We start from the raw sequence: 72089 nt of genomic DNA on the forward strand, positions 1-72089 counted from the left end.
TATCCACAAACCATGGCAATTTAAACATATCATAAGACCCGTGAAAGATTTGAATTCAACACACATTACATATGATAGAAAATGTAGGTTTGAGCATAAACGCAGTCTAACAAGTTCATATGCATTTCATATATGATCCATGAACCAGTTATGTAGCACCCTTTTAAAAATAAAATTTCATGACGCAAAATTTCAAGACAATACAAGCATAGTCATGAAGATGTTTAAGCACACAAGCAAGACAAAAGATATACTCTATATAAGTTCAATTCTTGCTTTCATAAATGTATATATATAAATATATATATATATATATAGATATATATATGTATAAATATATATCCTTTTAAAATTTTAAATAAATATTGGGGGCTTATGCTTGCTAAAAAGGAAACTTTTAATTTAAAACTCAAGCAAGCATTATTTTCCTAGTTTATCATTTAAGCAAAAATCACAACGTATAACTAGAAAAATGCAACCATATAGATCCAAGAATATTAAACCAATTTAAGAATAGGGATCATATGGAAAAACCTGAAACACTGTGGCAAACAAAATATTTACATTGATTATATTCAATGAAGACTTTACAATTAGGCACAAGCCACAATGAATTCAAAAATCAAATCTAAACTAGAAATGTTGTGAGCACAACAAGATAGAAAAATAATTTCTAGGTGCTCCCCCTATCAATTTGAATACTTGCTTAGATTCTTTTAACTACTTATACTGATATAATTTGTGAAAATTCATTAAAAATCTAAACAGTATAAGTATTAATTTTAGATTTTACTAGATATGTGTTAAGCCTATTTATCTCACCAGTAAAATGTCTTTAAACACACATGTGCTAAAAAATCAAACACTAAGTCATGCATGGTGTTCATGTGTACCCGGAACAATCCATATCAAAGATTTTCAGTAGAGATAGGATATGATGTTCAAGGTGCCTAGAAAACCTTTGGACTTAAAAAGTAGAAACAATAGAAATAATGTGAGTCCATGGGTCAGGTGATTCTTATCCTTTTTCAAGGATGAGGCTTAACCTCCCCGGTATAATCTCAAGCATACAAAAGTGCATTAACGTTCAAGGATGGATTTTATTTAAGCACACTCAACACATGTTCATCATTCTAAATGTTACTTAGCATGCAGAAGATTATAGGCATTAAGTTCATTTTTATTAAAAGTGGGGCTTAAACTCCCCCTGTATATTTGCATGCATACATACTTGCATTAAGTTCAGGATGATAGTCATTTAAGAACATTCCTAAAAAATTCATCCTTTCAAAAGATTTTCAGCATGCAGCAAATATAGGCATTTAGCACATACTAACATGACATATTGCATTTCAATTTAAATACACAACAGCCGATCAAGGCTATACTCAAGGGTAATGCAATAGGGGTTCAATAAGGATGACACAACTCAAAATTCACAATGAGTGCGTGTGAAATGAAAAATCCCCCCTATGTCATGCAATTTTTCATAGTTTATGGACCATCATCAAAACATGTGATTACAAGGATGATGTTTTACCATTTGGGTCCGGAATGAAAGTGCATAACCCAAGAATTGGACCAAATGGTGTCCATGAACTAAGTTTATCCTAAGACACATCCTAAATGTGTACATGTCTTCAAAATACATAGCGGCTTGGATTTCACATGTACTATCCTATGTAATTACTATGCATCCTAGGAAGGGAAATGTGTTGCTTATACTAATCAAAAAATGATTTCACTAGGTATACCAGATAATATAAGCAATCCTTTTAATGCAGCTATATTGGTTATCTGTTAAGAGATTTTGTCATATGTTCAGTATAGTCTTCCCTATAAGCCATAAATGCATTAGAAAACATATATATTGAGGAATGCAATAATGTTCATGACCCAAGAACATTTCATATCAAATCATAAGACTTTAAGCACTGGATATAATGTTTAGGGTATTCTCAAGAGCTTCGATATTCAATAAATGAAGGTGATGCATATGGATCATTTTTGTGCTTCCTATAGGGATGGAGCTAGGCTCCCCTAGTTATTCAATGATTATGCAAGGATGAATTTTAATTTTTTATTTGGTTTCACTCATCCTTTCAAAAATGTTTTAATGTTACTTTTAACATAATCATCTTTAGCACAAGGTTTTGGTTTGGGAAAAATCCTATCGAAATTTCGGCAACATGCTGTCTGTAAATCGGACATTTTCCTAAATTTACCATGTACCTAAAACCAGATAGATTCATGCAATCAACAGATAATAATCCAGTTTAAACATGCGAGAACCTATTTCCACTACTAGCATGCAATTCTCATCAACTGCATTCGTCATACAGGAGGCATTCTAGACTAAGTATGCAATCAGGTAGTTCAATCAATATAAAAAATAAAATATAAACTATTCAAATGAAGATATAATCATCAGGAAAACGATGGATAGTGGCATTTAATACCAATAAGTTATCCATCAAGTATAATTGAACTTAAATCAAAAGATGGATACATGCATTTATTTAAAAACAGATTATCCATTCATGAGAAAATATAGTCATTAAAATAAGAATGGACATAGGCATTCAGCTCACATCAGATCAAATTTAAATAATATCCATCCATCATAGAGTATATTCATTTAGCACAAATGGATATTTGGATTTAGCTCAACAAAAAGTCATCCAAAAGGTATAAGCACTAAATTAAGATGTTTAATGGATGAATTTTAAATTTTTTGCTCCCCCTCAGTTATCCAGCTAAAGAGTTTTATATTTAATTAAGTATCTATCATAACTGATATTTTCAAATGGGAGGATGAGCTTATGAATGTGTTTGAATATGATTAAACGTTTAAGCTCCATGATAAGTTTAGGGTAGCATGATATATAATACTATGATAGATTCCGTAAACCTCAATCTGTGTGATGGACAAAACATGTTATATTTAAGATTTTTCAAATTACAAAGCATATACATATAGCATTATGAATATAATGACATTTTAAAATCAATTTGTCCATTTGAATGGGATTTTATTTAAACATGCTTATAAGGTTTAATTCAACAAATCATAATGATATAAGCATGCACTAGCCAATATCAGCATATATTAACCAATCATAATTACATTTACATATATTAAGCTTAGATTAGATAAGATCATTAAAACTCACACATTGGCAGATTTTTCATCAAGTTCTCAGATTGATAATAGTGTGTATTAAGGTTTTGAATTTTAAGCATTATACACTATTTAGGCATTTAAAGTATTCTAACCCTATGTATAACACTTTCAAAAATCTTATGAGTATATAAAAATTTCTTTGAGAGGTACCTCATAAGACATAATGCTATAATCATAAAAGATTATCATGATTCATACAAAGATTTAATACAAGATATATCATACAAATCATGACATGAAATTAATACAAGTATCATATGATTCACAACAATACACAAATCAAACACAAGATATATCATGTGAATCATACTATGAATTATTCAATATATTAGAAGGAGAATAGATATACCTTTAAGTTTTACTCCTTAATCGTTTAAGCTCGGAGTGGTGTTCATCTCTCTTTTGGTTTCTTATATCTCTTATGTTTCCCAAAGGACCTTAGTACTCAAAAGAATAAACTTGCAAAACCATTAGTGACTAAGGCATATAAAAAGTATGCATGACACAATAGAAGATATGCATTAAAACACATGTCAGGAAAATTCAATTCATTTTCAATTTTTGGGAAATTAATTTGAAAACATTTTCAATGGGATATGATAAGCATGACAAACACTTTCCAAATCCTCCAATCATTTGATTTTAGAAAAGCATTTTCAAATTTAACACAGTAAAATCTATGCAATAAAACCATGGAGGATTTGCAAAGGAATAACCCTTAAAACATGGATATACCGAAAAAATGAGCCATTGGAATCTTTATGCAAATAGCGGTTAAGCTTATTGCAACCGGGCTCTGATACTAATTATTGGAATTGGTGTGATCCCAAGAGAGGGGGTGAATTGGGTTTTAAAACATATTTTGACTAATTTAAAACATTTCGCCAATTCACTACATTTCATATCCCATTCAACATATATATGTGTATGTACAACAATTAAGTTATTAGTGTATGCATACATACGCATGTGTTGCATTTCTCATTTAAATCAGTTCTCTGTGCATGCAAGATGATTATAACAAAATATGAACAGACATACACATGCTGAAATATAAGTGCAAAAATTTAAATGAGATAGAAAGAGAATGACACACAGATTTGTTAATGAGGTTCGGCCAATACCGCCTAAGTCCCCACCTTAGGCATACCCTCAAGGATTCCACTATACCTGTTCACTTAACCGGACAGAGCAAAAGCCTTTTACATTCCCTCCTTACGGGGTGAGGAAAACCCCAGCTCAATTGCTAGACTGAGCCAAACTAGTCTCACTTACGGGGCTAAGACTCCCTAGTTCAGTTCCGGGCTGAACCAAATCGGTCTCACTTGTGGGGCTGAGACTTCCCAATTCAATTAACGGGCTGAACCGAACCGTTACAATAAAACCATTTTGTACATAAAATATGCTTCTGAAATACAAGCAGAGATGTACACGCTAAGCTCATAAAAACATACACTCCAATGATATGAAATAATGCTCACGGGAGTAAGGGTACTTAAATACATTTAAACCCTAATAAAAATTTTTTCCAAAAATATATTTCAATAAAGATATAGGAGAACCTAGGGTTTTTTTCTTTCAATGATTTTTGCACAAATAGAATGTATATGAAAAATATGTATTATGTTCTCCAACAAAGTTTTATGCCAATTATAAATATTTGGAGAATCTAGGAGTTAAGTTTAATAAAATATTTGTGCAACAAATAATCTTCTCCCAAAATATATTTATTAAGGAAATAATCCGGGAGAAAACCAAAGCAATGTTCTAAAAAATATTCTTCAAATATTTGGTGCCTAGTGAGAATATGTGCAAATGAAGTGTCCTAAATAAAATACTCCCCTCAAAGAAGATTTTGAAATAAAAGCATGAAAGAGAGAGAGAGAGAGAGAGAGAGAGAGAGAGAGAGAGAGAGAGAGAGAGAGAGAGAGAGAGATTTGAATAAAAATATTTGACCCCAAAAGAGTGATTTAAACAATAAAAAGCATTTTGGGGGAACTTTGATTATCCAAGGATTACAAAGAAATTTAGAGTTAATCAAAGTTGCTAATCTGGAGTAATGAAGGGGTATTTATAGAGTTTGTGAGAAATATGACTGTTGGGGACACGAAGGTCATTTTAGAAAAAGTTTAATGACGTTTAATTAAAATTATCCTCGTTTTAAAAAGTTAACCGTGGTAAAAATTCAGACCAACCCAAGAACATCGGTCGACCAGAAGACTTTCGGTCAACCAAAGTTCATATGGCTCGGTTGACCAGGCCAATTTTGAACTTTGGGGTCGGTCGACGAGGAAGGGCGATTTTTCTAAATTAGCATGGTTTGGTTGACCATGGTCAAAATGAACTAACTGGTCGGTCGACCGGAAGAGGCGATTTTTCAAAACAGCGAGGTTCGATCGACCGGGACATTTTGAACTGAGAAGTTCGGTCGACCAGGTTGTTGGGGCATCTCCCGAGGACCCTCGGTCGACCAGAGCGTTGGAGTGCATTTTGAGCTCGGTGGACCAGGTGGTCAAAAAGTTATCCCCAAGGGAGTTCGGTCGACCGGGTGTAAATGAACTGTCAAGTTCGGTCAACCGGGCCGTGGTCAAACTGTTGACCCGGACAAGGTTTGATTGATCGCACCCATTTTGAGCTACATAGGTCGGTCGACAGGGCTGTGGTCAACTAGTTGACCTGGTCGGGGATCGATTGACTGGGGCATTTTGTATATGGTAGTTCGGTTGACCGAATGTGCACATTTTGTGCATTTCGGTCCTGTTTAAGCCACTAATCATCCTATTTCAAATGACCAAACATGTGTATGCATAAGTGAGTGTCCTAGGGTCATTTATAGGTCTTTTTGAAGATACCGAAAAAATCCAGTGTTGATCGACCTTTGGTTGACCGAAGTTTTCGTAAACTACGCTATAACCCCGATTTTGACCCTAAATCTATTCCAAAAACTTTGTATGATTTTACTTTATTTTGAAAAAGGTTTTTGTTGAGATGTGCTGGTCCCTAAGGTCTATCTACAGTCGTTCTGAGCATTCATACACATCATGCAGATGCATGCATTATTACAGGACAAAGATATAAAAATTAAATGCAATTACATAAAACACAAATGTCTTCGTTTTCTTCTTTCTTCTTTTGCTCTTCTAACTTCATGGAATGCTTGATCGTATAGTCTTTAAGTCCTGCAAGCTTCCATTGATGTTTCCTTATGTGTGTGTTAAATAAATGGACATGTTCACATGCTAAATACATGCATAAGAAACATGTGCTTTGTCAGCATAAAAAACAGGGATTAGACTCAAAAAGTAAACACGTTGAATGTTTAAGATTTTGTTGAAGATTTAAGAACCTGTTGAAAAGGGAAGTTGTGCTGAAAGTTGTGAACTTGTTGGACATATCATTGGGATTATATATATATTAGATTATTTGATTAAAAAATTGATTTGAAAAATAAGAAAGGATTACAAAATTGAATTTGCAAGGAAATATTTTGAGGAGTAAATAATTATGAATCAATTTTCAAATTTTTGTTTACGTGCTGAAGTCAAACAAGTGACATACAAAAATTAGTTTTGAAAGAAAATATTTTTGTTGCTAAAATTTAGATCTTAATATGGATTATTTCATTGAGGCATAAATCAAATCACTGAATTTATTCTTGAGTCCATTGTTGTGAACCTTCTTGAATGAAGTTAAAAGTTATATTCCGAACAAGTGCTCAGCTGAATCTGCTATCTCATATTGTAAATTTAGATTGTGTATCAATTCCTACATTCATATATAAAGGCTCGTGATTTACATAGTTTTGATATATATATATATATATATATATATATATATATATATTGTGAGAATTTCAGATTTAATAAGTAAAGGGTAAAAAGGTAAATTAGCAGGTATCATCGACGAAGCCATTGTTCTCATTGTTGAAGGCCCTTACACTCTTTGTCACCGAAATTCAGAGTTTCGTCGACGAAGAGAAACCGAATGAGTTGTAAACTATCGGAATAGGGTTTGTCGCCGAAGGAATCGGCTCATCGATGAAATGCTTGAATGGTTTGTCGATGAAGGCGCCGTCTCGTCGACGAATTGGACCAGGTCAAGGGTCTATAAATAGGATATTTTGTTACTTTATTGCTAAGAAAACTCAAAATCTCTCTCTCTCTCTAGGGATTTGGGCTATCTGTTACCCTAATCAACAATCCAACGTTAGCACGTGGATTAGGAGGGGAATCTCTACGTTTATAGTGGATCAGAATTTTGTTTTGAGGATTTTCATTTTTGATCCAAAATCAAGGTAAAAGTTCGATGTCGTTTTTGGTTCGGTAGATCTGTAGTAGTAGTAGTAGTAAATATATTGAAGTATTGTTTTTCAATTTTTAGGTTTTGGGGGTCCCGTGTCATTGTTTTGGACCGATTAAGTTCGTGTTTCAGTTTTTGGGAAAGGTAAGGGGTTTCTGTTTATATTAGTTGTTTTTGTATTCTGAATCGGTAAAATTGTAGTTTACGATTCTGCGGATATTTTGGTTACTTATTTGGAAAAATCTATCGAGTAAAATTACGAGATTTTCGGTTTATCGTTTTTGGGAAAGTTGGGGGTTTCAGGTATCATCTCCGTTTTTGTTACAAAACTTTATATTGGTATAAACTGTGATATAGAGATGACCGTGCCTTCGATTATTTTAAACTGTATTTTTGGAACATCTGATATGTGATTGTTTGTTTACCCAAATGAGTATGGAATGAGATAGTAAATTTGAATAATGTATTTTGTAGTAAAGCGTGCCGATTAACTACCGTAGGCTATGAATTATTGAAATGAGATATAGGGACGTGAGTTCCAAAATGTTCTAGGTTTTGTGAAAACGCCTTGGCGGGAAAATACCAGTGGGAATATATCAAAGTGGGCCGGATTAAAATGTTGTAGGTTGCAATATTGAATCGAGCCAAAATAAGACCGCAGGTTTTGTAGTCCGGCTTTTGCCAAAGGGTGCGCAATACCACAAGATCAGCCGATTTTTACTTAAGGGTGTGCGAACACCAGACTTGCATCGGTTCAACACTGTGGGGGCTTATGCTATACCAGGTTACTGAGTGCACCGAATTTTGCCAAAGGGTGTGAAATATCACCATATGTCCGGCTTTTGCTGAAGGGTGTAAAATACTACTAGACAGTTCGACTTAGGCCGAAGGGTGTGACGACACTAGATCGTATTGCTTTTGTATATATGTATACTGGAACTGTATTTGTGAAAATACTGTACTATGAAATGTATGTCTTGCTTTTGAAATAACACTCATTTATCGACACAGTACTATAACCTATTTCTTCCTTACTGAGAAGTGTTTCACCCCTATCATATAAATATTTTTCGGGTGCTTCAAGTAGCCGTCACTAGCATCCTAGCGTATCAGGAGCGTGGTGGTTGGTTAGTTGTGTAGGAGTACTTGTCTAAGTACTGTTCTTCGGTCAAGTTGCCATTTTAGGTTATGTAGACACCCATGGTATGTTACGTATTTTGGGAATTAGATCTTGTTTTGTATAGACTTTGGTATGGTTTATGAATTTATTAGTTGATTTATTCCGCTACGTAAATGGTATATGTGATTGTGGATAGGGTATATGTGAACTCTACGGGGTTGGACCCTTGCATTGTATGGTATCATGGACGATTGTATGATATAGGGACAGGTTAGGTTACTAAATCACACCCTGGGGCCCATTTCCGAGTTCGGGGCGTGACAGCTCGGTATTAGAGCTAACTAGGTTTTTAGGTTTTACAGACTTGGTTAGGCGTAATTATGTGAACATACCAGAGTATAGGATGTAGAAAATGGGTAGAGTAGGTCGAGAGTTGTCTTGTAGTTAGACAGGGATTCATTGGCAGTATTCTGTGTTTTTCTTAAAATGACGATTTCAGTAAAATCACGGCAAACCATTGATGGTTTCGTGTTTGTGCGGTAAGGCAGACCTAGGCCTGAGAGTCTAGAGTTTAACTTGATTATTCTGTAATGATTATGTTAACTATGCTATGATGTAGGAATGCTAATTTATTCCAATACTATTTTCAATATGAAGCCTGAAGATAGCAACTGGGATAGTAGTTCGGAGGGGACTGCGAGTGAAGGGTCACATTTCGTGCCTCGAGGTTCGACCAGACATATCATGCGAGAGATCGGGCGAAGTGTTAGGGGATGGGAACGTTCACCTATAGCTACGGGTTGCACCATTGAGAAGTTCACCCGCATACATCCTCCGACGTTTACTAGAGGGTCTGACCCGATTGTAGTGGAGAACTGGGTGTAGAAGACAAAAAAGATACTAAAAGTTCTGCACTGCACCAACGAGCAGAAGGTTCTTTATGCTACGTTTCAGTTGGTAGAAGAAGCTAAGAGGTGGTGGGTGGCTGTGAGTCTTCTTGAAGAGTAGAGAGCCGATTCACTTGGGATGATGTGGGGCCACTTTAAGGAGGCATTCTTCGAGAGATACTTCTTGGCTTCCGTCCGTGATGCGAAGGCAGACGAGTTCTTGAGTCTGACTCAGGGGACCCTGACAGTGCAGAGTTATACAGCTAGATACATCAAGTTATCTCTCTTTGCGTCGTGTATGATCTTGAACAAGTACGAAAAGGCTCGGAGGTTCGAGAAGGGCCTGAGGAAGGACATCCATAAGCTGGTGGGAATGCTGTAGATTTGGGAGTTTTCTGTCCTAGTGGAGAAGGCCGTCGTAGTTGAGGTTGGTCTCCAGGAGGATGAGGTGGCATAGGATCAGAAGAAGAGGCCGGTACTTTCTGGTTCTCAGACAGGTTTTAGACAGGGGTAGTGAAGAAGGGGGACTATGGTGCAAAAAATCGCCAAAACATGGAATGACAGGGTCCGCAAGGGGATCCATCTCGTGGGTGTTGTACCAAGTGTCGTAAGTGGCATGACGGGGAGTGCTAGCCATTTATGGGTAACTATTACCGTTGTGGCGAACCAGGCCATGTGTCCCAGAACTGTCCTACACCAATGGCTGGTACGGCTACACCGAGCCAAAAACAGGGATAAAACCTAGTGCCTCGAGGAAGCACAACTGAGGCGAGAGTGTACTCGCTTACTCTAGCGGATACAGAACCCACTGGTAACATGGTGACAGGTACCATATTACTGCTTTTAAATAAAGCTATTGTTTTGTTCGATTCAGGAGCAACCCACTTCTTTATATCTGTAAATTTTTTGAAAATGTGTGGAGCTGAAACCCAAGTGATGGATGAGGGGTTGTCGTGGTTACACCGTCTGGGAGTGTGTTGATCTGTAGAAATATGTTAGAGAACTGCCCAGTAGTAATTTAGGGAAGGTCGCTACTAGTCAATCTGGTAGTATACGACATGTACGAGTTTGATGTTATACTAGGGATGAATTGGTTATCTTCCAGTTTTGTGGTGTTTGATTGTCGTAGGAAAGTGGTGGTGTTCAGACCTCTTGGGGAGCAAGAATATGAGTTTGTGGGATCGTGTGTGCGTTCGATGCCATAGATTTTGTCGGCTATGCAAGTGAGAAGGTTACTCTTGGACAGTTGTCACGGGTACCTAGCTTGTGTGAAGGAACCACCACGGGATTATCTGAAACTTAAAGATATCCAAGTGGTTAACGAATTTCCGGATGTAATCCCGGAAGACTTACTTGGTTTACCTCTTGATTGTGGGTGGAGTTTGCTATTGAATTGCTGCCAGGCAAGGTACCGATTTCTAAAGCTTTATATCAGACGACTCCAACCGAACTTAAAGAGTTGAAGGAGTAGTTACAGGAACTATTAGTTAAGGGTTTTATCTGACCTAGTGTTTCACCATAGGGAGCTCCAATGTTGTTCGTGAAGAAGAAGGATGCGTCAAGGATATGTGCCTTCCGAATGGGCTCCAAAAAATTTTCCCCGGGGGGCGTTGCCTCCGGACCCCCACAACTACAACTTCTACCACTTAGTCCATGAGCGCTGCGTGAGGCCCAAGCCTTTGCTCCATAGACTAAGCCTTAGGATAGAAATCTCTAATTAAATAAAGGTCGGGTCATCATCCAAATCAAAACATAACTAGGCTCTACAAAAGCCCAACAGAAGGACGCTTCAATGAGAATGTGCATTGATTACCGTGAGATCAACAAGGTAATAGTGAAGAACCGATACCCATTGCCTCATATAGATGATCTGTTTGATCAGCTGTAAATGAACGCAAGTCTTTTCAAAGATCAATCTACGATCAGGTTATCATCAGATGAAAGTTAGGACTGAGGATGTTGCGAAGACTGCTTTCCAAATCAAATACAGTCACTACGAGTTTCTGGTCATGCCTTTTGGGTTTACTAACACCCCGACGGTATTTATGGACCTAATGAATAGGGTTTTCCATGAATGCCTAGATTATTTTGTTGTGGTGTTTATCGACGATATTCAGGTATATTCTAAGAGTTCAGAAGAGCATGAAAACCATTTGAGGTTGATACTTCAGGTACTACGAGAAAAGAAGTTGTATGCCAAGTTTAAGAAATGTGAGTTCTGGTTGAAGCAGTTCGCATTTCTTGGCCATGTCGTGTCGAGAGGTGGTATCTCAGTTGATCTAGATAAGATAGAAGCAGTGGTTGACTGGGTGAAATTGAAGAGCGTGCAAGATGTTCGGAGTTTCCTAGGACTGGATGGGTATTATCGGCGGTTCGTGGAGGGATTCTCTATGTTATTTGGTCCTCTGACACAGTTGACAAAGAAAGGTGTGAGATTTGATTGGACCAACAAGTGCAAGCAGAGTTTCTAGGAGTTGAAACACCAACTGGTCATTGCTCCAGTTTTAACCATCCCATATGGGGATGGTGGTTTTGTGATTTACAGTGATGCATTGTTGAAGGGTTTGGGCCGTGTGTTAATGCAACAGGGGAAAGTAATTGCTTATGCTTCTCAGCAACTCAAGGAGTACGAGAAGAATTACTTCACACATGATTTGGAGTTGGTGACAGTGATATATGCGATGAAGATTTGGAGACACTACTTATACGGTGAACAGTGTGAGATCTTCACAAATCACAAGAGCCTCAAATACTTTTTCACATAGAAGAAGTTGAACATGAGGCAGAAAAGGTGGTTGGAACTGATCAAAGATTACGATTGCACCATTAGCTATTACCAGCTTCCTTGTTTTCTTTAACCTACTTTCTCTGTACATGTGTTCCACTCAATATGAGTCACATACTACAATATCTAGTTTATTTCTAATTTTTGTTTTCAAAAGTTATACTATTTTATTGAAGTGATGTTAGATACAATTCACAATAATTTTAGAAGAAATTAGAAAAATTCACCTATTTTACTTTGATATTTATATTTTATTTAGCATTCACATTACCATTATGTTATTTTTTAAATTATTTTTTTAGTTTGCAATCTTAACCTATTTTAAATGAAAATTTTAATTGTAACTCTATCTAATTTTTATTGAATTTATTATTTTTTAATAAATGCTTTGTTTCATTTTTAAAAGATAATAATACTTTTGCTTGTAAAATGATGAACACTATTTGTAATTTTATTTATGGTATGTCTATACAAAATTAGTTTATTATTATTTCTAACCAAACATAAATGTAACATACTCTTAGCCAAATGGACTTTCTTCTTTTTTAAGTTCGAAGTTTAAATTATTAGATGCAAATTTTTAATCATAACACTATCTAATTTTGACTAAATTTTTTTTTTTTTATAAGAATGATTTTTCCTGCATATTTTTATCTACAATCATTTATGATGAAGGTAAAGACTGGGTGTGCAAATTAGGCAGGTGGGCAAGATAGGTTCCCACATATTTTGCGGTGACGACTTGTATACTAAAGTGGAGGATCTCAAAAACTTATCAGCAGAGATAACGAGGAGGGTGAACATAATTTGATTTTAATGGAATTAATCAATCGAATCCCATAGTTTTGATTTGGATAATTTATAGTTCAGTTTAGTTCGTTCTTAGAATAGGATAATTTTGGGTATTTGGGTTTTAGTTTGGTTATAGGTAATTTGTATTTTCTGAATCATCCGAATTTTTAATTAATTAATAATTAAATATAAATTATTAAATTATATTATATATGATTTTAATTTTTTGGCTTTGTTCCACCATTCCTAAATCCCAATTTCCCATTTGCCTCTTCCCGTCTTCCCTCGTCTCTACCGTCTTCCCTCTTCGGCTCTTCCCTTCCCAAGTTCGCAGTTCGCAAGTCGCAACTTTGCTGGCAGCCGGCACTCCCTGACTCCCACTCCCAGTTCCCTTCAGCTTCATCTTCCCTTCCCAGTTCCCTTCCCACTTCGCAGTTCGCACACGGTTGGAGACGTCGAGTTCGAACCTCCTGTTCACGATCGGCAGATCCAGTCTTCCCCTTCGGACTTCGGCTTCCACCTTCCCAACTTCGCAGCTCACACTCTCGCAGTACTCCTTCGGACCTTACGTCCTTCAGGTTTTTCGTGTTTCCGTTGTGTTCGAAACTCAAAAGTCTTTGCAGTTTGATGCTTATTGAAATTTTACAATACCCTAAGATGAGCACAATGTGTTTGATTAAATGCATGAGAGAATATTTCCTCCAAATTATTATATTCATGTTGATCAGCCTTCCTCTTTAAAATGGGTTTCTTTGTGTTATTTGTTTATATTTGTTTGAATGTTCATTGAAATTGAGTTTTGTCCCTTTTTAATTTTTTTTATATTTATGTTTTCTTACTTTTGTTGTACCCAAAGTCCAGTGCCATCTTCTTTTCTTCCTTCTTCCCTGCTCTTACCAATAACCCTTGTTTTGCGTATCTTGGAAAAGTTTTTTGGTGTTGAGAATTTGTCTGATGAGTTGTCGTCATTAGTGGATGCAAAATTCTCTTTCGGTACAAAAGCATAAAATATAGGACAAAAGGAAGATAAAAGGATGAAGGATGAAATCTTTTTGAGAATTACTTAGTTGTTTTAAGGGAGAATTACTCATAATTAATTTTATTTTTATTCGGTTAAATTCGGTTTGGTCGGGTACGGTTCGGTTAAATAGACCAATTTGGTCAGTTCGTTTATGGGTGGAGTTAACCGAAAAAATTCGATTAATTCGGTTAATTGGCCGAACCGACCAATTGTGCACCCCTACTTAAGACAAGGAGTTTTTTTCTATGGCCCTATGAGTCCCTCTTCGTTGGATTCACTCAAGCAAGGAAGGCGTTACCCACTCTCAAGAGATCACAATACACTAACTATCACTATTGGTGTATATACTAATTTTTGCATCAAAATTTAAAGGCCTAATTTGTTTTCATTTGTCATATACTTCAATATATAATATAGAAATGTATTTATTTTAGGGATGCATGTTCTTACTTTTAAAACATAGATAATGAGTCATCTGTTATGAAAAAAGATAATTTAAGGGGTTCTAATGTCACTCAAAAAGATTAAGGAGGGCGTTCTGTAATTTTCTAAAAATTTATTGAGCCTAAGTTTGGGAATTGTCTTGAATTCAGATTTGTGTGGATTTGGAAAAAAAATATATTCCTAAATTGGATCCCAAATTGACAAGTTAGTGTGAGCTTATCCATGCAGTTATGTTTAAATATGAAATCATCTTAAATTTTGTCCAACTTTAAGCCCCAAAATTAATACTCCAAATTCATGTAGATATAAATCTTAAGGCTCAAATGTTCATGCTCTCAAACTCAACTCACTTTGTGTTTTTGAGTTTTTGAATTCTAAGCATTAAATTTGTGTGAATTTTGAATAAAATAAAGTTTAATTTTTTCTTCAAATCCACATGAATCCAAATTTTAAATTGTATTTGAATTTTTGTAAATTTATACAAAATTTAATACAATTCCAAATCATGTGTCTAGAAAACTTGATTTTTAGTCCTTAAATTTCAATTTGTATACTATAATTTGTATAAATACATACAAATCCATAATTTTGATAAAAACTAAAATTTAATGCAGTGATTTTGTTTAAATTCATAGATAAATCTATTCACTAAAAGTCTATTTGATACTGTTGTTGTTTTCTATTTTCTATTTCTATTTTTGTAAAGAGAAAAAATAGATTATAAAAACATAGTTGTTTATATTGTCAATTTTCTTTTTCTGTTGTCGATTTTTAGATTTTTGTGAAAAAACTGAAAATCAAGTTTTATAGTTTTCAATTGTTTTAGTGACCTATTACTAGAAATTTTAATATCTAGAAATATTTCTTATGAATTAAATCATTCATTTTATACACTTTAAAATTAAAATTAAAATTAAAATTAAAATATAGTGATCATATAAATTTATATACAATTAAAATAAAAATATACATAAATTTAAAAAATTATGATAAAGCCAATTACACAATATTTTTATTATCTTTCTATTGTTATGTCTAATAAATTTTTTATTGTAAACTAAAATTTGAAAATATGGCAATTAAGTAAAAATTATAATGATTTTTATAGTATGTTTTAAATGTGTATTATTATACAATTTTATTATTTTAATCATATTTTATAATATTATTTAATTTAAAGGTAAAAATTAATATATTTTAATTAAAATTTTTATTTATTTTATTTTTATAAAAATTGATCAAATAGATTATTAATTATTAATGATTAATTTCTATTTTTACTTTTTAATTTCCATTTATAGTTTTCATTTTTATAATTTTAAACACTAATATCAAATAGTCGAAAAATATTTCTAGAACTTCACTTGGTTTTCACTTTTTCGTTTGTACACGTCCGCAGAATTGACTTGGTCTTCACTCAGTCTCTAGCCAGAGAGAGCTGAAGGTAAGCCTGCTGTCGGGTGCCATTTATTCAATTCAAGATCTGTTACGGCGTTAGGCCCTTTTGGTTCGATTACTACAGGTAAGGTGAACGAAGCAATTCGGCTGAACTTTCTTCATTTCTCTCTCTTTTTGACCTTTTGTCGAGCTTTTCTGTTTTTCTCTTTTTTCAATTGAATCTCCATTTTGCTTCTGTTGTTACCCTTTGATGTGCTTCAGATTTTGTTGCCTAACATTGTTTGGGAATCAGTTGTTGAAGACATTTCATGCCACATGTTCGATGAAATGTTTCTGAGAAAAAGAAAAGTAGACATTCTATATCAAGACTATGTGTGCTATTGTCTTGAAAGTTGAAGTTTCCCTCTGTTGGTTGTTAACGAAAGTGCGGTTAAGAAAGGAAAAAAAAAATTTTGGGTCTTATGTTTCATGTTAATTTCATTTTCCAAAATTGAGAAGCTCATATCTAGAGCGAGGAGTTGTATAAAGTTTGGTTGAGGGCTTCTTTGATTTCTTACGTCCTAGTTATGCAAGTTTTGAGATTCAAAGGTTAAAATTTGTCGTTCTTTAAGTTAGGTTGAGGACTTCTTATGTTTCATGGCTTATTGTGATTGTCGTTCCTATTGGTTCTCCTTTAAACTCCAAAGCTTTGGATTTGCATGTATTGTAAAAGAAAAGAAGCCAATTTTCTTGCTCAGTTAACATGTGGGGGTTTTAGGTTCCTCTAAGCTATGCTTTAATATCTTTGAAATACTTTCTATAGGTGCCACTTCTGGTCAAGTTACTCTTGGAAAGGAATGAGGATAATGTATTGGCAAGATTATTGTACCCCAACCATAAAGAAGCTATCATATTCCATTTAAGTTGGTCTTGTCTCTTTCTGGGGTTCCTTACCTTGGGACATTCTATTCAAAATGATGTCATGCTTGCCTTTGGTACTCTTGAGAAAGGTTGATTGAATCATAAAATGTGAGAGTGGTGAAGTACAACTAGACCCTTATTTTGTCTTTTGTTTTTTGGGAAGGGGGGGGGGGGGGGGTTGGTTTATCTACATTAATATTATCAACTTAAATTAAAATAATTTATGTTGGTTTAGTTGGATATCTCATTTGTACACAACTTCTCTTTGCTTCTCAAGCCTTTAGTAAGCTCTAGATTGACTTCCGAAGTGTCAAATCTTTTATGATTCCAATTTACATTATTGAGTTGTCAAAGCTTCTAGTTAGGTAAACTACATCTAACTGAATTCTTTCTAAAATATATGTAATAACTGCCTCCATTTCTATACCTAACTAAAGTCATCAAAGATGAATTTTCAACTATCTTTGATACTGAATAAATGATAAGAATGACTGTAACTAAAACTTTCATCCAATATCATAGCTCTTTGACATGTTTATTGCTTATAAGTAATATTACATCTAAAATTTATCCATAAGATGGATTCCATTTGTCTCTTATTGTGATGATAAATGACCTATTGCGTTCTAGAAGAATGAATTGCTTCCAAGAAGGGATCTATTGATTCTCTCCCAAGTAGTTGGACCATAGGAGTGATGATTTATGTCACTTGCACTTTGGTTCAAGTCCTTTTCTTGGTTTTTTTTTCCCCCATGTTTCAAAATATGGTTAACCAACATGTTAACTAATTGATTATGGAAGATTGGATCAGTTTTGTAGTTTTTTCTTTTGCAGTACCTTGACATGACATGAATGTGAAAGGGGTTTGGGAATCCTTTTTTTTTTTTTTATATAAAATTGATGAGATTCTAATATAGTAAGTTTCTTTTTGTATAGAAAGGATTTGCATCGTATTAGATCTATGGAAACATATACTTATTGTATTATGTTATCCAAGAAATCGAATGATTCCTTCTTTATTCTAACTTAATGCATCTCAGGTACACCAATTAGTAGGTATGGAAGTATTAATATTGGATCCACAAAATCTTTTCTTCTAGGTAATCTAGTATCCTTATGCATGAAGATAAATGGCTGTTGTGGTCGGACTTTTTTATTTTTATCTCAGTGAACAGATCAAATCCTGAATCCATTTCCTTTTTAGGAATCCAGTTTGGTTTGGAATATAGAATATCCTAATAATTGTTGAAATAAATCTGCCTGTGATGCACTTAATGTCATAATTTTTTCACACATAGTTGGTCCCAAGCTCGCATAAATTTTGTCAATTCACTATGATATGAATCCTTACCGAATATTTGTTGGGGCGTCCCCTATGAGCGACGCGTTGCACTTGTACCACTTGAGTGTAGTGAAAAGTGGGCGAGGGTGGGCTAAGTTGGCGCATTTGAGCGACGTGCCGTGTCGGCGCCCAAGTAGGGTGTCAAATATGCGAGAGTTCTTGCATCATTCTGGACATGGGCAGGTAAATACGTTAGTTCAAGAAACTAGGATTATATTAGCAACTTGGAATATAGGGATACTTACAGGTAAAAGCATGGAAATTGTGGATACAGTGATCAGAAGAAGAATTAATATAATTGGCCTTCAAGAAACTAAGTGGGTGGGGTAGAAAGTTAGAAAAATTGATAAATCAGGATTTAAATTTTGGTACATTGGAAAAGAAAAACATAAGAGTGGAGTAGAAATCATTTTAGACAAAAACTTGAAAGATAGCGTTGTTGATGTAAATAAAGTAGGGGATAGAATTATAAAAATCAAGATGGTATTAGAACAAGAGGTAATAAATATCATTAGTGCTTATGCTCCTCAAGTCGGCTTAGGATAAAATCTTAAGAGACAATTTTGGAATGATATGGATAGTATTATACAAGGCATACCAGGGACTGAAAAAATATTTATAGGAGGAGATCTGAATGGACATGTTGGAAGAGATAATAAAAATTATGAGAGGATACATAGAGGATATGGATATGGAGACAAAAATGAGCCTGAGGAGATGATCTTAGACTTCGCTATGTCGTATGATTTTAGTATAATGAATACTTGCTTTAAGAAGAGAGAAGAACATTTAATAACTTTTAAAAGTGGACAAAATAGAAGTCAAATAAATTTTTTTAAACTAGGAGGGTAGATCATTTATCATGCAAGGATTGTAAAGTTATTCCAAGTGAAAGCCTAACCACACAACATAGAGTCTTAGTGTTAGATATATATATTAAAAAAAATGGAAGAAAAAAGATAAAATAAATCAGTGTAAGAAAACTAGGTGGTGGAACCTAAAAGGAGAAAATATAATAAAATTTAAAGATAAAATGATCAAAGATAGGGATTGGACTATAGATGATGGGATAGATACAAATACTCTTCGGAGTAGATTAGTTACCTTTATTAAAAGGATAGCAAAAGAGATTTTAGGTGAATCAAGGGGAAGATTCTCGAATAACAAAGAAAGTTGGTGGTGAGATATAGATGTACAAAAGTCATAAAGACAAAAAGAATTTGGTATAAAATGTGACAAAAATGTAGAAATAAGGATAACTTTGAAAAATATAAGGAGGTAAGAAAAGATGCAAAAAGGGCCGTTAGTGAAGCTAAACACAGATTTTTTAATAGTTTGTATGATAGATTAGATACAAAAGAAGGGGAAATAGATATATTTAAACTTGTTAAAGCTAGAGAAAGGAAGAGTTAGGACTTAGGAAATGTAAAATGTATGAAAAGTGAGGATGATATTGTCTTGGTTAAAGACGAAAACATTAAAGAAAGATGGCGAAGTTACTTTAGTAAGTTATTTAATGAAAACCAAATAGATGACTTAATCTTAGAATTGTCAAATGAGGAAATAACTAAAAATATGAGATTTATTCGTAAAATTAGAGTTAACGAAGTTAAGTTTGCGCTAAAAAAGGGAAAGCTATGGGACTAGATAACATCCCAATTGAAGTTTGGAAATGCTTAGGTGATAACGGAATTATATGGTTAACTAATTTATATAATACAATTATAAAAATTAAGAAAATGCTAGATGAATGGAGGAAAATCACTTAATACCTATATACAAAAATAAAGGAGATATTCAAAATTGTAATAACTATCGTAGAATTAAACTTATGAGTCCTACGATGAAACTATGGGAAAGGGTAGTTGAACAAAGATTAAGGTTAGAAACGAAGGTCTCAGAAAATCAATTTGGTTTTATGCTTGAGAGATCTACCACATAAGTTATATATCTTTTAAGAAGATTAATGGAAAAATTTAGGAAAAAGAAGAGGGATTTATATATGATATTTATTGACCTTGAGAAAGCGTATGATAGGATACCTAGGGAAGTTCAATGGTGGGTTTTAGAAAAAAAGGGTGTATGTAGTAGATATGCTGATATCATTAAGGATATGTACGATGAAGTAATGACTAGTGTAAGGACTATAGATGGAGAAACTAGAAAATTTCCAATCACCATAGGTGTACATCAAGGATCTGCTTTGAGCCCTTATCTTTTTGCTTTAGTGATGGACCAATTGACTAAGAGTATTCAAAAGGAGGTTCCATGGTGTATGTTGTTTGCAGATGATATTGTATTAATTGATGAAATTATAGATGGAGTAGAGGCTGAGTTAGAATTATGGAGATAAACTTTGGAATCTAGAGGCTTTAGGATAAGTAGAAATAAGACAAAATATATGAAATGTAATTTTAGTAATGATAGGAGGAATATTGGAGACAAAGTTAAACTTAATGATGAATAAATAAATAACACTTGTAGATTTTGATACATTGGATCTATTATGCAAGCTAAAGGAGAAATTGAAGATTATGTAATGCATGAAGTTAAAGCAGGTTAGGTAAAATAGAGAAGTGCTTCAAGTGTGTGTTTTGTGATCGTAGAATACCTTTAAAATTGAAAGGGATGTTTTATAGGACAGCTATAAGAACAGCTATGCTATATGGATCAAAATGTTGGGCGACGAAGAAACATGATATCCAAAAAGTAAACGTTGCCAAGATGAGAATGCTTAGATGGATGAATGGTATTATATTGAAAGATAAATTAAGGAATGAACATATTTGCGGTAAGTTAGGTGTAGCACCTGTAGAAGATAAAATAAGGGAGGGACAACTCAGATGGCATGAACTCCTACAACGTAGGCCACATAGTGCACCAGTGAGGAAGAGTGAGTTAGTTACTGTGGGGGGGCACTAGAAGGGGTAGGGGTAGACCTAAAATAACTTGGGAGGAGATAGTGAGTAGGGGTTTAATATCCTTGATTCTGTCAAAAGAAATGGTCCACGATCGCAGAAATTGACAAAAAAGGATTCATATAGCCGATCCCACTTTGTGGGACTTAAGGCTTGGTTTTGTTGTTGTTGTTGCTAATAATTGTTGAAATGGAATCACTTTTGTTTTGATATTATGTAAAAAACTCCATAAATCTAAGCTATGGGTGGCAAAGTAGCCTTGTTAGCCATTCCATTAAGAACTGCGGATTATTTGTACATCACATTCATGCATTTACAATGTAATGTTATTGAGACTCCTGAAAGGTGTTCTATTTGTTCATAGTTCCCAAAAACATTGTTCAATACTTTTATGAGAAGGTTTTATCTAAAATATGAGAAAACATCGGCAAAGCCACAATTTTTTTTTGGTTATTTTTATATCCCACAGCTTCGGAAAATCACTTAGACACATTCATATTCGGTGTTTTTTTAAACAAATCTTATTTCTTGACTAGAATATTTTTAATGATAAACTCCTAGCTGTATTAGAAATTGGTGATTAGGTCTATTTACTTTTTAAACCTAGATGTTTATATTAAAGGTTCTTTTTATTTTTGTTTCTTTTGTTTACATTATGTAATTTTTAACTATGGAGTAATTGGTGCTTAAATGGTTGATCATATGCTGATTGTCTTCCTTTTGCTAGGTTAGGCTTGTGGCATGCACATGTTTGTGCATTTTGTTTATTTTTTCCTGCCTAGCACTCAAGGGTTATGCGGAGTTTTTTTTTTCAGTTTATATTGTGTGCTTGTTATTTCAACATTCTTTGCTAATACAGTTTGCTCAAATACTTAAAAGAAAAAAAAAAAAAACAGGCTCAACTTGTTGATTGGAAAAGAAACATTCCCAGGAGAAAAGGGTAGTTTAATGCTTGTAATTGATCAGATAACTAACACAACCCCTTGCTTGATCACCATTTTATTGATCACTAAGCTGCTACATGGATGATACTTCACGATTCCACAAAGTCCCAAAGGTGCATGAACATGAAGAAAAAGTTTTTTCCTTTGTTGAAGAAAAATGGTGGAAAAAACAACAGTCAAACTTTGAGATCAAATCACTATCTGTGGTTAGTGCATAAGTGAATTCTGAGTTCTCCAAACAATCACTAATGGAACATATTTTTAGTCAATAAAAAAGAAATTAGAATTGAGCAGAATACTTAACACACTCTAGGGGATGATACACTTGATACTTTAACCACACAAATGTCCACCAAATACAAATAAATGCTGCTAGGATAGCCTGAGACAACTAGATCTTAAGAAAATAACAGAAACCAAACTAGACAATAGAAATCATGTACCTTATACACCCCACGCCCCTTTCAATACACCACAGTTCATTACCCTGGAGGGCTGGAAGCCTGAAACAAACCCAACCTAAATTTTTATCTTGTAATGTGGTGGTCAAAAAAATGCATGATTATATAGTTCATGATTAGAAGACTGTTACAGACCAACCATGTGAAAAAGCTGGGAAGTGGGAACAATGTGCACCAACCCGTTAAGCGTTTTCTTTGACCTTTTAAAGAAGAGGAAAAACTTCAAATTGCTTAGGAAAGGAATCCATTTAGGCAGTTTTCAGCATTTCCTGCCTTTTCTCTTGCATTTCTGGGATTGAAGAGGAGTGTACTGCCATGCTGGTATGAGTCAAAAGGATGATATAGATATTTGGAAAATTGATTTAGGTGTTTGGGGACTTTTTGGCTAAATATTTTTTGGTTTTGAATCAAGGTTTTTAGAATCGGGATCCTACATCTGATTGTTGGTGAGTTCCGCAGGATTTGATGTAGGACTAGATTGTGGATCATAAGATTTTACTTACAATGTAAAATAAATTAAAAATTCATGTATTTGGAATTTTATGACAACTCTCAATAAAATAAGTCTCAAAACTTGGTAGTAACTTTAAGAAATTAAAATAAATTTTTGGAATGTAGCTAGCTTGCCTAACTAGCACCTGGCAGGTTTTGCCTTCACCCATTTTGACCCTATAAAAAAAATCTGAATTGATTAAACTGCAAAGTTCTTTGCGAAGGGCAGACTATTGCTAGTTTTTTTATTCAATAATTGTAATTAAAAAGAAAAGCAAAAAGAGTGAAGAGAAAAAGGAAGAAGAAATTGCTAAGCTTAATTCAATGAACTGATGTTAACTTCTCAGCTTCTGTGGTTTTGTCATCAGACATAAGAAGAGGAAGAAGGAGAAGGAAGAGGAAGAAAAGAAAAAAAAAGAAAAGCTTTTAGTTGAAGGAAGAAGAACTTTTCGTTAGTCATTAAAAAAAAAAAAACACAAAAAAGAGCAAAAAGAAAGTTATATGCTCTTTGCTTTGGGAAAAAAAGATAGTTGTCTGGCTTGTTGATAATAAGAGGAAAAGAAGAGGGAGAAAGTGAAAAAGGAAAAAAAAAAAAACTACTAAGACAATGCACAACTGTCATAAGTCTGCAACTTTAGGCTCAAAGCTTGACTGTGCAACTCCCTATTTGTTGAAACTCTTTGCTGATCTCAAAGCTCTCAACTGGCCTCTACTGTTGCTGGAAGAAGGAACAGTTCAAGCTAGCTGGTAGACAACTCAGGATCTGCCTATCAAGAACATTTTGAAGTAAGAGAGCTTTCAAGGGATGCTTGGCTGCTCTCTTGATTTGGATCGAACAAATCCAAGAAAATGCTCGCTATTTTTCCCTAATTTTAATGCATTTGGGCTAGCTAGTTTATACTTTGTGCATACAGAAAAAGTATAATGTTTGGGATTGGTAGGATCGCAAGTAGGATCATGATCCTAAGATCTTAAGGATCTAGATAGGATCTACTGGGATCCTACTTTATTAAGATCCTTCTAAAGATCCAGATTGTTTAGGCAAGTTTGGATAGTAGGATCATAGGATCCAAATTGGGATTTTGATAACCATGTTTTGAATATTAGCACAAAGTTCAATACTTAATGGCAGTAGTTTGACTCTGGATGTATGCCAAGTCAAGATATGTGAATGATTTCCTCTTCACTCTCTTGCCTGATTTGAGTTATTGCATAAATATATTGGCACAAGCAGTTAGCTGAATTTATGACAAGAAAAATCATTTGGCGCATTCTCTGTATATGGTCCTTGAGTGTGTAGTTGTAGCTGTGGAAAGAAATATTCCTGCTCTGGACTTTGTTGAATGTTGATATTTTATTTGCAAACAGAAATGGTTATTCCTCCACCAGTCAGACCACCCAGAATCACACAGTTTCTGAAGCCCTATGTGCTGAAAATGCACTTTACGAACAAGTACGTGAATGCTCAAGTGGTCCACTCACCAACTGCCACGGTAGCCTCTTCTGCAAGCTCACAGGAGAAGGTCTTAAGGTCAAGCATGGGATGCACTCGCGATGTAGCCGCTGCTGCAAAAATTGGGAAGATATTGGGGGAGCGCCTGCTGCTAAAAAATATACCTGCTGTCTCTGTTTTCCTGAAGAGAGAACAGAAATATCATGGTAAGATAAAAGCTGTGGTTGATTCTTTGAGGGAAGCTGGTGTCAAACTGCTCTGAAACTGTATTTCCTAGCATGTACTCCTGCTCCAACAGTGACCTTTTTCATTGTGTTCATGCGTTTATTGACACTTGATGGAAGCTTCTGAAGTTATGTTTTAGATTGATGATTGATTCACATAACATCTGGAATCTTATCACTTCCTTTTGTCTACGTTCAGCTCCAGCTCATCTATGATGCCTTATGATCAAGCCATGAGGAGCACCTCCATTTTGAGTTCCTTCTATTTTATTTTTTTTATTTAATTAAAACTTGTTTACCATTCTAACTACATGTTTGATACATAGGAATGGAATGGATCGACAGAATGGAGTTGAATTTATTACTTGGTTTTGTCAAGCTATCTGCTTTGTCAAACGGGGTAAAGCTGCTACTCTACTCAAACTTGGACTTAACCATAATAATATGTTTGATATGCATGAACATGGCATTAGTTTCTTTTTTTAGAAATGGAAGCAATGGGCAAACCAATGTAGGCGGCCCGTGATTGAAAATCTCATATCTCCATTTTCTTTAACTTCTAATTTGGTCGTAGAAGTTGCTGTGCTGGTTATCAATTCCACATTGGATGTGAAGGGAAATATTGTGTGGTCATAAGCGTAGGCCAGCCAACTAAATCATTACAACAACAAAATTAAATCTTATCCTAGTGGAGTGGGGGCGAAATGCATCACTCATCACTTGAGCTATTGTCAAATCTTACGCTCTATTCAGTCCGAGCTAGTTACTAGAGCCATTGACATGTAATTCAATCCTCCTCACTAAAGCAATATATGACTCACTCTCATCTTTTTCTCTGTTTTATTATAGCTTACCACGGATGTATTTTTATATTTATTTATATTGAAATTTGCTAGTACTAATATTTTATTGGCCATTAAGTTTAATATTTTTCCAAACATTTTTATAAAATAATTCATGTATATTTTTTTTCTACTTATCTTAAGACCTCTAAATTCTAAAGATCTTTCTCTCCCCATAATTTAGATTTTTCTTTGAATCTATCATTTGCTAGCAAATCCTAGCCAGTTCATTCATACTAAAACACAAAGATAAGGACTCAAGTTGACATACTCTTGTTGTACATTATCTTAAAAATTCCCTAAACTCTTCATCAAATGTATAAAAAAAAGTGGGGATGATAATATTTAGTTGAAGAACATGATAAAAGAAATTGCAGTCTTAGGTTTATATTTAGGTCTCTACTCTTTTCGTTTTCTAGCTATAACAAGTTCAGCTATGCCTTCTATGCTTCTTTAATTAGTACACAATTTAGTTTATAAATTATTCTATGTTCTAAGTTTATCTTAAATTTTGTTCCTTTTTCATATTTTTTCTTTATACTTTTTAAAGTTTTCTTTATTTCTACATTGTTATCATGTCCTAAACCACATTTTTTTTTTTTAACCTTAACTATTGTTTGGATGTATTGATCACAATCAATGCTCATTATTAGTTATGAATGTTTGTTTAGATTCACTTAAAACCTCCTTTAGTATGTCTTTATAGGACTAGCCATTTTATTATGGAAAGTGTTGGTGTCCAGATTATCTCCTACTATTTAATTATTTCCATTTTTATTTTATTTTTAAATTCTATTAAATTTTCTTACTTTATGCTACCCTTTATATTGACCGCCTATACTGTCTAGTTCATTCTATTTTCTTATACATATTTCTTATACTAATATTTTATGCTGTGTGGTTCAACTTCCATACAAAATAACTTATGAGTAGTACATAATAAATGATTTCACCTCCTACATAAGACACCTTTTTTTTTGGTTTCTTAATGTATTTGATGTTTCAAGTTCATACGATTGATCACAATGACATTAAAAATTCTACAATCAACTTAAGCTATATATATCAAGACCTTCCACTCATTCTCTCATAACCTTGTAAGCATTTTCAATGTGTCTACTCAAATATGCTCATATGAATGTTTTAGAAACATGTGTTATATATTGATCAAATGTAGCTAAGTTGTTTTATGACATAGTCCCAAATTGTATGTGATAGTTATGTGGTTGTGTATTTTGATTTGTCTGATATCAATATCCCTTTCACATATGATTATCTACATCTGGATGCACATAATTTCATTTCAAGTTTACTGTCATTTATTTTATATCTTTGGATACACATGATTTTATTTTAAACATATTGTGATTTACTATGTGCTTATACGTGTTTGACATTCATTGGGTTTGGCTATGTATTATAGTTTGAAGAAGCAATTTCATTGAAAAATTTAACCTATTCGATTCAAGTTAGAGAATGTTAGAATTAAATGGACCGACATAGTTATTCCATTCCGAATATTTTGGAGTATTGAAATTAAGGCTCATAATGGTAAGTGATATCAATACAGTGTTATTGGGCCTTATGCACTTGTACATTAGGTTAGTATATATGTGCCTTGGGAGCAAACAACTCATGTTGGGCAGGATTTTCTTGCTTGAAACTCTGTATAAACACAAAGCAATGTCCTTATTTTAGCCCAATGTTATTGTAGTTTCTCATGATTACTCGCAACTAATGAAAGAGGAAAGAGGTTTAGTCCCTCTCTACATACATTCCGCAACTAATGGAATGTATGCATAATTTATTCTTATGCAATTTCATTTTCATCTACCTACACATGGTTTGATTTTGATATTGAAGATGATGCCTATATTTTATATAAGTTTTTATCATAATATTGATGATGATATTACCATGATGAGGACACCCTTTGCAAAGTGTACTATGCACAATTAGAGATTTAAAGGAAAACCTCTTCCTAAAATGTTTTATATGAAAAAAAGTTAAAATATTCATGAAACCTTCCAAGTTTCTTGCATACTTCCTCGTCTATGGTCGAGTATTTTGTTAATTGAGTGATGGGGTTTTCCTTTTACAAATATTGCCCCTATCAGAAAACAAAAGGATTGTTAATTATGATAAATAATACAACTAGGCTTTAATCTTAGTGTGTTAATCGGATCATTAGTAAAACAACAACTACAAGAAGTCCCACAAGGTGGAGCTAAGTACATTTTCCACTAATTCATATGATTGAGGACATTTTTCTTAACTAGATTAAAAGCTATTAAATCTTTCTTCACTATATTATTCCATGTTGTTTTAGACTTACCCTTACCCCCACTACAAAAAGGCAAACTATCACTAATACTTATTAGTGACGACTTAGTAATAGTTTCAGAGTAGTGACTAAAATGGCGGTGACAATTAACTATTAGTGACAGTTTGGGAAATCATCACTAATAATGGAGTATTAGTGACAATTTCATTCCGTCACTAAAAGCCTAAAACTGTCACTATAACTAACACATTTTCATAACTAAAAATCGTCACAAACACGTACTATTAGTGACGAATTTCAAAATTGTCACTAAAAGTTGTACTATTAGTGACGGTTTGGAAATTCGTCACTAATAGTCGCTATCTCAACTTTTAGTGACGATTATAGAACCGTCACTAAAAGTTTAAAATAATTAAAGTTTTTTAAAATCACATATTAATCCCTGTAAGAGCTTGTAATTAAATTTCTGCACACATAATATTGAAACATAATTAATGAAAAAATCATAATTGTTTAAAAAACTTCATACACACACACACACACACACAACAAATTGTTAAGAAACATCATAATATATATAAATACATATATGATCTTTTTAGATAACAAAAAATACAAAAAAAAAAGCTGCATTTGACTGTAGTGCTCAGCATCATTCTCATCTTTTTATGACAGACCGCAGACCCTATAAAGTAATAATTATAGAAAAAATTAGTATACAATTTTTGAATATGTACGTACTATAAGTAAAAATGATTTAATAGCAAGAATGATTGAACATAGTTAAATAAAAAATGATATAATTTTAAATAGCTAATGTTGATCAGTCGAAATTGACACCACTCAGTGACTACCTCGTATGCCCAACTTGGACACCTGAGTACTTAAATCAATTAAGTTTGTTAGGTTAGTTTCTAAGCACATAATTTTCAATCGGGGAGGAGTTTTTGAGTACCTTCAGCTCCAGCACGTCAAGCTCAATGTCACGGACGTGTCAGGACTAACCCACTTGGTTTGGACCTCGTATGCCCGACTTGGATACCTGAGTGGTTAAATCCCCTAGTTTTGCTAAGTCTATTTGTATTCTAACTTTATTTTTAAGTACGTAAAAAGCTCCTAGGGAGGAGTTTTTGGGCACCATTGACTCTGGCATGTCCAGCTCAATGACACAGATGTGTCGGGGCTGACCTCACTCTATTTGGACCGCGTATTCCTGACTTGGACACTTGAGTGCTTAAATCCACTAAGTTTGCTAAGTTTGTTTGTATTTTAACTTTCCTTCAAAGTGTATAAAAAGCTCCCAACGAGGATTTTTTTTTTTGGCACTGTCGGCTCTGGTACATCCATATCAATGTCACGAACGTATAAGGATGCACCCCACTAGGTTTGGACCTCGTATGCTTGACTTGGATATCTGAATGCTTAAAATCAACTAAGTTTACTATGTTCGCCTCTAAGCGCATAGTTTTCAATCGGGGAAGAGTTTTTGGGTACTGTAAGCTCCGACACGTCAAGCTTAATGTCATAGAGGTGTTGGGACTAACTTCACTTCATTTGGACCTCGTATGCCCAACTTGGACACCTGAGTGCTTAAAATCAACTAACTTTATTAGGTTAGCTTTTAAGCACATAATTTTCAATTGAGGAGGAGTTTTTGGGTATCATCAACTCCGCCATGTCTAGGTCAATGGCACAGACATTTCGGGACTGACCCCACTCGATTTAGACATCGTATGCCTGACTTAGACACCCGAGTGCTTAAATCTATCGAGTTTGATAAGTTTGTTTGTATTCTAACTTTACTTCTTAGTACGTAAAAGCCTTCCGGGGAGAAGCTTTTGGGCACCGTTAGTGTTGGCACATCCATCTGAATGTAACGAATGTGTCGAGACTAACCCCATTTGGTTTGGACCTCGTATGACCGATTTGGACACATAAGTGCTTAAAATCTACCGAGTTTACTAATTTTTCCTCAATGCACATAATTTTCAACCGGGAAGGAGTTTTTGGGTATCGTCAGCTCCGACACATTGAGCTTAATGTCATGGACATGTCAGGAGTGAACCCACTCGGTTTGGACCTCGTATGCCTGACTTGGACACCTAAGTGTTTAAAATCAACTAAGTCTTCTAGGTTAACTTCTAAGCGCCTAATTTTTAACTAGGGAGGACTCCTTGGGTACCGTCAGCTTCGACACGTCCAGCTTAATGTCATGAACGTGTCAGGACTAACTCCACTCGATTTGGACCTTGTATGCTTGACTTGGACACCTGAATGCTTAAAATTAACTAAGTTTGTTAGGTTAGCTTCTAAGCGCATAATTTTCAATCGAGGAGAAGTTTTTGAGTACCGTAAACTCTGACTCTTCCATCTCAATATCACGGACATGTTAAGATTGATCCCACTCGGTTTGGAATTCGTATGCCCGACTTGGACACCTGAGTGCTTAAATATATTAAGTTTGCTAAGTTTGTTTGTATTTTGACTTTACTTCTAAGTGCATAAAAAGTACTCGAGGAGGATTTTTTGGGCACCGTTAGCTCCGGCACGTTGAGCTCAATGTCATGGACCTATCAGGATTGACCCCACTCGGTTTGGACCGCATGCCCGACTTGGACACCTAGGTACTTAAAATCAATTAACTTTACTAAGTTCGCTTCTAAGAACATAATTTTATACACATAGATTTACAGACAAATTACTTAAATCATGCTTAAATCAAAAGTGAATGAAATTATAAGAGAGTAGGGTGCAATCACAATTACCACAAAATCGCACTCTGCCTCGTTGTTGTTCTCTGTTTTTTACAATTCTGCGTGTATTTATTTTCAAGTAGTGGGACTGGACTCAAGGGATCAAGTAGGGAAAGCTTTAGGGGAAATGGGTCTAAGAAATAGGGGTGTGAGAAGTTGGTTGAGTCAGAGTTCTGTTGGCCTAACAAGACTTAATCTCTGTTTTGATAATGACAAATTAAGGAATCTAATTGTCCTTTCAAGTGAATTTACAAATATTATATCTTACAAGAAAAATGAACCACATTTAAGTTTAAAAGCCATGATGAAAATAAGCAAAATGAAGTATGACTAAAGCTTGGATAAAGATCAAGCTTCAAGACATGAAGAATTAGATTTCATTTCATGTGTAATGTAATAGAAGTCTCACGTAAGTACTTCTCAAGTTTAAGTTTGTTTATGAAGCTCTTAGGATAAACAATTAGACTTAAAAACCTATTTTAACAACTTGAAAATATTTTTTCAAACTCCAAATATCTTTTCAAAAGAATACAAATGATTTCTAGAATCAAAATAAAAGGAAAAATTGAATTTTAGAATGTTCGGGCGACTGAGGCTCAAAGCTCAGTTGACCAAATTAATACAATAAACTGAACAACCTGGTTTGAGATCAGTGAGTTCGAACAACTGACCTTGTGGTTCAGTCGACAGAATGTAAACGTGTAATTGAAAAAGCCCAGATGGTGTTGGTTCGGGTGACCGAACCTAAGTTCTGTCAATCAAAAGGCTACTTCTTGTTTGAAATTCATGTTTTCAATTGGTTATGGCGACCAAACTTCCAATTCAGTCAACCGAAGTATGCTATTTAAGTTACAAACAACATGATTTCTTTGCATTTTCAAAAGATATTGTTTCCAAAATTTGGGCAAAAGGTCAGAATTCAAACCCATCTACTTAAAGGTAACCCTAATCGTGTTAGGGCAATCCAATCGCACAAAAAAACTCATTGATTTCATCTTCCAATAGTTGTTGTGCGCCGTTCTTCATCGTTGCAAATTTTTGTTCTTGATTTCTTATCTTTAAATCTAGAAAACCTAGAAAACCTCTTGAGCTTCATAGCAAGTTTATTGTTTAGAGTATATTAGCGATTTTAATTTGTAAAAATTTGCTCTTTTGAGAGAGTTTCTTCTTGTACGAAAATTTGCTGCTCATATTTGCAAACAAACAATTTGGGTATTGACTTGCACAAACAAGAGGGCATTCTTGCTTGGGAGGTGCTCCACCTACTTAAAGGAAAGATATGCTCCACCTACTGAAAGGAGAGAGGTACTCCACCTATTGAATGGAGAGAGTTAGTAAAATCCTCACAGCGGGTTACTTGAGGCAAGGACGTAGGCACGTTGCTGAACTTTGTAAAAAATCTCGGTGTCATTCTTATTCCTTATCTCTTTACTTTCTCGCACTTATGTATATTCATCTTCTTGGAATGATTTATTGTGATTTGTGAATGGTATGAATGTTTAGTTTGATTTGTGGATGTCTTGAATGATTTAAATATCTATTGTGATCAAACGCTGCTGTAGCTGAAAATTCAGACTTGAGTTGATCTACTGGGATTGCTTGATATTGATTGATTAATTGTTCAAATACAAGAATAATATTTGTATGGTTAAATATATTGTTACCAATATTAATCTACGGGAAAAATAATAAACCTTGTGGTTTGTTTTCATATTTAGGATTGTTGATTGGTATATTTGTTCACTGATTAGATTTCCGTGGTGATTAAAATAGTTAGAGAACGTGGTAAATAAGTTTTAAAATTAATCAAGCTTCCACGCATTAAAATTTTAAAGCACCCAATTAACCCTCCTTTGGGATTACACCATCACTTTCAATTGGTATCAGAGCATAGGTTGCAATATATCCTAATAGGTAGTTGCCCAAAGATCACAATGGCAAACCTAGGTGTGTCCCCATTCAGTGAAGGACAATCCTCTACTAGACCCTCAATCTTTTGCAGTGTAAATTACACATTCTGAAAACAAAGAATGAGAATATTTTTAGAAACGATGGATTGGAGAGTTTGGAGAGTTGTAATCCAAGGAAACTATGTTCCTACTAAAGTCACTAAAAATAAGGAAATTCCTAAGGAAGAAAACGAAATGAATGAGGCCAACATGAAGCAAATGCAGATAAACTCTAGAGCAATGAATGCCCTGTATTGTGCATTAGATGCTGTTGGTCTAACAAGATTTAATCTTGTTTTGATGATAACAGATCAAGGTTACTTAACATGGTTGTTTGAATTAAGTTTCAGGGTTTAAGTGTTTTTATAAAATCAAGTGGATATGCTTGAAGAGTTTGAATGAAAATCACACTTAAAGTTATGAGCCATGATGAGCATGAAGTTTTAAGTCATAAGGGATATGAAGATTATTAAAGATTCACTTAAAGCGCAGAAGAATGTCAAAAGCTTCATCACATGAAAACCTAGGAACATAGATTTATCATGTGAAAGTCTCATGTAAGTACTTCAAATTTCAAATATTAATGATTGAAGCTCCTAGGATATACCATGGATGTAATGCCCTAAAACTATTACCATTTTTTTTTTATATATATTTCCTACCACAATATAATATTACCCTAATACTTATAACAATATCCACTATAGCATCTCGGACCTTAAGTTGTACCGAGGATACCTATTTACAAAACATACCACCTATGTAGCGGGAAAACATAAAAACACTTTAACCTTATTTACAATACTAGAGTTTCAGTATTTCACAAAATATACACATAAATCTCCCAAAAGAAATCCAACGCCCTAGAGGCATACCCAAAAATACAACTCCCAACTCAAAAACTTGCCTTGTAGTTAGGGCAGTACTAAAGTCCCCTCTATCTCGGAGCTCGCTCCACACGTTTATCTGGATCACTTGAAATTTTTGGAATTCTGAGGTGAGACACCTCTCAGTAAGACAAGATAAATTACAACCAATGTGTGACAAATTAGTTTTACTTGAATAACATAATTATTAAATCATCTATAACTATGATAACATTTAAATGTAAACCATATTATAACTCACATCTATGCCTTTTAAAATTAGCTTTCTATTTGCACATACTTTTAACTGTAATAAATAGTTCCTGTTCTCTATAAAACTATATACATTTATCTATATAATTGTGAAAGATTCTTTAGATGGATAACTATATGCATAAATTAATCTCGCATGCTCGAGTTGTGTGGCCCGTGGGCGGGACTTAACTCTGACTAGCCTACCAGGTTAAGTCAAACTATAACCTCCGTCAGTACTCTGTCAGTATGATTGGCCTCCTCAACCTGGACCTGACTGCAAGGGAGCTTTCATATCTCCTCTAGGCACAATTGACTGAATAATCCATACTCTATCTGAGATGTGTGGTTACACTATTTATACTGTATAGCTATGGTACCGTGCTCTGAGATCTGCTCTGGTCCATCAGGGATTTGATACTATATAATACTATGTTTGTATATTACTATTTTACCAAAATTCTGCATAAACTGAAATAACCATGATTCTGTATAAACTGTAATACTATGATTTTGTATAATAACTGTAAATCATAACTCTGTAATAATTGTATATCATGGTTCTGTAAAAACTATATATAATCATGATTTTGTAAAAGCTGTAAAAACTCTGTATTAAATATCTGTACTATATTTGATATTTCTCATGCCACACAATTTTAAATGAAATTCCTATACTATAACCTATATGGGAAAAACTGTATCTTCGTGCTATATAAAAATAATATATATCATTTGCAAAAATTTCCATTTAGTCAATGAAACATCAAATAATTAACTATTTATTACTTTTACCTCATTTCCTAAGGAAACACCCGTTGGGACTTTAAACCCATGCCTAAGGCATTCACACCAAAATCTTGAAATTTATATTTTTTTCTCTAGTTCAATCAACTTTAACCCCACAATTATACTCATTTAAATATCTCTAAACCCATATTCTTTATTTAATAAGTCAAATAGCAACATTTAACACCCTTACTTCAACTTTGGAATGACGTCTGGGATCCTCAAAACGTAATTATGTTCCAGTCAAAATGACGAGGATCGCCACTAGGCCTAAAATACGGAGTCAAATCGTTGATGGGGCGAGTTTAGAGTGAGAGAATGAAGAGAGAGAGAGAGAGAGAGAGAGAGAGAGAGAGAGAGAGAGAGAGAGAGAGAGAGAGAGAGGGTTTTCACAGCTGCAGCAGAGAGAGTGAGGGTTTTGAAATTTTACAAGAAAAATGACTTGCAGCTCCTTTTATAGTATTTTGTCTCTGGCAGAAACCATCGAAAGTTTTCTTAGGCTCCCTTAATTTGTAGGATTTGCTGCTGTCATAACATCAACACGATGTCATACACTACAGTAGGATGCAGGTTTTGATTTTTTTTTTTTGTATTTTTTTGTTTATCTGAATAGATGTAATTTCTGTATTGTAATTTGAATTTGTATAATGTATTTGTATTTGAATTTGAATTTTGAATTTTCTTGTATTTTTTTTTATTTGAATAGACGGAATTTCTGTATTTTAATTGAATTTGTATAATGTATTTGTATTTGTATTTGCTTTTGAATTCGAATTTTGAATAATTTATTAATTTTTTGGTAATTATGGTTTAATGCTATGTATGCAAAAATGTAATTACATATTTTTACAGGAATTAATGATTTAAAAATTATTAATTTTAACTTATTAGTGACGGTTTTAAAATCGTCACTAATAATTGTTTATTTTTTAAGTATTAGTGAATGTTTATTTTAAAGTATTAATGAAGGTTTCAAAATCGTCACTAATAGTAGAGTATTAGTGACGAATTTTAAAGTATTAGTGACGATTTTAAATTCGTCACTAATAGTATATTGTTAGTGACAGTTTTAAGTATTAGTGAAAGTTTCAAAACCGTTACTAATAGTAGAGTATTAATAATGAATTTTAAAATATTAGTGATGGTTTTAAATTTGTCACTAATACTCAACTATTAGTGACGGTTTTGAGCCGAGCCAATGCAGAATTTATAAGGACGGTATTAGGGTTTTAGTGACGGCTATAATCTGTCACTAATACTTTATTATTAGTGACGATTTGTAAAATTCGTCACTAATAATTATTAGTAACCGCAGTTACCGTAGTTATGACAATTAATTCAAAATTGTCACTTATAATCACAAAACCATCACTAATAGTATCCTTCACTAATAGCTTTATTTTTTGTAGTGATAGCTGCATCGGGAGTGATCCCACTCAGTTTGGATGTCGTATGCCCAACTTGGAGAACTGAGTGGTTAAATCCACGAAGTTTGTTAAGTTTGTTTTTATTCTAACTTTACTTCTAAGTGCATGAAAAGCTCTCAATGAGGAATTTTTGGGTACCGTCAGTTCTGACACATCCAGCTCAATGCCACGGACGTGTCGGGAGTGACCCCACTTGGTTTGGCTGTCGCATGCTCGACTTGGTGACCTGAGTGGTTAAAATCACTAAGTTTGCTAAGTTTGTTTGTATTCTAACTTTACTTTTAAGTGCATAAAAAACTCCCGAGGAGGAATTTTTGGGCACCATAAGCTCCGACACATCCTGCTCAATGTCACGGATGTGTCGGGACGAACCTCACTCAATTTGGACCTTTTTTGCTTGACTTGGATAGTTGAGTACTTAAAATCAATTAAGTTTACTAAGTTCACTTCTAAACATACAGTGCGCGCGCACACACACACATATGCACACACATATGCACATACACACACATGCCCACACACATACCCACACACACACACACACACACTACTGCATGCTATTGCCTTCTTCCTATCTTCTTCTATTTGCAATGACATCTCTGGAAAATTCCAACTTTAATTTTATTTAAATGCCTGAAACCATTGCATTTTAGCTCCTAAATATAATTGGGATGACTTGAGGAGAAGATGAAGAAGAAGACTGAACTATTATATATTAGAGATATATACACTTTCCATTTTAGCACAATATTTACTTTCCATTTTTTCCAATTCTCTTATGTATATATACCCTTGTAATCCTTGTATTAAAAATATCAATAGAGAAAATCATTCTTCTCCAATCTTAACATGGTATCAGAGCATACATCTTAAACCTATTTTTCTTTTCTCCTTCTTTCTTTCTTTGCCGCTACATGCCCATTCTGTTTCCCTTCTCCGTTCCGGAATCGCTTTTTTTTTCTCTCTCTTTTTTTGGTCATCTTGCAGTCCCATCCGTCTGGTTCTCCGTCATTCTGTTGTCTGTTTCCTGCAAGTCATTTCTCCATCTTCGGCAGCTTGTATCAGTTCCGTCTCTCAGATTCTCCAGTTTCGGTCGTCTTCTCCAGCATTCATCCTTCTCGGCTCTCTCTCTCGTTTCGGTGTTGTCTCACTCTGCCTCGGCTCTCTCTCAGTTCCCTCGTTGTATCTCAGTCTCTGTAACTCTCTCGTCACAGTGTTCGTTTCGTTTCCTAGGCAGACAGCAACCCAGCCTTGCGATCCTCACGGCTGCCCCTCCATCGCCACCATCTCATAGCAGCCTCGCAGCCACCATGTCCACGACCACGGCCTTGAACCATTCTTCCAGAAACGAGCCTCGCAGCAGAACCACTCGTCACTCCATCACTATCAGCAACCACCATCCCGTCACCATCGTAGAGAGTAGCTCTAGGTCGTTGGAGAGAGCAGTTAGTGTAACCATCGTCATCTTCAGTAGCCATTGCAGTCCCTCATCCACAGCAGCCTCACTCGTCTACTGCTGCAACTCCGGCGACCACAGCTCCGGTCGCCACCTTTGCTCCATAGCCTCGGCCACACTTCCTGTTGCACGGCGGCTACACCACCCGAAGTCTCCATCTTCGCCAGTGGCCAAGCCACCTTGCTCTGCCACCAGTCCAAAGAACCAGCCACCTCCAAGATCCTCCGTCACCTCCTCTCCGACGTTCTTGGTTCGTGTCTCAACCCTCTGAAAGTTTCTTAGGAAAAGGCGCGCAGCGGTCTTGTCCGGCCATATCTCTAAGTCCTCATCACCAGCGCTCGTTGTATTTCTCTGGCATGTGCTCAGGCGATCTCTTAGTTACAATTCTTACGGCACAATTATTCGATTGAAGGTTCTTTTTCTGGTGGTCACAAAGCTCGGCTTTAACCCGATTCGGTGCTTTTATCTGCACTATCTGACATCATGGAAGCATCTGATTCCTCAATGGCTGCATATACTGTCACCGATTCTTCAACCTCTTTTGAGATTGCTATCCTTGGTCTCACTAACGAACAATGTCGTCGACTTTTGGATCCTTTATCCCCCTTGAATACCAACTCTGCCGATTTTGCTGGTAACCTCGCCTCCTGTCATTCTGCTTCTCTTTCTAACACTGAATGGATTGTTAATTCAGGTGCCTCCGATCACATAACTTTCAATTTGTCTTCTCTTGATAATATTTAGCTTTTCAATCAGCCATGCCCCATTAAGCTTCCAAATGGTGATATTGTTCCTGTAATTCATATGGGCACTGTGTGATTTTTCCCTAATTTTTCTCTTTCTAATGTTCTTTATGTGCCTTCATTTAAATTTAATTTATTATCCATCAGCAAACTTACCACTGATCTCAATTGCGTTACTATATTTTTTCCCACCTTTTGTGTTTTTTAGGACCTATCAACGAGGAGGCTGATTGGAACGTGTGAAGTACGTGATGAACTTTACCACTATAAACCCCCCTCTGCCTCAGTTTTCCACTCTCAACGTGTTTTTGACACAACTCTTTGGCATCAACGTCTCGGTCACCCTTCCATTTCATATATGCCGAAAACCTTAAATATTTCTTCTCCTCATTTGTTTTGTGATGTTTGTGCTAGAGTAAAGCACACTTGTTTACCTTTTTCTTTGAATACACATTAGAGCACATTTTGTTTTAATCGGATTTATTGTGATTTATGGGGTGGTGATCCTACCGCTTCACTCTCTGGTGTACATTACTTTTTAACAATTGTGGATGACTACTCACGTGCGACATCGGTCTATCTTATGCACATGAAATTTGATACTTTCACTTGCCTTAAAAATTTTTGCGCCATGGTCCAAAATCATTTCAATTGCACTATTAAGCATGTATGCCCTTATAATGGTCGAGAATTTCTATCCACCTCGCTTCAAACCTTTTTCTGTGATCAAGGAATTTTTCACGAGCGCACATGTGTGGATACACCACAGCAAAATGGTGTTGCCGAGCATAAACATCATCATCTTCTTAATATGGCTCGGTGTTTACGTTTTCAAGCCAATCTTCCCATTTCCTTTTGGGGCGAATGCATTCTAATAGCCCCCTATTTAATTAATCGCACTCCTTCACCTAACCTCAATCATAAGTCTCCTTGTGAACTTTTTTAGAAATCCCCTTTGTATACACACTTGCGAGTGTTTGGGTGCTTGTGCTATGCCCAAACTACTCGCCAACATCGCGATAAATTTTCTCCTCGTGCTCTTTGATTTGCTTTCTTAGGTTATCCTACTCATCATAAGGCTTATCGTGTCTACGATCTTGAAAACAAAAAAAAATTTCATCTCCCGTGATGTCACTTTTGAAGAAAATGTTTTTCCCTATCATCTCGTTTCTCCAACTCCCACATCTTCTCCAGTCCTTCCTTTTTCTATTCCTGATATACATCCTTCCTATACTTTACCTTCTCCACCACCCACACATAACCCTAGCCCCTCTTCTCTCTCTCTCTCTCTCTCTTGGCCCCCTCCCCGACACCCTAACCCTCACTCCCTTCCCCTCCACCCCCCCCACCACCCCCTCCACCTACCTCTTCACGGCCCAAACGAGCTGTCACACATCCCTCTCACTTAGCTGATTATATCTGTCCTACTTTGCCAAAGCCCTCCACGGCTTCACAAGTTTCAAGATGTCCCTCAGGTACGGTTCATTGTCTCTCCTCTTTTTTTTTATCTTACCATCGTTTCTCTACTTCACATTTGGATTTTCTTTCTATTATGTCCCAACATCCCAAACCCACCTCACATTCTCAGGTTGTGCTACACTCCCATTGGCGTGATGCCATGACTTCTGAAATCGAAGTCTTAGAAACCAATAATACATGGGTTTTTCAACACCTTCCCCCTGACAAAAAACCAATTGGTTGTAAATGGGTGTTCAAAATAAAACTCTGGGCCGATGGATCCATAGAGCGACACAAAGTTCACTTGGTGACCAAGGGCTACACTCAGGTAGAAGGTTTGGATTATCATGATACTTTTGCTTCTGTTACTAAACTCGTTACTGTCAGGTGTGTTCTTGCAGTGGCGGCCATTCGGAATTGGCATCTCCTTCAATTGGACGTCAACAATGCTTTTCTCCATGGTGACCTCGATAAGGAGGTTTATATCATCCCCCCCCCCTCAGGTTATTGCAAACAGGGGGAGACTCGTGTTTGTCGTCTTCAGAAATCCCTTTATGGCCTCAAGCAAGCTTCTCGCAATTGGTTCTCTAAATTATCTTATGTTTTACTTGCTGCGGGTTTCACCCAATCTCAGACCAATCACTCTCTTTTCACCCGCCTCGAGGTCACTTTTTTACTCTTATACTTGTTTATGTTGATGACATTCTCATGGCAGACAATGATCTCTTTGCTATTAGTACTTTCAAAGTCATGCTCGCTCAGAAATTCAAACTCAAGGATCTTGGCAAATTAAAATATTTCCTTGACCTCGAAGTTGCTCGTTCTCCCACTATAATTTTGCTCAACCAACGCAAATATGCTCTTGATATCTTCACTGATAGCGGTCATCTAGGTGCTCGTCCTGCCCACTTTCCCATGGAACAAAATCTGAAGCTCAATAATACTGATGGTGCTCTCCTCTCTGATCTAAGCTCGTTTCGGCGACTCGTTGGACGTTTGATATATCTCACCATCACTCGTCCCGACCTTATATTTCCAATCAACATTCTCAGTCAATTTATGCACCAGCCCAGACAACTGCATTATGATGCTGTTGTACGTGTTCTTTGATACATTAAAGCATCTCCAAGTCAAGGCTTATTTTTTCCTACTAGCAACACTCTTCAAGTCTTGATTTATTTTGATTCGGATACTCGCCGCTCCACCATTGGTTTTTTTCATTCAGTTGGGCACTAGTCCCATTTCCTAGCGCACTAACAAACAAACTACTGTCTCTCGCTTCTTCGCCGAAGCTGAGTACCGGGCACTTGCTTCTACTACCTATGAACTTACATGGCTCAAAACTCTTTTGCATGATTTTGGCTTACCACATTCTCAGCCTATGCTCTTATATTGTGACAACCAAGTGGCTCTTCACATTACCCAGAATCCTGTTTTCCATGAACGTACCAAACATATAGAAATCGATTGTCATATTATTCGTGAAAAGTTACGGGCTGACCTCTACTTCACTAAGTATATTCCTACCCACAGTCAGCTTGCCGATATCTTTACCAAAGCTTTGGGTCGTGAACATTTCCAAACTTTATCATGCAAGTTGAGTAATACGGATCTCTATGCTCCAACTTGAGGGGGAGTATTAGAGATATATACACTTTCCATTTTAGCACAATATTTACTTTTCATTTTTTCCAATTCTCTTATGTATATATACCCTTATAATCCTTGTATTAAAAATATCAATAGAGAAAATCATTCTTCTCTAATCTTAACATTATAAATTAATTTCAAAGCAGACATCGTCCATATAAAAGATGCAAAAGGCTGCAATCTTTGCACCAAAAAAAAAAAAATCAAAGCCGGAGGAAAAAGCTAATTATCAACACCAACAGCAAATCTATACCAAAAACTAAATAATACATGGATGATCCTCTGAAAAAGTTATATTCAATATTAAGCTGTTATTTAATTACATGTACTCATCAATGGCCAAAGATTCTGGAATTTCGAACTTGAGCAGGCGGCTGCAATAGCTTTCTCTTTCATCTTCAGCACTGCCATAGACAAACGTGGACGATGAGTTTAAGGGAGTGGGGCTTGACAGGCTTGGGGTTGAGAGAATTGGGTCAAAGCTGAAGCTCTGGTTGCTGCTGTTTGAATCACAAAAGGTTTGATCAGAGCCACACATGCACCCATCATTTGACAACAAGGGTTGATTATGAAGACCACTGTCACTTATATTGGAGTGAGGTACCAAATTTTCTTGAATTTGGTTTGGGAATGGAGGACAAGGAATTTCTGGAGCACTGGAGGAGCTGCAAAATGGGTTGGCTTCTTGGAGTATGGTACTGCTTTGGAACTGCTCATTGGTTTGGAACAAGGGAGGAACTTGGTTCAGCTGCACTTGGGAATTATTGCATGCTTGGTTCTCTTGAATCTTTTGCAGGAGTTCTGGGTTCTGCTGTTCTAATAACAGGAGGGTGGAAGCAAGCCTCAAGAGCTCAGGATGCACAGGTTGCTGGATACCCAAAAGGTTTGAGAGATTGATCTGAGTTTGAGATGATGATGGGTTCCCCAAAATGGTGGATAGGTTGAGATTGAGATCGATGCGCGGCCGGTGCGTCACTGGATCAATTCCCATTCGGAGGAGCCTTTTCCTGACATGGGTGTTCCAGTAATTCTTGATTTCATTATCGGTTCTACCAGGCAAGCGAGCTGCAATGGCTGACCACCTGAAATTACAAAATTACAAAATACTTAACCATGGCTGTTACTTAAATCAATTAATGAAAATTATATGTGACTAATAATCTTACTTGTTACCCAGCATGCTGTGTAGTTGGATTATGGTCTCTTCTTCATCGAATGAAAATCTTCCCCTCTTGATATCTGGTCTGAGGTAGTTCGTCCATCGAAGCCGGCAGCTCTTCCCACATCTTTGGAGCCCTGAAATTTACCAATAGAATTTAACAAGAGCAAACATTAATTACACAAAGTAATCATAATCAAGAAACAAACCCAAATGGGAATTCAAGGAATCGATGATGTTTCTATAATCTATATATACCAGCATTCTTGGGAAGGGTTCGCCAGTTGCCGGGTCCATTAGTTTGAATGTATTGAGTGAGCAGAAGATCTTCCTCTGGAGTCCATGGACCTCTCTTCAGCCCATTTTTATCACAGCAAGGCGATCTACCCATTGTTCTTCAATCGATCTTTTATTTTGTTTGAACAGCTAGCTGGCCTAGCTAGGGAATGATCAATATATGTTTATATGTGGATCGAGTATACGTATATCTAAAGAAAGAGATGAGAAGGGTAGGTTTGTACGAAAGATATGGACTATATATTATGTGTGGAAGGGAGCTGAGGAGGCAGTCCTCTGTGCAGAAACAAAGGGATAATGGAGATTGATCGATGGTCCAAAAGGGAAGACGACGACCTTGCATATATAGCTCAGAAATGGGATTGAAGTCAAAGGGATTCGGCGCCGACCTCAGAGCTTTACGTATTACGTCTCTCTCTCTCTCTCTCTCTCTCTCTCTCTCTCTCTGCCTCATAACTCTTCTCAGACTTACGTTAGCTATCATCAGCAGGTCCCGATGCAGATTACATATCAGGAATTTCGGTTTTCATAGTATGAATTTGAGGTGAATGAGGTGCAGTTGCCATTATTGGATTACTATTTAATTACTTAAAAGCTCTTAAAGCATAACCATGGTCTATGGGTTAATTACATCTCAGTTTTTTTAGTTTTTATAGCATGTATTTATGCTACATGTATAACTTTTGTTGGATGGCCAGTTTACTTCAAAGCTTATATTGTTAACTGTTATATCATAAATGCTACTTATAAATATATAAAACTTTATAAATCAAGACTCAGTTACCACAACTCATTTATTTTTTATATATCGTCATTCGACCTAAAATTTGAGCTGCAACCCAACAATGTATAGGAAACAGCTTGAGGGAGACCGAGTTAATTCCATTCCATTTTTCTGATTGGTAAATTAAACAATGGAAAATATAAAGGAGCAAGAAACTCAACAAGGTTCTTTCCACCTATTAATTTTCTTCTTAATTTTGGAGGAAGGAAAAGTCATTTTACTCTTACTTCCTTTTTTCCTCGTTTTTTTTTATGTAAAAAATGTCCTTTTTCGAATTCCTATTCATGGACTATTTGGATCATTAGGTCTTTTGTGAACAGTGGGAGGTCTGCATGTTGCCCTAGTATCATTTTTGTGTGAAGAATGACAATCACAATCAGGATCACACATGGAAGGATCAACATTCCTCTTATGAGCAACTTCAGCAGCAATCAACATCTATCCATCTTACAGATTCAAAATTTCAAGGACTTTTCCCCTTCTATTGAAGACATTACTTAAAAAATTTAACTAATTATTTTTCATCGAACATGTTAGAAGAAGAAGAAGAAGAAGAAATCTAGAGGAAGATAGAAAATGTATTCTCTGTACCTGTGTTTTGAGCAAAATACAGGCCTGTGTTTATATACAAAAATACCAAAGAATACTTTAACAACCAATTTTATATGGAAAGACATCATTACCCTTTACAAATAACTAACAGAATCAAAAGAAAAGAATTTTGAAAACAGAATTGGCAGGATTTTATTCTTCAGCATCTTTTGCTGTGATGTACTAGTTTTACTTTGCTGTGCTGCTCTGGATTTGCAGCAATGTGTTGTGCTCCTTCTGGTTTATTCTCCAATAAAACACTTAATGAAATACAATGATCCTATGTCTCGATAACTTTTGGATTTAGAATTGTATTAGGTTTGGATAAGATATAATATAAAATTATTTTGAAATTTATTCAAATCCATTCAAATCCAAATCTAAGGTTCGTAACCTATGTATCAAAACGCAGCATGAAAGTATCTAGTAAATAATCCAAATATAAAGTGAGGGGCATAAAAATGTTTGAACAAAACAGACTAAAAATTGTACATGACAATAATATCTTTTCTTATTAAAGTTTAATGTTGAGATAGCTACTGATCAAACCTCATGAATGGTATAAATTCGAACCAAATGTAATATAAAAATTGTCTTCAATTTTATCTAAATTCGTACAAATTTAACTTTAAAACTCAAAATTTGTGCTTCCAAATGCAGGATTAATTTTCCTTCAACAAATCAATCTCTAATTGTTTAGTAAATTAAAAATGTTAATTAATCGAGCAATGATCTACTATCTTAAAAATGATAAAATATCAACCCCAACACTCAATACTCTTCCTAATTAATCATTCAAAGATCAATATACAAGTTGTTAACAAGTCTACACACGCATTTTGCAGATTATATATATATATATATACTCATTGTAATAACTAGTCTGCATTTATACAAATCCTCTAATTTATCCTAAATTAAACTAGGATATTATTGATCCTTGTTTTGTGTATTCCATACGGAGTTCAAAATAAGAATATATAGATATATGATTATTATTCACCTTGTAAATAAATAAATAACTTTAGACTTTTCTAGTCAATAAAGTTAGGGTACTGTATAAAATATAGTTTAACCCACAAATCAAAATTACTAAATAAGAATTAATATATTTTATTATCTAGTGGAAACACATGGAAATTAATATGTCAAAGCAGTGGGAAAAACACACACACACACACACACCTACTTGGCGAAAAACTTGCATGATCCAAACACGTACACTTTTCATTGTTCATCTGCTCTATTAATCAAGTTGCTTAAGAACATAAAACAAACCAAATGAAGAGTGCGCATATGCCAATTAACAGCTTTTGTATTCATGCATATGTACTCAAAGAAAAAAAAAATTATTGATATCGCATGTCATCTTTGAATTCTGGAATGGCCGGTGTGAAAGGCATCTCTCTTTTTAACACCTGTAAAAGTGTAGGACGCCAACTCTCAAATTGCATGCAGGGGCTTTCCCCATATTACCATATATATATATATATATATATATAAGACCATTAGAGGCCAGACCCAGATTGTGACAGGTGCCCTTAATTTCTACTTCGAACTTGTAGTCAACTCTTATCTCTCCTACTCTCAGCTTATTTTCATTGGAACATCGGACTTCCAACTTTTTGCATTATAAGTTTTGACTCTGTGAAAAGAAATATATTATAAGAAGTCAAAAAGTTATTATTATTATTTTTTCATATAGACTCAGGATAATAAGTTTCTAATTTATCCAAAAAAAAGGTACTCAAGCTATATATATACATATGATATGATAGTTAAAACTTTATTAAAATGCAAATTTGAAACTAATTAAATATTAGTTATTATTATAGGAGAAGAAGACCATAAAGGGATTATCTCCAGTTATATTAATTATACTAGTCAAATATAAAAATTTCAAATAATATCATAAAAATTAAAATATACAGATTGAAATCCCCCCTCCTCCGAATAAGATACATAGGCTAATTAGGATTAGGTTATTAGGTAGATCGTTAACTTGGACATATTGAGTTCAATTTCTCATTAGATCAAATATTTATGTATGCATCTATATATACACATATCATGAGATTGTTGCTTGTTTATCAATTTAGATTAATCGAGAGTATAAAAATTTCAAACAACAATGTAAAATAAAAATGCACAAATCAAGACCTCATCCTCACAAGATAGACTAGTTAAGGTGGATGTTTGCATAGACCATAAACTCGTGTATAGCTCAATTTCTGATGTATCGGACATGTATATGTATACATATGATGAGATCGTTGTGTTAAGTATATTGGATGTAATCAGTCAATTTACGCAAAGTCAAATCCCGTTATAAAAAAATTTAAAAAATACGGGCCTTTCTTCAAATCCAATGAGCCTATGTCCAAACATGGAAATGTCAATGAAAAATAGAGCAAGGCAACCCTCTAATACTGGACAAATGTTCATAGTAGGAACCAATTGAGCATTCCCATCTACACACAGATACACCAAAAAAAAAAACATTTTGCAGGTTGCTGCATGTTTTTGTACACAAGGCAATTAAGAAACCCAATAGGGCAAATAAAACCTTTTGCTTGTGAAACAAAGCAAAGCATATTCAAAGGGGGCATTGAAAAAGAAGGTGTCTATTCCATCCACCCTCCATCTAACAAGAAGGGATCTTGAGGTTGGTCAAACATTACTACATTTGTTCATCGTCTCTAATCCCTTCCTAGCTATACATGCAGTGTGATGATGATCCAATTTGATGTGTTTTTGTAGGGGTGGTAAAATGAATTAGCGGGTCGGATTTAGATGTGTCATAAACGGGTTCAGATTTAAATTGATTTGTTTACTAACGGATGACTAATATATAAACTCAAACCCGCTTGTTTAATAAATAGGTACCCCTATCATACACACTAATAAATAGGTACCGCTAATAACCTATTTAAAAATATTATTTATTTATTTAAAAAATTTTAAAAAATTTTATATAAAGTGACATTTAAAAAAAAAATAGCACTATATTTTAATTATTAATATCTTAACAGAAAAAAACATAAAATATAGAAAATAATACATCTCTTTAATTAATATTTTTTTAATGTAATATACACACACACACACACACACACACACAAATATATATATAAAATTAAACTGATCATCCGGCGGATACCCAATCCAAACCTGCTTACGTTTATTAAATGGGTCGGGTTTGGGTTGGCCTATTTATAAACGGGTCACCTTTTACTAAATCCGAACCCAATTTAAATGGACAAATCACGGTCACCCACCGAGTTCGATCCATTTTGCCACCCCTATCATGTTCCTACCTAGACTCCGCACCCTCCCTCCCTTGCTCTCTTCACCTTTCAATATTACAATATTGTATATATTGTTCTAGAACAACATCTATAATATATAACTTATATGAGATGAATGTCAACTAGCTACCAGTTGCATATAGTTTCATCTCCACACATGTACATACATATCCCTCCAGAGGGACAGAAGAAAGAATTACTGATCCCGTATTAATATTTACGGAAATAGTATAGTTAATGATCTCATTAGCTTTTATTGGATAAACTTTATTGATAAATTTTTATTGGTTGTCTTATGAATGGTGGCTGAACTTTACCAATTGTCACAAATTGCTTATTGAAACTCAAATGACTTATTGAACTTTAATTTGCATCTTAATATGTGCTGAACTTTATACATTATTTGGATATTATTTTACAACATGCCATTTGATGTGATTAACATAATTCTCTTATAAAATTAAAATCAACCATCCTAGTGATGGGTGGAAGAGACTCACTCAATCACTGGTTGTGATTGAATTCAGTGAGGAAACATTCAATTGCACACAAAATATTCTTTGATTTCAATAATAATCTAAAAAAATATACAAAACACTTAATATGCAGAATCTATTCTTCTCACTAGTTACTCTCTCTCTTTTATACCACATACATTACACACACACAACTCCATATATATAGCAATGGATGAGGTGGTAGGTAAAGATCAATTTCAACAAAGGTGGGCTGGTTGGTGGAGGTGCTTGTCGACTGCAGCTCAACAATTCAACAAAATGGGTTGGGGTTGGTGGAGGCAAGTTTAATTTTCAACATCCCCCCTTAAACTTGACTCTCCTGGTTTTATCATTCCATGCATGTCTTCAGTCTTGCAAAAATATCATGCCTGAGTGGCTTTATGAAAATATCAGCAATCTGATCATACGTTCTGCAAGACATTAACTCTACTTTTTTCTTCTTGACATGCTCCCTGATAAAATGATACCGAGTATCAATATGTTTGCTTCTTTCATGCAAAAATGGATTCTTTGCAAGTGTAATCACTGATCAATTATCGATGTAGACCTCTGTGGGGTCATCTTAGAAAAATCTCAAATACTTCTATACATTCCTGATCCATATACCATGACAGATAGCTGAACTAGCAGTAACATACTCAGTTTCACATGATGACAGCGTTACAATGGGTTACTTCTTTGATGACCATGTAAACGGTGTATCTCCCATGAATGTGAATCGAGTCATGCTTTTTCTTTCATCAAGATCACTTTCCCAATCGCTATCTGAATAGCCAATAAGTTTGCAATCACCTCTTGATAAATAGAACATACCATTAGTGATGGTACCCTTAACATAACGAAGTATCCTTTTCACTGCATTTAGATAGGACTGGTTAGGAGTCTCCATGTACTTGCTAACAAGTCCAACTTCATAGAATATGTCTGGTGTGGTGCACGTCAAATACCTCAAGCTTCAAACTTTTGAAATATATGGGGTCAACATCTCCTTACTTATTCTTTCTAAACTCCAAATCCGTTTCAACCGAAGTTGCCATAGGGTTTTTGTTGTCCATCCCAAACTCATTCAGTATTTCTTTTGCACAGTAGCACTAGGAGATGAAGATTCCATTCTCCCTTTGCACGACTTCTATGCCAAGGAAGTGAGTCATCTGACCAATATTTGTCATTTCGAATTCTTTGACCATGCTCCTCTTGAAAACAAAAAACATCTCTGGATTGTTGCCAGTAAAGATCAGATCATCAATATATAGGTAGGAAATCGGCATGCTCTGTCTGTCTCCATCTTCATGTATAGCGCATGCTCGTAGGGACACTTCTTAAATCCATTGTTTTGGAAATAGTCATCAATCATCATATTCCACGCACGAGGTGCTTGCTTCAAACCATAGAGTGTTTTATTCAGCTTGTACACTTTATCTTCTTTGTCATTCTTTCATATATCCAGGTCGCTGATCAATATAAATTTTTTCTTCCAAAAAATTGTTTAGAATGCTAATTTCATGTCCAATTGGTAAACCTTCAATCTATTTCGTGGAAAGAGTGAAATTAGTAATCTAATAGTCTCAAGCCTGGAAATTGAGGCAAAAATTTCACCATAATCAATGCCTTCTTTCTGCCTGTAGCCCTTGGCGACAAGTCTTGTTTTGTATATTTAGACTTCTCTTTGAGTGTTTTTCTTGGTCTTGTAGACCCATTTCACACCAATAATCCCGCAGCCCTTCGGGAGATTTGTCAGCTCCCAAGTCTTGTTCTTCTCGATGGATTGAATATCCTTATCCATGGCTTTTCTCCATTTGTCTTCTTCATTAGCCTCCTCAAAGCTAACCGAGTCTCTAGTAAAAAAAAAAAACAATATAAAGTGACATACTTTTCCATAGGTTCTATAGTTTCATACAGATCAGCTGGGGTATAGGCTCCTTTAGGCCTCATGTCTGATATTTCATGCTCAATTGATGATGGAGCTCCATTCCTCTATAGTGAATGGAAAACGTGTGGAGGTGTCTACTGTTTGGGAACTTGTGACCATAGTTTTAAGTAAAGGTCAAGATCGTTACGTAACGCTGTTACGTAACGATTTTTTGGGTTACCGATATCGTTACACACCGCGAAATCAGTGGGAAGGAAAATCACAGCCATAGAGCCCGTTACGGACTGCGATCGTTACATAAAGGCCACTACGGCCATTACATAACTGCTAGAAGACTATTACACTAAAAAATTATTTTATTTTTTACTTTTTTTTTCTCACTTTTTCCATCTCTTTCATATATCATTCTCAATATACCAAGTGGAAAGAGAGGAAAAAGATTATAATGAGGATAACAATGATACACAATTTACTGTTTCTTTAAATACTAACAATAGAAGCATTAATTAACAATTTGAAAATACTAAATTGTTAGGAAAATATTTTATTTTGATAATATTAGTAATGTGATATTTATGTTCTATATTTTTCAATTTCTATCTTCTTTCTTTTCTAGCTATTTTATATTTGTATTATTCTAATATCTTATGTGTCTAGTAGATTAATGGAGGGTATAATGTATTTTGTTTTATTAATTAATTTAGCACACATAAAATTTATCAAAGATAGAACAATAAGAAGTACAAATACGCACACACAAGTAATTTTTCTATCAATGGTGGTTTAAAACTGTTGGGTGGTCTTAGGCCTTCTCAACCCCCAAAGCTAGCTCATGCGGTGAAACTTTCCCTCACACTTAATAACTGACCACCAAGCCCTTTCCACAACCGATATGGGATAACCCCAACAATCTTCCCCTCACACATCAGGCTCCAAACCCCTCACGTATCATGCTCCAAATCGGCCACATGCCTAGCAGCCCGTGGAGAATGTTGAACCACGGGCTCTGATACCAGTGTTGGGTGGTCTTAGGCCTTCTCAATCCCAAAAGCTACCTCATAGGGTGAGGCTTTCCCTCACACTTAATAACTGATCTCCAAACCCTTTCCACAACTGATGTGGGATAACCCCAACAAAAATAAATGTAAACTTGTCGCCCTTATCAAGTAACATAGTTACATGAACTAAAGGATCCAAAACACACTAAAACTCTTTATAAGAAGGGCTAAAGGCTAAAAACATGCAAGTATGCTAATATGCGCAAGGTTGTGCGTACTTCAAAAAAAATTCATGGTCGTTACACCCACTTCCCGTTATGTAACATCCACTACTCCCGCTTCCCGTTACACTCATTACCATTACTTTACACTACTCACTACTACAATTTAAAACCATGCTTGTGACTCGATAGCCACTTCTCTTGTCTGTGTGGATTCTTCTTCTTCAAACATTAATTCTACATCTTTGGAAGATTCAGCTTGGTCCTACTTTCAGGATTCATTTTCTTTAAAAATGACATCCCGACTGAAAAAGACTTTCTTGTTGATGGTATTGTAGAGTCAATAGCCCATGGTGTTGTCACCGTATCCAACAAGGATACACTTCTCTCCTTTGCCTTCCAACTTTTTCCTTCTTGCTTTTGGGATCTTAGCATAGGCTATGAAGCCAGGCACTCTAAGATCACTCACACTAGGCTTGTGAGTACTCTAGGCTTCATGTAGTGTCTTTGTAACAAGGCTCTTCGTAGGACACTTGTTGAGAAGATAGATTGAACATAACACAACTTCTACCCAAAAACTTTTAGGCACATTCTTATCCTTTAACATGCTCTTGGCATTCTTATCCTTTAACATGCTCTTGGCTATGTTAAGGATCGTGTGGTTCTTTCTCTCAGTTACACCGTTCAACTAGGGAGTGTAGGTCGGTTTGACTGGCTTTGAATCCCTTGTTGCCTAAGGAATTCCTTGAAAATTTCTTCTTTGTACTCTCCTCATTGGTCTGATTGGAGTGATTTGATGCGATTGCCACTCTTCTTCTCCACTCTTTAAATTTGTCAAACACTTCTGACTTTCTTTTTAGGAAGTAGACCCAAGTTTTCCTACTGTAATCGTTAGTGAAGGTGAGGAAGTATTAGTTCTGTTCATTTGAAAACGAGTTCAATGGACCACACACGTCTGTGTGTACTGGATGAAGCGGCGTGGTAGATCTCCAATCGATTTTTTTTTTCCAAAGTTGTTTCTGTGTTGCTTGCTTAGGACACAACTTTTACATATCTCATTCAGATGTTGGATGTTGGGTAAGTTGTTCACCATCTTCTTGAATCCCAACTACTTTAAGCTTTCAAAGTTGAGGTGTCCAAACCTCAGATGCCACAACTAATCTTTGTTGTTGATGATGGTTCTTAAACATCTTGGTATGTCTTGATAGATGGCGAGAGAGAACATCCGATTTTTCGCCATAGTGACTCAAGTGACGAGCTTACCTCAAGCGTCTAATATCACCTTCTACTTATCTTTTAGATTAATTTGGTAGCCTTTCTTTAAAGCTGTCCGAGACTCAAGATGTTATTCTTCATGTTTGGCACATAATAGACGTTGGAGATGAAAGCGTGATCTTTAGCCTTCCACTTCATCAGAACATCTCCTCTCCCTCGGACTAAGACTTTAAAGAGACTACCAAAAGAGATCTCCCCCTGAACTTTCTCATCAAGTTCAATAAATAGGTTCTTTCTACTAGTTATATGGTTGCTAGCTCTAGAGTCGAGGTACCAAACACTTTGGCCCTAGGTTGAGTTGTGCGCCATTAGCATTAACTAATTTCCAACTACATCTTCAGTTTTGGCAAGGTTAGCCTCCTCACTAACCTTTTCTTGTTGTAGCCCCCAACACTCGTTGCTATAGTGGCCAAATTTATGGCAGTTATAGTACTCAATGTTTCTTTTATCAATGTTCTAATGGTTGTTGTAACCGCCACCTTTTCTTCCACATCATTTTCCTCGTGGTACATTGTTCTGTTTTCCACGTCCTCCTTTTCTGTCTTGGCCTCCTCCTCTGGATTCAATATATCTAGATCCTCTTCTGCGAGATCCTCAACCTCACGCTCATCCTCAGTGCGACGCCCCCTTGCTTGTGTCTCCCATAAGTCAAATATAGTATTGATTATAGTACTTGTTCTAGTGACTTATTGTCACTTATTCTATTCACCTTCTGCTCATAAGCTTGCAAAGATCATATGAGCTCTTCTACAGACATGGTCTCCAGATCTTTCATTTTTTTCCTAGTGTGACGACTATATAGTCAAATTTTTGATCCAAAGATTGCAAAATTTTCTCACATATCCTCATGTCTATGAGATTCTCTCCATTTCTCCTCAACTGGTTTAAGACAACCAATACCCGAGTATAGTACTTGACAATGGACTCAAACAACTTCATTTGCAAGGATTTAAATTCACCTCGTATGTCCAGTGGAGAGTATTCCAGACTTCTTCGGACGTCTTGGATGAAGTGATAATTTTGAAGGTGGCCTCATCAAGGCCCTGGTAGATTATGGACTTGGCTTTGCAATCCCTTTTTCGATGGGCGCAGAGGGTCATTTGTTGAGCATCAAACATAGATGCTTCGACTTCTTCTGATGGAGCTTCTTGTGTACCCATCTTCAGCAATGTCCATGACATCTTGAGCACCTAGTAGGGCTCTTATTTGAATGCACCAGTTGTCGTAGTTGTCCATTGTTAGCTTTGGAATGACCGCTTGTGTAGAACCGTTCGCCATTGGATTTGATATATATAAAAACAACATGTTGGGGATGGATTTTTGCAAATCTAATGCCACTAGTGTGTTTAGAAGGTTAAAAACCTTCAGGAAACAATTTTGGGAAGCAAAGAACTAGTTTGAATAACACTGAACTGGCAAAAAAAAAAAAAAAAAGTTTTGGATCGGTTTGTGCTGGGCTGGTTTTTCTTAATGGTGATTAACGACATCAGTTAGCATTGTTAGGCCGTGTGGCATCTTATTGGAGAGCCAGATGTCATGATGATTCATGGATCTAGACAGAGGTCGGTTTCCGGGTCAGGTCATGCTCGCGAGGTCTTCAGTGCGAGTTATGTTGACGGGTCGCGAATCAGGTTGTGGGTTTCTGGGTCAGGTCACATCTGTCGGGCAAACAAGCTGCATGTTTGCACCATAGGCATGTGACATTGTAGGTCAAAACTCGTGTCAGTGTGTGCAATGTGTCTCAACGACGCAATATCAACTGCTGGCACGTGTGAGCGTGTGGGAAGGCTTCTGGACTCCATTTGAGACATGGTTTTCACCTATGGACTCGTCTAGATGCATTCTATGCTATGGTATGCTCTAAAATTGATTTCAAGCAACTTCAAATCTAGGACAAAATTTGAATTCCTCTTTGTTCACCTTTGTTTGGCAAATTTCAACAAATCTTGGCGCTCTGATACCACTAATGGGTGGAGAGGACTCACTCAATCATTGGTTGTGATTGAATTTAGTGAGGAAATACTCAATTGCACATAAAACACTCTTTGATTTCAATAATAATCTGAAAAGATACACCAAACATTCAATATATAGAATTTATTCTTCTCATCGGTTACTCTCCCTCAACAAAGGTGGGCTGATTGGTAGAGGTGGCTGCCGACTGCAGCTCAACGATTCAACAAAATGGGCTGGGGTTGGTGGAGGCAAGTTTAATTTTCAACACCTATTTAGTCATTGCTTTGTGCCAAAATTAACTAAATTAATAGTAACATTTTGTTTTGGTGTTTTTTTGGTCAATTAGAGGTCCATTCTAAGTTTAGACTACTACACAATGAGAGAAGGGCAACCTATCCCCTATACCCCTCACTTCCCCCGCATTCAAATTTGAAACTTCATACATAGAAATCCCAAGTTAATTTTAATGCAAGGAAAACAAAAAATAGAATATGAATTGTATGTAGGATAAAAAATAACAATAGTAACAACAAACCTTGAGTTCCATTAGATGAGGTCAACTATATGAATCATTTTTTCCAATTCACCCAATTAAAAGTGTTTTCCTCTATTAGATTAAGGGTTATTAAATCCTTTTTCACTACCAAATTTCAAGCTATTTTAGGCTTACCCCTACCCCGCTACAAAAGGGAAGGTTATTAGTGACGGTTTGAAACCATCACTTATAATAGCAAACCGTCACTAATACTTATGAGTGGCGGCCTAGCGACAATTTCGAATTGGCCACAAAAATGGCAGTGACAACTAATTATTAGTGATGGTTTTATTCTATCACTAAAAGTGTAAGACCGTCAAAATAACTTGCACATTTTCTCGATTGAAAATCATCACTAAAAGTCCAACTATTAGTGACGGTTTGGAAACCATCACTACACTATTAAAAAAAAAAATGATTTTTAGTGATGAAAGTATTAGTCAAGCTTTTAATTTCCTCACTAAAAGTGTAGTATGTATTAGTGACGACATTTAGAACCGTAACTAAAAATGCATTTGTTGATGGGGAAAAAGGTTAAGAATATTAATGACAGTTTTTCTAATTGCTTGGGTTGTGTGTTTCAAATGCAGTGGCCAAAAACCATTTGCAAAGACTGATTCACAAAGAATTTGAATGGATCGAGCAACGAAAATGGCCATTAAGTGCAATGAGTGAACGCAAACATAAAAATGACCTTGCCTTGGCAAATTATGTGGAAATTGACCTAGCTGATAAGTCAAACCAAACACCTCACCCTTTTTATCGAACTAGCACCTATAAAAACCTGAACCGTGATAAGTGGATTTGAATATCTAAAGAGAGGGGCATTTTGGTAAAAGAGTAGACCTCGTCGACGAAGACAAATTTTGTCGACGAAGTATTTGTCTTTCTCGTCAATGAAATTCAAAGACTCGTCAACGAGGGGAAGCCGAGGAGTTTTGGGAAACCGGGAATATCAGGATTCGTCGACGAATTCTTTGTCTCGTCGATGAGAAGACTATAGGGCCTCATCGATGAGGGCATCATTTGATCGACGAGTTCGCCCGGGTCAAAGGGCCTATAAATAGAATATTCTTTACTTCCTCACTAAGAAAACTCAAATTCTATCTCTCTCTCTCTCTCTAGAACTCTCCCTACTCTCTCTCTCTCTCTCTCTCTCTCTCTCTCTCTATAGATTTCTTCGCTGATCGTTGCTGGAATCGAGAATCTAAAGTTACCACAAGGATTGTGAAAGGATTCTTTACAAATTCTACAGATTAGAATCCCGTTTCGGAGATTTTTGGGTTTCAACGTAAAATCGAGGTAAGACTCGATTTTCAATTCTGATTTGTTAGTTTTGTAGGAAACAGTCTTGTGAGTATATTTTGTATTGTGACTTGCAGGTTTTGGAACTCGATTCTCTGTTTAGGGGCTTTGGAGTTCAGGATTTGCTATTCGGGGAAAAGGTAAGGGGAATTATGTTTATATCGGTTATTTTTGAAATCGGACTTGGTGGAACTGTGGTTCACGGTCCTGTGTGTGTTTTGATTACTCATTTAAGGGGATTAAACAGGGAAAACTATGAGTTTTTCATTATTACAGTTTTGGGAAAAAGGGGGGCGATGGGCTGCATCCCTGGTTTTGATGAAAACCTATGTATATATTGATTTATACTGTGTTATTGGGATGGTCGTGCCTTGACTTGTATTTAAACTATATTTGTTTGGAAAACCATGATTTAGATTACCAAATGGGTGTGGTTTGTTTTGTTATATGAGCATGCATGTGTGTGTGACTGTTGAAATGCTGGTAGGAACGGGGTTTTGAATTGTTCCAGGTACTGAGAGTGTCCGGCTCTATATCCGAGGGCGTGTGTTTATCACCTTCCACATAGGCAAGAGTGTCTGGCTCTATATCCGGGTTCGTGAGCCTATACCGGCAAATCAAGCCGAAGAGTGTGGATCGACCAGTTAGCGTCGGTACGATGCCATGGGAGTCGGGGACTAGCCATGTGCCGATGGCGCCATGTTCGTAGGTTGGCTACCGGCCAACGCCATATGTCGTGGGCCGGGTTCAGGCCGAAGGGTGTGACGACACCGAGATTGCTGATCATGTGTGTATGTGCGTGTATGCACTGTGTAAACTAGTATTGGACTACATTTAATTGCGTGTATGTTGCATCATAATAACACTCAAATGCCACACACCGATATAACTTGTGTTCTTCCTTACTGAGAGGTGTCTCACCCCTACTGTACGTACATTTTTACTGGTCCTTCGAGTAACCAGAACTAGCGTCCTAGTGTAGGGAGCGTAGTGGCTGGTATACTGCAATTAGCACTTGGGTAAGTGCTAGAACTATACTTTTGGTGGGTTGCCATTGTGAGATGTATTTGGGCACCCGTTTGTATGTTTTTTATAGAGCCGTGTTCTGCTCTTGTATAGACTCTGGTATGGTACTGTATATATTTATATAGAATGACTTTTTTTTTTCGCTGTGTATATGATTATGTTTGGATGTGTTTAGGGTACCTGAGAACCCCACGGGGTCGAACCCTCATCCATTGTACTGTATCTTTGGATGTTTTATCAGATACAGGGACATGTTAGATTACATTTTCTCCCTTGGGTCCCATTTTGGGGTTCGGGGCGTGAAAACTTGGAATCAGAGCTAACCAGGTTACTAGATCTTGTAGACTTGGTTAGGCTTAGTTGTGAGTACATACCAGAGTATAGGATGTGGATATGGGTAGAGTTGGTTGACGGTTGATCAATTGCTAGACCGAGATTTGTCCATGGTATTCTGTATTTTTCCTAGGATGACGATTCCAGTAAAAGTAGGGTAGATCATTGATGACTTTCGTGTCGGTGTGATAAAACAGACCTAGACCTGGCAGGGAGTAGTTAACATGATTAGTGTAGATCATTGTGTTAACTATATGTGTGGTAGGGATACTGATAGATTCCTATTGTGTTGCAGAATGGAGCCTAAGGAAAATGACTTGGGAAGTGGCTCCGAGGAGACTGCAAGTGATGAGTCTCCTTTTGTGCCTCGAGGTTTGATGCGGCAAGTGTTACTGGAGATCGTACGAAGTGTGAGGAGACGCGAGCGCTCTCCTACTGCTGCGGGGTGCACCACTGAGAGGTTCACACGTATGCATCCTCTGACGTTCTCTGGAGGACCTGACCCAACTACAGTAGAGGACTGGATGGAGAAGACTGAGAGGATTCTGGAAGTCCTGCACTGCACGGACAGGCAGCGAGTCCTCTATGCTACTTTCCAGCTGTCTGGGGAGGCGGGTCGATGGTGGACTATGGTAAGTCTACTAGAGAAGCAGAGGGGTAGTCCTAAGGAGATGTCATGGAGTCGTTTCAAGGAGGTATTCTTCAACAGATTCTTCCCTACTTCTATACGTGATGTGAGGGCAGATGAGTTTTCTATTCTAACTCAGGGGAGTTTGACGGTGCAGGGGTATGCGGTTCGATACATAGAGCTATCCCGCTTTACACCATGTTTGATCTCAAGCGAGTATGAGAAGACTCAGAGGTTCGAAAAGGGCTTGAGGAAGGATATCCGTAGACTGGTGGGTATGCTTCAGATCCGTGAGTTCTTGGTGTTGGTGGATAAAGCCACAGTGATTGAAACTGGTATCCGAGAGGATGAGGTGGATCAGGAATTGAAGAAGAAGGATGGGTCGATGCGGATGTGCATTGATTAGCATGAGATTAACAAGGTGACTGTGAAAAATTGCTATCTTTTACCTTGAATAGACCATCTCTTTGACCAGTTGCAGGGCACGCGGGTCTTTTCGAAGATCAAATTGCAGTCAGGATTTCATCAAGTGAGGGTTAGAGTGGAGGATGTAGCGAAGACCGCTTTCCAAACTAGATATGGCCACTACGAGTTCTTAGTCATGCCTTTTGGGTTGACAAATGCTCCGGCGGTGTTCATGGATCTGATGAACAGGGTTTTCCATGAGTACCTGGATCGATTCGTAGTGGTATTCATTGATGACATTTTGGCATACTCGAGGAGTGCGGAAGAGCATGTGGAACATTTGAGGTTAGTGTTACAGATTCTGCGAGAGAAGAAGCTATATGCTAAATTGAAGAAGTGTGAATTCTGGTTGAGTCAGATTGCGTTCTTAGGCCATGTGGTTTCTGGGGATGGTATGTCAATTGATCCTAGCAAGATTGAAGCTTTGGTCGACTGGGTAAGGCCGAAGAATATGCAGGAGGTTCGGAGTTTTCTGGGACTGGCGGGTTACTATCGTCGGTTCGTGAAGAGTTTCTCTAAACTGTATGGACCTCTGACATGATTGACTAGGAAAGGACTGCAGTTTGAGTGGACCAGTGATTACGAGCAGTGCTTTCAAGAGTTAAAGCACCGGCTGGTTACTACTCCAGTGTTAACCATTCCTTCGGGGGATGGTGGGTTTGTGATTTAGAGCGATGCGTCTCTGAAAGGTTTGGGATGTGTGCTTATGCAGCAAGGTAAGGTAGTTGCATATGCTTCTCGGCAATTGAAAGAGTACGAGAAGAATTACCCTACGCATGATCTGGAATTGGCTACTATGGTATATGCACTGAAGATCTGGCGACACTATCTGTACGGGGTGCAGTGTGAGATCTTCACTGACCATAAAAGCCTCAGGTATTGCTTCATGCAGAAGGAGTTGAACATGAGGCAGAGGAGGTGGCTTGAATTGATTAAAGACTACGATTGCATGATCAGTTATCTCCCGGGGAAGGCTAATGTGGTGGCTGATGCGTTGAGTCGGAAGTCAGGGGCTATGACTGTATTTGCAGTTGTAACTCAATGTCATATTAGACGGGATTTGGAGAGTTCGGGTATAGAGTTGGTGGTTGGTGATCATCAGGCTTATCTTGCTGGTTTGGTGATCCAACCGACCTTGGTTGAGCGTATAAAAGCCGCACAAGCTAGTGATGCAGAGTTGTTAGAGATTATGGATAAGGTATAGCAGGTACTGGCTACAGAGTTTAACATCTCTGAGAGAGGTGTGCTAAGGTTTGGAACCAGGTTGTGTGTTCCAAATGATGCTGAGATCAGAAGGACGATTCTAGAGGAGGCGTATCGTTCTATGTATACAGCACATCCTAGTAGTACAAAGATGTATCGAGACCTGCGCAAGACCTTCTAGTGGTCTAGTATAAAGAGTCAAATTGCTTAGTTCGTGGAACAGTATCTAACGTGTCAGCAGGTGAAAGCTGAACATCAGAGGTCGGTAGGGCCGTTGCAGCCTTTGCCTATTCCGGTGTGGAAATGGGAGCACATTTCTATGGATTTTGTGACCAAATTGCTGCCAGTACTTCACGGGCAGAATGTTATTTGGGTGATCGTAGATAGATTGACAAAATCTGCCCATTTCATACTGATGAAAGTTGGCTATCCTTTAAGTAGGCTAGCAAAGTTGTATGTGCATGAGATTGTGAGAATGCACGAGGTATTGATGTGCATTGTGTCAGATCGAGATTCGAGATTTACTTCTCAATTCTGGACGAGTTTACAGGAGGCACTGGGGACAAAGCTTACTTTTAGTGCAGCGTTCCACCCCCAGACTGGTGGACAGTCAGAGAGGATGATAGAGATATTGGAAGATATGTTGTGAGCGTGTGTGTTAGACTTTGTTGGTAGCTAAATATAGTTTATGCCACTGGTACAGTTCGCTTATAACAACAGCTTCCAGTCTAGTATCAAGATGGCACCGTTCGAGGCTTTGTATGGTCGGAGGTGTCGATCTCCTTTGTGTTGGGATGAGGTTGGTGAACGTTAGGTGTTAGGACTTGAACTTATGCAGTAGACGTCTGAGAAGGTTGGTTTGATTTGGGAGAGGATTAGATTAACTCAGAGTCGGCAGAAGAGTTATGCAGATGTTTGCCGCCATGATTTAGAGTTCAAGATGGGGGGGTAAGGTATTTCTCCGTATCGCTCCGATGAAAGGGGTGATGAGATTTGGGAGGAAGGGCAAGTTGAGCCCTAGGTATATCGGACCATTCAAGGTACTTGAGCAAGTGGGTCCGGTAGCCTACAGAGTTGCACTACCTCTAGCACTCTCGAGGGTCCATGATGTGTTTCACGTATCCATATTGAGAAGGTACGTACTGGATCCATCACATGTTATCAATTATGATGAGTTGGAAATTGGGGATACTTTAGCGTATGAAGAGATACCTGTTCAAGTTTTGAACCATAAAGTTCAGAAGCTTTGTACTGAAGATATACCATTAGTAAAGGTATTTTGGTGGAACCACGAGATTGAGGAAGCTTCTTGGGAACTGGAAATGGAAATACGCTGGAAGTATCCACAATTGTTTTGAGCACTTGTACATGATCCTACTATGGGTTGGGATAGGTGGTTAGTCATCGGGAGTGTGTGTATTGTGAACTCCAAAGATAGTTGTGTATGTAACCACGGTATTCCTCCGCCATAAGTGAGGGTATGCATATGTATGTGTATGTTTATGATGGGGCTACGCTGTAGTGGTCGCCAATTTTTTTCTCTAGAGTGGTATATATGTGTTCGATTGTATGTATGAGTCTATGAGTGAGAGATGGCAAATTTCGAGGATGAAATTTTTGTAAGGATGGGAGATTGTAAGAACTCGAATCGTGATAAGTGGATTTGAATATTTAAAGAGAGGGGCATTTTGGTAAAAGAGCAGGCCTCGTCAACGAAGCCAGATTTCGTTGACGAAGTCTTTGTCCTTCTCATTGATGAAATTCAAAGACTTGTCGACAAGGGGAAGCCGAGGAGTTTTGGGAAACTGGGAATATCAGGATTCATCGATGAATTCCTCGTCTCGTCGACGAGAAGACTATAGGTCCTCGTCGATGAGGGAATCATTTAGTCGATGAGTTCGCCTGGGTCAAAGGGCCTATAAATAGAATATTCTTTACTTCCTCACTAAGAAAACTCAAATTCCATCTCTCTCTCTCTCTCTCTCTAGAACTCTCCCTACTCTCTTTCTCTTTAGATTTCTTCGTCGATCATTGCTGGAATCGAGAATCTGAAGTTACCACAAGGATCGTGGAAGGATTCTCTACAAGTTCTACGGATCGGAATCCCGTATCAGAGATTTTCGGGTTTCAGCAAAAAATCGAGGTAAGACTCGATTTTCAATTCTGATCCAGTAGTTTTGTAGGAAACAGTCTTGTGAGTATATTCTGTACTGTGACTTGTAGGTTTTGGAACTCGGTTAGCTATTTAGGGGCCTTGGAGTTCGGGATTTACTATTCGTAGAAAAGGTAAGGGGAGCTGTGTTTATATCAGTTATTTTTGAAATCAGACTCAGTGGAACTGTGGTTCACGATCCTGTATGTGTTTTGGAAACTCATTTGGGGGGATCTTACGGGAAAAACTATGCGTTTTTCATTATTATAGTTTTAGGAAAAAGGGGGCGATGGGATGCATCCCTGGTTTTGATGAAAACCTATGTATATATTGATTTATACTGTGTTATTGGGATGGTCGTGCCTTGACTTGTGTTTAAATTGTATTTGTTTGGAAAACCATGATTTAGATTACCAAATGGGTGTGCTTTGTTTGGTTATATGAGCATGCATGTGTGGGTGACTGTTGAAATGCAGGTAGGAATGAGGTTTCTAATTGTTCCAGGTACTGAGAGTGTCTAGCTCTACATCCGAGGGTGTGTGTTTATCGGCTGCCACGTAGGAAAGAGTGTTCGACTCTATATTCGAGGGCGTGAGCCTATACCGGCAGATTAGGCTGAAGGGTGTGGATCCACCAGTTAGCGCGCCGGTACGATGCCATGGGACTCAGGGACTAGCCATGTGCCAGTGGCGCCGTGTTCGCTGGTTGGCTACAGGCCAACTCCATATGTCGCGGGCTGGCTTCGGGCTGAAGGGTGTGATGACACTGGGATTGCTGATCATGTGTATGTGTGCGTGTATGCACTGTGTAAACTAGTATTGGACTGCATTTAACTGCATGTATGTTGCATCACGATAACACTCAAATGTCACACACCGATATAACTTGTGTTCTTCCTTACTAAGAGGTGTCTCATCCCTGTTGTACGTACATTTTTACAGGTCCTTTGAGTAACGGAAAAAAGCGTCCCGGTGTAAGGAGCGTAGTGGCCGGTGTACTACGGTTAGCGCTTGGGTAAGTGTTAGAATTGTATTTTTGGTGGGTTTCCATTTTGAGATGTATTTGGGCACCCGTTTGTATGTTTTTTATAGAGCCGTGTTCTACTATTGTATAGACTCTGATATGGTACTGTATATGTTTATATAGAATGACTTTTTTTTCCATTGCGTATATGATTGTGTTTGGATGTGTTTAGGGTGCCTAGGAACCCCACGGGGTCGGACCCTCATCCATTGTACTGTATCTTTAGATGTTTTATCGAATACAGGGATAGGTTAGATTACTTTTTCACCTTTGGGTCCCATTTCAGGGTTCGGGGCGTGACAGCACCCATCTTTCAAATTGCGGAGCAGAATGATATATATGTCTGGCTATGGATTGAGATTGTTCTTAATATATATAGTGAATGAAAAAGATGGTAGAGCTATCATTGATAGTGAATATTGGTTGAAAAGATTCTCTTAATTTAAACCTTTGAAGTTCATAGCTTTGGAATGACCGTGTACAGACCAAGGAAGTTGTGGTAAAGTTCTTGATGTGTCCCTAAAATGTACTATTTTAGGCCCCCATTTACCTTTTTTTTTGTCTTCATTTATCTTGTAAATACCCTTTCTTATCGTAGTTTTGAGTTATGCAAGGTTTGTTTATGTTTCAGGAAAAATAGTTTAAAATTGAGGAGTTAAGAAATACGAGAAGCCAAGGGAGTAATTGGGAAGGTCAAAACTCAAATCATATGTTCAACCAAACCCCTAGAGCCTCAACTCATCCAAGGAAAGAAAACTTAGTTCGACCATGTTGTGTGACCAGCAAAATAGGGGGGCGACCAAGTCACAAGCTGAAGACTCCAAGGTTCATACTGAAAAAAGAATGTTGAAAGGTTCGTCCAAGTGCTCGACCAAGTGACGCTAAGGAGAGACCAGGTCTAGAATCTAAAGACTAACTGAGCAAGAGATCCTGAGAGTCTCAACCAGCAACTTGATCAGGAGACCCTGAGGGGTGACCAGGTCGATATCCTAAACATTTACTGAAGTTGAAATCCCAAGAGTCTCAACTAGAAACTCGATCAGGAAGACCCAGAGGAGCGACCAGGTTAAGAATGCTTGAAATTTGATGCTCGACCAGGGCGCGACCAGGGAAGACATGGGTGCAACCTACACACAAGCGCCAGCGAACTTCTTTGTGAGATTTTCTACATAACTTTCCTATTTTGAATTTTAAACCTTCTAAACTATTTTGGGTATAAAATATAGCTTCGTCTATGTGCCTAGGATTCCCCTTTGGCCACTTTTGGATTAATGGCAGACCTAGAAGGCCATTGGGTGTCAAGTAGAATAGATTTAATACTTTCGATTTCAATTTGTGCACTAGTTCATGCATGGAATTGCTAAAGGCGTGTGACAACCTTCCTATTCCTTGTGCTACTACTTAGAGTAGATGGTTCTTGCTTATAATCCCGATCATTAGTGACAAACTTTTGAGTTGCAATTGAAGTCAATTTTACATGCTTTCTTTACTGCTTTCATTTAAATGCATGCACTTTCAATACCTGCACTTTAATTTCCATGCAAGTTTACATCTTTGATTATGTTAAAACCCAAGGGTAAAGGATAGCCTAGCTAGGGATTCATTCACTTATACGGAGTAGGCTACGGTGCATGTATGAGGTGATCTCGTGATAATTTTGATAGAGTATACCCTGGTTCTTGATCGTGTTCCAGACGATTGGTGCACCTTTGCCACTCTATGCCATTGAATGGTTCGCTTAGCTATTAGCCTAGGATGGATAGCTAATTGGACATAGTTAGCACACACAATAGTTTAGGCTTGATTCATAATCTAAGATCTACTTTGTAGGAGTAGTGTTAACATAAATTTACATGATTTAAGTAGTGGTTAGAAAAACATTTAAAAAATCTCATCTTTTTCCCTTTTACACAAAGTGTAGTAAATTAGGTTAGAAGGAGTTAAAAACTACACACTAGTCTCTATGGATCGACACCTGACTTACTCACTATTTTACTAAACTTGGGTTAGTTAGGTTTATAAATTTTATCTTTGGTAGTTAAGGACCCAAGCCTTAGTGAGCCTAACAAATTTTGGTGCAGTTGTCAGGGACTGTGTTACGGTTTTAAGTCAATTTCAAATTTAGAGTACTACAATTTGTTTTTCTTTTTTTGCTTTTGTTTTTCTTTTTTGTTTAATACTATGAAGTCTTGATTGTGTGTTTCACGTGTATATGCTAGGTTTGTGCTCTTTGTATCCTAAGTTAGTACCTATAGACCTTGAAATTGTGAGATCCCAAAGGTCCATTAGGAAATCTACCTCGAGTATCGAGTTAGCAGAGTCATCTGAACCTAAAGTCATGGCTGGATGTCCTTTAGTTCCCACCTTTCAAATCTTGGAACCTCAGGCTCCCCGCCAACCTATGGTGGAGGAGCAACCTCTTCGCCTCCTTAGAGACTACCTCACACTAAACACATGCACTTCACTGTCTTATATCCAGTTCTTGGAGGTCAAGGCAGCGCAATTTGATATTAAGACTTCCATCATCTCGATGCTTCCCAACTTCTATGGGAATTCGACGAAAAGTTCTTGCAAGCATCAAGATGAATTTCTCAAAATCTGTTCCACCATGTGCATACCTAATTTTGGTGATAACCCCCTTTGATTGAGGCTTTTCCCATTTTTACTAAAGGACATGGCCAAATATTAGCTGAATTCCTTATAGTCGAACTCGGTGACCAACTGGGCTACCATGCAACATAAGTTCTTAAAAAAAGTGCTTCTTAATTGGGAAGACTAACCAGCTGAGGAAGGCCATCACTAGTTTCTCACAAATGGATGGGCAACTATTTTTCAAGACATGGGAGCGCTTTAGGGACCTCTTGCTTAAATTACCACATCACCAAGTCCCTAAGTGGCAATTGGTTTAGACCTTCTATGAAGGATTAGCTAAGGGATACCAGTCCATGGTAGATGCATCTTGTGGAGGTCTTTCCTTACGAAACACGAGAATGAGGTATGGGCTCTCTTTGAGAACCTTGTCCAAAATTCTCAACAGCATGTTGTTACTGCTTGTAGACCATCTCAACCTTCCTCTTCCAATCCTAAAGAGGTCTATGAGTTAGCCACATGCCATGAACTAGCGCCTACACTGCACACTATAGCGAAAAAAGTTAGATCAGTTCTTGTCCTTAATGTAATAACCCGAGGAATTTTTTTTTAGCATCTCGTCGACGAATACAGGGGATTCGTCGACGAGGATATAAAAGGAGCTCGTCGATGAGGACAGGTTTCGTTGACGAGAAAATACCGAGAGAGATTTTTGGGGCAGTCTGAAATTCATCGGCGAGGGAGGAAGTTCGTCGACGAAATTCCTTAAAGATTCATCGACGAGATGACTTGTCTCATTGACGAATCCGAGGCTATAAATAGTGGAAACCCAGATTTTTCAATAGAAAATTTGCGTAAAAACTTCCTCTCTCTCTAAAACGTCTCTCACTTCTTTTCTCTTCAATTCTGGGTCCGTTGCTTGCCAGATTGAAGATCTAAGGCCACCATGACGCTCCTGATGAAGTTCTCTCCAAGTGTGCTAGAGTTGATCGTTGGTGAAGCTAGTTTGGAATTCATCCCAAACTCAGGGTAAGCTGTTTTATTTAGAATATGCTTTCCCTGCAGTTATAGGAAATGTTGTATGCAGGAAAATACTGATGTTTTGTTCTGGGGGATGTTGTTTTCAAGGTGTTAAGTGGAAAACCCTACGGGTGTAGGACCAGAGTTCAGTGAAGGCTTTATAGAAAATAGGTAAGGAAAATATGCTATGCTAGGCAGTTCTAGAATAATTTTCAGTATGAAATGTGTTTTTTTATCAGGTTATTATTTACAGCAGAACTTTGTATAGTTTATCAATTATGAATAATATGTTTTAAATTACTGTGTGGCTTGAGAATATAGATATATTACAGAAACATGCTTTACAATATTTTTCAGAGTAATGTTTTACAGAATATACAGATAGTGGATATGTTTTATAGTAATTACATAATACCATGATTATATAGTTTACAATACCATGACATACAATTTTACAGTTCATTTCAGAAATACAGTTCATATAGATACAGTTTATCACAGCGTCATGATTAATATAGTTATTATAGAATCATGGTAAAATAGATATTGTATATAGAGAGGTATTATATAGTATCAAACCCTGATGAACATTACAGATACAGTTTACAGAGCCTGGTACCGTTGCTATATGCAGAATAGAGTGCAAGCACCTATTTAGATAATACGTGGTAAGTAGGTCGATCAAATGATGCTTGAAGGAGAAGAACCCACACAGGCAAGAGGAGTGGCTATTGAGTCCAAGTTCCCAAGTTGCAGACATTTTCACCTGGTTCTCCATAGAGGAATGAATCTCCATCATCTATTGAGCGTGAAATATCAGACATGAGGCCTAGAGGAGCCCATAATGTAGTTGATTTGTATGAAACTATAGAACAAATAGAAGAGTATGTCCCACTATATTGTCTATTGTTGACCAATGATCTAGTTAGTTTTGAGGAGCCTAACGAAGAAGACAAATGGAGAAAAGCAATGGATGAGGAGATTCAATCCATCAAGAAGAACAAAACTTGGGAGTTGACAAATCTCCCGGAGGGCCGTAAAATTTTTGGTATGAAATGGGTCTACAAAACCAAGAAGAACACTCAAGGAGAAGTTCAGAGATACAATACAAGACTTGTTGCCAAGGGCTACAGGTAAAAAGAAGGTGAAAACTAAGGTATAGTCCCAAGAGGGGGGGTGAATTGGGTCATTTAAATTTTATTTTAATTCTTTTTAAGATTCTTAACCTTTTGTTGATTTAACAATCACACAGCAAAGTGTTTACTTACTTATTCAATCCTCAAACCAAATCACAATTTATTAAAACTTAATCACCCAATCAAACATTTGATTTACCAAGCATAAGTCAATACATGCACTGCAGTACTATCAAGATTTATTTAACCCTTAATACTTAGTTAACTTTATCACAACTTTGGAATATCAACACATCCTAATCAATATCAAACTTTTAACCATTCAACCACAATATATTCAATCAATATATGAGCTTTAGCTCTTAGATAAGTTTCAAACCTTGTAGCCTTGTGTATATGAAATTTGATTCAAGCCCTGCAAGGAATGAATTTGATCTTTCTTTATGATAATCAATATAACATCCACACTCTTCCCAAAATTCAAATTTCAAATAAACCTTCTGTTAATAGGTTTTGGGTTGTTAACCAATCAACGTACTCCCTTAAGGTTTCCGCAAATTATTGACTAACCAACGTACTCCCTTTCGGTTTCCGCAATCCCAAAAACAAATTAAACTTCAACCTATTTAAAATCCAATCCACGTGGTTTTTATGATTAATAAATATAAATCATCCACGCAGTTAATCTATACTGAAAATAAAGAGAGTAAGGGAAAGAGAATGACACCGGGTTTTTTACGAGGTTCAGCTTATCCCCAGCCTACATCCTCACCTTGGCCAATATCACAAAAGGATTCCACTATATCAGTTCCTTTCCGGGTGGAACAAAACCTTACAAACGATATCCCACATTCAAACACTCCTTGACTAGGCTAGAGTAATGCCTCTTCAAGCGATACCCCACGTATAGGCAACGATCTAAACATTCCTTGAATCATAAAATCTACAAGAACAAGATCAATAATCTATGTACAAAGAATTAACCTCAGATAGGATGGATTAGTACAATTTCAAATACTATATACTTTAATCAAAATATCAATATGAAATACAATTGAAGCTCAAAAGAGATTTCACCAAGTTTTCCTTCTAGACGAGAATCAACAATTCAGAAACACAGAGAAGGATTGATTAGTTGCTTCCAGAATATATTAGTAATTCAGATGTGCAAAGATGAGAGCATGAGAGCTTTAAAAGTATGAGAGTTTCAGCTTTGAGAATTGATTTTCAATTGCTTGGTATAATTTGATTTGCAAAACCATGTATTTATAGAGTTTGTAGAGTGAGTTTCCTTGTTTCCTGAGTTGCTTGGAATGTCCCCCAAGTTTTTTTCTTAATATTTAGATTTGAAAAATCAATTCTTAGAATTTTCTCGTTAAAGTTCAAAATTTAAATTCCCGTAGGGTCAGTTGGCTGGATAGGCGACTGGATAAGTATTTATACAGGGTCAGCTAACTGGACAAATGACTGAGTTCATTCTGTCTATCCAGGATTTTCAAAAAATAATGGTCAGTCGGCTGACCAGTCAGTTGGCTGACAAAACCCAATTCATTTTGGTCAGTTGGCTGACTAGTCAATTGGCTGAGGTACTGTTAGCTTCGATGACCCTTCAGTATTTTGGTCATAAAGTTTTCTATATAACTCCAAATTGGACATTCTTAGTATCAACCAAAAGTTAAGAGAAAATTTCATAACTTTTATGTTGAACACTGTTTAAGAGAAGGAGTGTTTGATAGAGAAAAATGCTCATTAATATAGATATAGAAAAAATAACAAAATTTGGAAAATTCTATTTTGGTGTTTTTCATTCCAAAAATAATTTTAACCTTTTTAAAATAATTTTTGACCTTATAAAAATATTTTTCAAGTATTTTAAAAGGTATCTAGGTCCAATTAATTACCCGAAGAGTTTCATGTATCCATATTAAAATCGAATAAAGTACTTAGATAAAGACTTCTTAAGACTTTGACATTCTAAGTAGTTAAGTCTTCATGTTTGTCTTTCTTTGACTCCATCTTGTCTTTTCTTCAAGCTTTGGTATACTTTAAGCTCTTTAACATCCATGCTTCCATATTTTTTAAGCTTTGATAAGTCATTCTTGAATCCATGCTTTAAGCTTCATATGATCATCCTTCTTTGAAATATAAGCTTTCATGAATCCTTCTGAACACGTGACCTTACTTTCTCATAGTTAAGTCCTGAAATATCATTACTTAACCAAATATATTAAATTCCTCTTATTTGTTAGCATCAAAACAGGATGTTAAGCCTTGTAAGGCTAATAGAAAAGGATTGATTATGGAGAAATCTTTGCCCCCGTTGCTAGGCTTGAAATCATCAGATTACTAATTTCACTATAAGCACAAAATGGATGGAAGATTTACTAGCTGGACGTGAAATCAGCATTTTTGAATGGTTTTCTAGAAAGAGATCTATATCAATCAACCACCTAGACATGTGAATAAAGGAAAAGAAGATAGAGTGTACAAGCTGAAGAAAGCACTCTATTGACCTTATAGGTCACGCCTGATTTTAATTATGACAAATACTCATTGTGTCTAATGGGTGTTTGAGATTTTGTGCAGGAACTAAAATTGTCAAGATCGAGATGGGCAATAAGCAAGTAAAGATTGAAAACCATTGTGTTGTAATATATATAATTGATTCATGTAATTGGTCTATAATAGTAAATAGGGATTGGTTTGTAATAAGCTCACAAACATCACATGCATGATCTAATAGGTATAGCTCAAACCAAATACAACCTAAAGTGACCTTAGAAAGACCTTAGGGTTTACCCTTCGGTTGACCGACACCAAATTTTTTCAGTGTCTTTAATTGGACATAAATGACCCTAGGGCATACACCATTGCACCTATGAGTGTTAGGCACCTGAATAGGGTTTTTGTGATTCAAAACAAGACCGAAATGCACACTTGGTGCACTTTCGATCGACCGGCTAAGGCAGTTCATTCTGCCCCGATTGATCGAAATCGGCCTGGGTCAACAGTTGACCAAGGTCCCGGTCAACCGAGCCAGTGTAGTTCAAATCTCCTGGTCGACCAAAACCTCCTAAAGTCAACAAATTGACCATCTGGTCGATCGAGACAAAAATGAATACCAACTACCTGGTCAACCAAGGGTCCTCGGGAGAAGTCCCAATTGTCTGGTCGACCGAACCATTCAGTTCAAAATGGCTTAGTCGACCGAACCTCGGAGAAATGGAAAATTGCCCTTTGGACAGGCACTTTCGGTCGACCGAGTCTTCAGTTCAAAAGTTTCCTGGTCAACCGAATCATATGAACTTCGGTTGATCGAAATGGTTCTGGTCAACTGGACCTCTCGGGTTACCTTGATTTTTTACCATGGTTAAAATATTTTAAACATGGTTAAATTAATTAAAATGCCATTAATCTTTTCTAATAATGCCGGATAAGTCTCCAACGGTCATAATTCATGGGGTGTCTATATATACCCCTTCAATTGGAAAAATTAGTAAGTAATTACCATATTTGATTAGGGAGAATTCTTTGAAAATCCAAAAACTTATAATACTCATTTTTGAGCCTCCTACACTCATACTTACCTTCTCATACTGATTAAACCCTCTGTAAGTTGATTGAGTGTTAGTCTAAATAGGTTTGCTCTCCCATTCTTGATTGATTGATTTGATTTTTAACGAGAGCTAAACCTAAGTGTTCTTAGGGGGGCTTTTGCTAATAAGCCTATCCTAAGAAGACTTGCTTAAACTTCTGAGTATTGCATTTGTGTTGTAATTTCTTAGGAAGCTTGTATTTGTCTTTGGGTTGCAAAATCATTTTCAAAACATACTCAAATATCTTGTGTTTCATATTTGATATACTTGTGAGAAGATATTTTTGTTTGTGATATTAATTTTTGTGCAAAAGTTATTCACTCACATATTATTTGCTGAATACAATGATTACACATCTCTTGCAAACTAAGCATATACATTATCTGATCTACGTGACTGAGAAATCACACTGATTAATATACATAAGACTTGCTTGATATCTTTGTGTGAACACCTTGACTGAATATCTTGTGATACAAAGATTGCTTGATTGATACTCTCGCGCACTCATTACACTGATAGTAAATATATATATATATATATATATATATATATATATATTTGAGAGTTGAGATATTGTACCAAACTGAGCTTACATATTAAATCATAGTGTGATGTATATAATTGCGCGTAGTTGGGTACACATCTGCTTTGCTTGAAAGCATAATCATTGTACCGTTTCACTTATTGAGCAAAACTGTTATATTCCAGGCACGGGCCTGAAGAGGGAGACTAGCCCTGGAATAGTCCTGGATTAGCTTAGACCCGGTTAGGAAAGTTAGGTGCATCATCCTGTTAAGGCGTGTAGGTTGAGGTCAGCCTCACTAATTGACCTAGTTAAGGTTGAGGTAAGCCTTGTGCTAATTGACTTGGTTGTAATCGGTGCCGCTCCACCCTTAAGTGAGCTATTAATGGAATCCTCGAACTTGCGAGCTAAAGGCGGGGACGTAGGCAAAGTTGGTTGAACC

At 36.5% G+C, this 72089-nt stretch overlaps 2 protein-coding genes across 5 annotated transcripts; one reads left to right on the forward strand and one right to left on the reverse strand.

Moving 5' to 3' along the window:
* The first annotated feature begins 13307 nt into the window (after window positions 1-13307).
* LOC131149527 (uncharacterized) lies at window positions 13308-25046 on the forward strand. Of its 4 annotated transcripts, none has more exons than XM_058100052.1 (3): window positions 13314-13645; window positions 15932-16054; window positions 24356-25046. In XM_058100052.1, exon 3 carries the CDS (start codon window positions 24358-24360, stop codon window positions 24700-24702), a length of 345 nt encoding a protein of 114 aa, XP_057956035.1. In that variant the 5' UTR covers window positions 13314-13645; window positions 15932-16054; window positions 24356-24357; the 3' UTR covers window positions 24703-25046. The 4 variants fall into 4 exon arrangements, with proteins under 4 accessions (XP_057956037.1, XP_057956035.1, XP_057956036.1 ...); XM_058100053.1 differs by having other exon boundaries at window positions 13314-13617; XM_058100054.1 differs by lacking the exon at window positions 15932-16054 and having other exon boundaries at window positions 13308-13617.
* A 16183-nt stretch (window positions 25047-41229) lies between these two features.
* On the reverse strand, window positions 41230-42902 carry LOC131148778 (transcription factor MYB102-like). Its single transcript, XM_058098695.1, has 3 exons — window positions 42551-42902; window positions 42300-42429; window positions 41230-42215 (listed from the first exon to the last, which is right to left on the reverse strand). The coding sequence occupies exons 1-3, from the start codon at window positions 42681-42683 to the stop codon at window positions 41453-41455; spliced, it is 1026 nt and encodes a 341-aa protein (XP_057954678.1). The 5' UTR covers window positions 42684-42902; the 3' UTR covers window positions 41230-41452.
* Window positions 42903-72089: the final 29187 nt, after the last annotated feature.

Source organism: Malania oleifera, chromosome 2 (genome assembly GCF_029873635.1).
Source record: "Malania oleifera isolate guangnan ecotype guangnan chromosome 2, ASM2987363v1, whole genome shotgun sequence".
Lineage (NCBI taxonomy): Eukaryota > Viridiplantae > Streptophyta > Magnoliopsida > Santalales > Ximeniaceae > Malania > Malania oleifera.

Bases quoted from the DNA above. Each gene is read 5' to 3' on its own strand.
- LOC131149527 (XM_058100054.1), top strand. From the start codon at position 24,358: ATGGTTATTCCTCCACCAGTCAGACCACCCAGAATCACACAGTTTCTG.
- LOC131148778 (XM_058098695.1), bottom strand. From the start codon at position 42,683: ATGGGTAGATCGCCTTGCTGTGATAAAAATGGGCTGAAGAGAGGTCCA. The intron at 42,430-42,550 runs GTATATATAGAT...GGTAAATTTCAG, and splicing joins AACCCTTCCCAAGAATGCTG to GGCTCCAAAGATGTGGGAAG. The intron at 42,216-42,299 runs GTAAGATTATTA...TTGTAATTTCAG, and splicing joins CACAGCATGCTGGGTAACAA to GTGGTCAGCCATTGCAGCTC.